The sequence below is a fragment of the Coenobita brevimanus genome, chromosome 27 (genome assembly GCF_032717465.1).
Source record: "Coenobita brevimanus isolate Jiangsu-jjx chromosome 27, ASM3271746v2, whole genome shotgun sequence".
Classification (NCBI taxonomy): domain Eukaryota; kingdom Metazoa; phylum Arthropoda; class Malacostraca; order Decapoda; family Coenobitidae; genus Coenobita; species Coenobita brevimanus.
Genome location: NC_136980.1, coordinates 9,787,281 through 9,848,871, shown reverse-complemented (window position 1 = coordinate 9,848,871; position 61,591 = coordinate 9,787,281). Strand labels below are relative to the sequence as shown.

The following is a 61,591-nucleotide window of genomic DNA, read 5'->3' as shown; positions in this document are numbered from 1 at the left end:
TCTGTTCCGTTATCCTCTTCGTATTTTAAGTGGGGTGGTGAAATAGGCACACTGGGGTCGATGGAGTTCAGTGTGAGACAGTTACTTGAATAAATGTTTAAGAGCTTGGCGTGACCCGTGTATGGTTAGTAGCAGTTTGTGCTGGCTGCGGCCCTCCTGTTTACTCTCACTCTCCTACTCCCTATTGTTCTCTGGCAATCTCGTTCTCTCTCCTTCTCTCCTGGCCGTCTCTGGTTCTCTAACTGGTTCTCTCTCCTGCTCTGTCTTGTGATCTCTCTGGTTCTCTCTCTTGTTCTCTCGGGTGCTCTCTCCTTCTCTCTGGTGCTCTAACCTTCCGACATGTGATATCGGACTTATATCCTCCTCTGGCTTCCGGCTAAAGAGTGTGGGAGTACGTGTGCGAACGTATGTGAGTGTGTGTGTGTGTGTGTGTGTGTGTGTGTGTGTGTGTGTGTGTGTGTGTGTGTGTGTGTGTGTGTGTGTGTGTGTGTGTGTGTGTGTGTGTGTGTGTGTGTGTGTGTGTGTGTGTGTGTGTGTGTGTGTGTGTGTGTGTGTGTGTGTGTGTGTGTGTGTGCGTCATGTTTCCGGCACATGATCAGAGGTGTTTGGCATTCTTGATTAGTCTAGGCAAGGGGATGTTTAGTTGTCTCTTCCTGGAGTACTTCAGACATAACTACCTGTTTATATATTGTTATCTATAGCTATATAGTTACATACCGTACTTACACATAGTATTGTGCCATACCATATTTTGCCTACATTGCTGGGCGGCTATGTGCCTGTGGATGATGGGTCTGCTCGGCAAGACAGACCAAGTTTACTGAACAACAACAAACTAAGTGGTAGGTGGTGGCGATCATCATCCACTCATTTGATGTTGTACTGCCGATTCCTTCTATGTGGAGACTATACACTACGTGAAAACATAATGGTTTTCCTGTAACCAAAGAAACCATTTACAATGCCGGTTGGTAACATATAAGCCAATAACGGGGTGCTGGGCAGCCTAATACCGTGCCACTGTTACCTGGGTGGACAGACAAATGCTGCGTCCATCCAATAGCCAAACCTCCACACTCTTGCCCGCGCCTCGCCACTGCAATGAGCCGTCCACCGCAAGGCAGCAATGGTTCACTGCACTGGCCGTCCCTGAAGGGGTAGCTACTTGTCTACGGTGGATGGATCTACTTGAACAAATCTACTACTGCTACTTGAGTGTTATCTCATTACTGAAACCAAAGCATTAACGGCGGTCAACATGATTTATATATGTTATTTCTCCACCAAATCTTTCATAAGAGTAATTCATCATACTGTAAATAAGTATTATAATTTTCCCAATATGATGCTTAAATATTAATCTCGAACCCCAGCTGTGACTTAAACACGATATTTTTTTATTATTAGTTTCAGTCAGCCGAGTTTTTCCTGTTTCCCTTCACTCTACTGTGATGTTTCTCAATATTGGCGTGATTGTCAAATGTTTGTTTGTGTGGGCTTCTAGATAATTTTAATATAATCAGTACCCTTAAAATTAAAACTTTCTATAACACGTTACTGGACGAATGACTGTATACAGATCCATTTTTGCTGGTTGTTATCCAAAGGGTGACACAAACGGCAATCCAAATCCTGTGGTAATGAATGGTTGTCATATTTTTGTGTATGAATCTTGATTGTGTTTTCTAGGCAAGTAAATGAAGAGAACTATGAATGATTTTCAGTTTACTTTTTAAGTGTATGTAATTCGTGTCAAACCATCGCTGGAGCAGTAATTGCGTGTCGGAAACTCCTCCTCCCTCACGTGGCATTTTAGTATTGTGAACCACTCAGCACCAACAGTTCTATTTCTAACGTGTTTCTTGGGTCAGGATAAAAGTTTATGATTGAAAATAATGCATATTGTTATATTTTAATTATAAGTTGTTTCCGTCTAATTCATTTATTATTATATGAGATATTGGTAAATTACGACCTGGCAACACTGTACAGACCGAGGTGTTGGCCGTCTACAAGATACCGCCTTATGCCAGCAGTGTATAGAGGCTGGTACTGTTTGACGTAGTGCCACCTGATAACACCTAATCCCACACATTCCAGAGTTCCAACGTCACCTCACCTTGTCACCCTACCACCACCTTGCAGTCTGCGGCACACTAATCCTACTATAGTATGACCATTTAGTTTAATTTAATTTCCCCCCCCTCCAAAAAAAAAAAAAAAAAAGACGCAAATAACACCATAGTGCCAACAACGGTGGTCAAGAAACTTATCACTTCATGTGCATGGAAGATAGGTATAATTGTTTGTGTGTGTGTGTGTGTGTGTGTGTGTGTGTGTGTGTGTGTGTGTGCTCGATTAGACTGAAAAGTGGTGGTGCAGCAAGCAGCTGTGGCCTCTGACTACTGGAAAAGAGGGTGTTAGGGTGTTATCAGGTGTTGTTAGGTGTGCCAGTACCGGTCCTTCATGCACCAATACACTGCTGTCACTAATAGCTAACATCAGTCGCGATATGTGAAGATTGCTGTATGTGTTTTTCAATACCATAATTAAAATACTTGTCCTTAACAACCATAATCCATGATATTCAGTGGCAGTAAAATTGCACCAGAAACGCATGAATGTTTATTAGGATTACTACAGAATAATCCCGACGAAAAATTTGGTGATGAAATACATAAGGACTGGCAATAAGTTAAAATACGTTGATAAGGTTACACAAATATATCGTATACATTGAATTTACTGTTCAGTTTAAAGATATGGACTGCAGTGAATAGAAACATTCTTAACTGTTATGTAAATGGTACAGTACGGTACACCCGGTTAGAAATATAACTGGCAGACGCATTCGTAACTGCTAAATCTTGACTTTCACTGGTGTCTTACAGAGACAAAAGGGTGAAGCCAGACCTCCCAAACATGACACGTAAAAGACTGCACAACATGTCCAGGGACATCTTATTTACCCGGCGGGAGACAACTGTATGCAAGTGGATGTTTGTCGCATAGTCGTCATGACTCGGACGCTGCCAGAATGTCATGAATTGGCAATGGCCGCTGCCTCTTGCCAAGTCTATTGAGAAGACTGTTTTACGTGTACACAACTGACAATTCCTTATTCAGTGTAGTCATGGCATTGGGTAACACACAAAGGAAACTCTTACCTTTCCCCAAATGATTTTAGGAGAGACGGAGAACAAGACTTAAGAGTGTAACACAACTCCATCCCAGTAAAGTATCCAGTAGTAATACGGAGTCTTTAAGAACAACCTGAATTCCTGATGGTATATCTAAGGGCCTACATATCACAATGGAGTAACCAAAGAAAAAACTAGAAAGCACTCAGAGAGCGCATACCTCCGCCAATGCCATTGCCATTTTAAAAATCTGGATCCGGATGTGGATCCGTGGAGATATTGTGTGGAATACATAGGATCCGGATCTGCCCAAAATTTTAACCAATTGTTCCTTGACCCACGGCCGACTCTTCCCAAAAGTTTTATTGAAATTCACTGAGAATTTCTGGAGACAGATCCGGATTCGGATCCGCCCCAAAATGTAATCAGTTCTTTCTTGGCCCATGGCCCACCCTTTCACCAAATTTCATTGATATTCTTTGAGAACGTTTGGACTTATCGTCTGGACAAACAGACAGACAGACAAACAAAGGTGAATACATAGCCTCCTGCAACTTCGTTGGCAGAGGTAATTACTAACTGAAGTAAAACCATTAAATTTCCTATATATTTCAAGAAAATCAAATGGTTATCATTAATACAACCAACTCTATTCCTTCCCCTGTCGTCGGGAATTAACTACCGGTATGTCTTATTATTTACACGTCACAGTGGAAGGATGTAGGCGAGGCAAACGGACAGAAGGTGTCGGGTATGGATGAGGAGGAATGATGGCAGGACGTAGAGTATGATAGTACCAGTGCTGAGGTCGGTCTAAATTCTAAATTCTAAATGTTACCTTGGGCGAGGAGTATGATGTAGAAACTGGCTGATATTGCCAGACTTGGTATAGTTGATCTGGATTTCTAGTCCAAAGAAATCACACAACGGGATGTTAAAGATGCATCGTTTATGAATGAAACTGAACTGATATTAAATAGTACTAGTGTGCATTGTCATCTAGACTGTTGTTCAGTTCCGTGGAACAATTACCAGCATACAAATTTGTACATAGTGATGCCACAGTTTGTATGCCTGTGTGTTTATGTATGTGCATCTGTTTGTGCATGTGTGCGTGCGTGTTCTCATGTGTGTAAGGCGTTGAACAGAGGGAATGATGAGAAAAACATGACTTGGTGTATGGATACAGGACACCATTATCAAGGCTTTTCCTGCCCATCCCAGTGTATACTGTGATAATCCTCCACTGCTCTAAATGCCACTTGGAACTTGGCGATGTCGTATAATTCTGATAGCCACATAATAAATACTTTTTCTGAAGGACTTATGTTCTCGTGATTCAGTTCTGTAGAATCTTTTGTAGGGAAATTATTGCAATAAAAGAGAAATAAATTTATATATAAATAGGTCAATGTGCTTTGTGGATTAACTGTAGAGCACTGGAATAGGACGGTGCCTAATGATCACGTGTTCATTTCCTGTACGAGTAACGGGAGGCTGATCTGTATGTTACCAGAAGCGTTAGTCAGTCACCTCTTGATTGTTCGACGCTGCTGTAGCCTACACTAAATTTCAACTCAAAGAAGGGAATTTTATTGAACTGACTTTTTTTTTTTTTCAAACTCTATTTTGCCTTATGTGGTGAAATATGTTACACTATTATCTGCATCTTAATCCATCATGTACAATAAGCAACACGAGATTATATCAGTCTTGTTGTCGTTGTTGGTGGAAATAACTTTTGAATAATCCTTCACTACCCTAAAACCATTCGTCACAGAGCACCATTATTCACAGAGTAGACTATACCTTCATGACAGTCTCACCCACCACCACTACCCCATATCACCCCACGAATTATTTTTCCCACATCCATTTCTTTAAGCCCTCCCACATCCATTGATTCGTCGAGGATGTAATTATTTGACCATCAGTGCACTCAGACCACTGCTTCAACAACATCCACGTTGGAAGATCCAATATTGGCTTCAGTCTCACTGCCTACCTCTTTGCAGGTGCCATTCTCTTGCTCAACACTCCCTTTTCTTTACTCCTATTGACTCTTCCACGTCGCGATGCAGGTCATGTGGTAGACAAGGGCACTGTTACTTATTTCATCCAGCGCAAACACTGTCAAAAAAGGTACCTTGATTAAAATGATAATTACAGTGAAAGGCACTTGATGTAAAGTTTCATTCTATCAGCTAAAATATCACTGCAGGCAAGTGTCACTTTCCTGTAGTATCGTAGCCCAGCAAGGACCATGAATCAACACCAGCATTTGTCTGTATATCAGTTTTGTTTTCTGTGTGTGTGTGTGTGTGTGTGTGTGTGTGTATATATATATATATATATATATTTGTATATATATATATATTTATATATATATATATATATATATATATATATATATATGTGTGTGTGTGTGTGTGTGTGTGTGTGTGTGTGTGTGTGTGTGTGTGTGCGCGCGCTAAGATGTGTGTGTGTGTGTGTGTGTGTGTGTGTGTGTGTGTGTGTGTGTGTGTGTGTGTGTGTGCGCGCTAAGATGTGTGTGTGTGTGTGTGTGTGTGTGTGTGTGTGTGTGTGTGCGCGCGCTAAGATGTGTGTGTGTGTGTGTGTGTGTGTGTGTGTGTGTGTGTGTGTGTGTGTGTGTGTGTGTGTGTGTGTGTGTGTGTGTGTGTGTGTGTGTGTGTGTGTGTGTGTGTGTGTGTGTGTAAGCATTGTTTATGTTGTGCCGGACTAACTAATTCCATTGTTAAGTGGTAAAATAAATTATGACTATGCTTTACCACATATACTGTACATTCTCTTAAGTTTTCCTGGTGTACTAAGTATTTGGTGTGGGCCAGTACTTCGTTTGTCCTATCCAACTGGTGTACGAGTATTTACTATCCTTAAGCACCAAACCGCCAGCCTCCCTGCCTCCCACCGTCTGCATCGTCCTAAAGTTCCCCTAACTGCTCTTTCTCCCTCACCACTGCTGGCTTGAAACGTGAGTCGACCAACTCAGGGTTGACATTCACTGAGATGAGACTGAAAGCGCTGACTGTAACTGGTGGAGCGTCCTTGATGAACACGAGAAAGACATCTGGTGTCAGGACAGAACAGGGAAGATCGCCACTGCTGATACCTTGAAGGAACAGTTGCTTCTACAACAAAACCTGCGGAACAACCTGAGAGCAAACTTGAGAGAAAGTCGTAGGAAAAGGAAAAGAAGCTGTAGGAGAGCAGACTGAAAATTAAAGATTGTGCCAGACCCAGTCGAAGGCCTTTCATTGTACAGAGCAGTAACTTTACTTGAAATCCCAAGAAGAGGATGACAAGCAATTGATATGAAAGGATTCCCACTAAAGCGTCCCCGATGAAATTCATTGTGGTGACGAGATTATTTTTCTTCAAACTCTTCCCGTTGAGGATAGAAACAATTGTACTAGGGTTTATTTTTACGTATTTACTGTAGATAATTTTGTACTGTCCCTAACCACGATGTGCTGCATATGTATTTGCTACGCGACTTGTGGCGTGCTGGTGACTAGCGTTGAGATATAGCTGGAAGGTGATGATAAGGGGCTGGCTGGCTGTTTCCCTTCTATCTTTAATTTATTCTTGCAATTTCCAAACTTCCCAAACTATTTATTTAGGATATATAGTAGTGAGGGCGTATATTGAGGAGATATCTAACCTCTCTCCATCTAAATATCTCTGCTTAAGCTCAGTAACCTCCTCTAGACGTAACAAGAACAAGGTACAAAATATCCTACTGAAGGGAATGAGTGGGCTGAGGGGGATTTGTTTACTTAGGATGCATCTGGAAGGGGATAATGAGGGACTGACTGACTGATTCCTCTTGGCAGTACCAGCCACACTTTTAACTGCTTCATTCTGGTGGCTCTTTGCTGTTTGTTTGTGCCATCTCCATGCGATTTTATATGGGTTAAGGAGAGAGAGAGAGAGAGAGAGAGAGAGAGAGAGAGAGAGAGAGACCATATCTAACCCCCCAAAACTATCTCCTGTAACATCGTCTGGTTGTGGTTAAGAATAAAGATAATAACAGTGTTGTGATTAAACCATTTCAGTACGATTACCTTTTCCATATATCATTCTTGCTCCTTGCACACGAGTATATTTTGCGTAAGAGATTTTGGGGGGGCTAGGGTGAAAGATTTTGGGCTAGGGTGAGAGATTTGGGGGCTAGGGTGAGAGATTTGGGGGGCTAGGGTGAGAGATTTGGGGGCTAGGGTGAGAGATCTGGGGGCTAGGGTGAGAGATCTGGGGGCCAGGGTGAGAGATTTGGGGGCTAGGGTGAGAGATCTGGGGGGTTAGGGTGAGAGATTTGGGGGCTAGGGTGAGAGATCTGGGGGCTAGGGTGAGAGATCTTGGGGGTTAGGGTGAGAGATTTGGGGGCTAGGGTGAGAGATTTGGGGGGGCTAGGATGAGAGATATGGGGGGGTAGGGTGAGAGATATGGGGGGGTAGGGTGAGAGATTTGGGGGTAGGGTGAGAGATTTGGGGGCTAGGGTGAGAGATTTGGGGGGCTAGGGTGAGAGATTTGGACTAACAATCGTCTAGAGTCAGGAATAATAAGATCCTCGTACTGAGGAGATAAAAATGACACTTGAAAACCCAAAAATTTATTCCAAAATGATTAAGATGTAGGGATGGAAAAGGGCAAAGACAGGAGATGAATTAATTACAAAAACAAAAAGGGGAGACTCAGGCTACTACATTCCACACTGTACTCACACAACGCCTGTAGCTGGTGGAATGTTATCGTGGGCGTTGACCTCTGAATTTCCTCCCCTCCCAGTTGCCCTCTTGTTTTTGTGCTTTATAACAATGTTCTTTTGTTCGTTGTTTGATAATGCCGAGACACTTGTATAATATAGGTTAATGGGAACCTGTGCTGTGATGTCATGAATATAGTTTGAGGGGGAATTTCTGTAGATAGGCTGTTGAATTAGAGATATAAATATTGCTTGAGAATCTGACACATATACATACTTTCGACAGTAGTTGATACGGGTAAATACAGTTAATAATACCTAAAATGCAGCCAGTGAATCAGCAGTAGAGTCGAGCTTGGTGATTTTGAAGCAAACTACCAGAATGACTGCCCTGCGGATGTAGTAAACACTGAGGAAGTAAGGTTTCTAAAGAGGCTGCGTTTCTCTGTCTTTCTTGTCTATTGCCATTTTGGACTCAACAGTCAGGGGTAACTCAAGCCGGACTCCCTGTGGTACTCGTCATTCGTCGCCCTCCCATTCCTGTCCACAGTGTCATGATTTGTGTCGTGTTTCATAATCAGTTCCTCCATCACAATAACGGCTGGGAATGTCCTGGCTCCGTCCTCAGTACAAGATAAATGGTTTCAGGAAAGACACTAGTACAACCTTTTTACAGGATGAGTTATTGATGGGTTTCCAGTCTCACCAGGAAGTACTGATGGGTTGTTGTGTTCCCAGTCTCACCAGGAAGTAATGATGAATTGCTGTGTTCTCATTCTCACCAGGACGCACTAATGTGTTGATAAGCAGAGTTGTATATCCGATTACAGTGTGTCTACGGATATGGAGCTGATTAAGAATAGTCATTAAAGTTACCAAACGACAGTGTTTAGCCTGCGTACTTAGAGCAAACAAGTAATTTATAGGTATGAAGAGCAAACTGTAAACTTGTTCAGCTACGTGTTGCTACCTTTCTCAAATACTAAACACAGTATACGCAGACAACTCGTTACTGGTACACATGACAGTGACCCTGATCTTGTGATGCAACGGTAAACTTGATATGAGGACGCTTTGTTTCCAGAGGCTTTTCATCTGCTATCTTTGACTGCTTAAATCACCAAGGTAAATAAAGTTCACAATGATGCGATATACAGTTTTCTTACACAGAATCAGTCTTGGTGCATTTTAAAAACGTTGTGGGTTGTCATCACATAGAATAACAGGTTTAAACTTTGAACAATGAGGACTGCATTCGTTTGCTCAGAGAGGATAAGGCAGTTTCTAAGTGGATCATCTGGTTCTCTTTTGACTCCGAGAAGTCGTGCCTCCTTAGCGAATGGCTACCAACAATCGCAATATATATGCACAAATGGACTCTGCATACTTGATATTTTACTTGCTAATTATGTGAAGGTGATAATGCTTTATAACTAAGCAGGCCTTCGCTGTCGGACCTATTGTCTATTACAGACGCCATAATTGCAGAGGGGTGCTCCGCCACTCTTGTATTGCCCCACTGACGAGTGCAGGTGCCTTGCTCAGACATTCAATACAACTAGGGCATGGAGGGATGTGTCAGATGCTCTTGGCTGGCAATAGGTGATCAATAAACCACAGCCACTCTTAGAGCTAATAGCATTAGGGACCACATTCGTTAGTAGCACCATAACTAGCTCCGAAGATGTACATTCAGCTAGTTATTATCATTATTATTCCTGCTACGGTTATTGGTTGTACCTGGCCGCAGAATACTGACTACAGATATAAACTGGAAGACAAGGCAAACTACTTTATGATGGTTTTGTTGGTCATACTGTTTGAATGTATTGTGCTGTATTCTGAACCATACCACCAGCCTAATTCGTAACGTCTTAAACAAAGGTGTTATATAATATATAACACCTTTGTTTTGCTGTATTGTGTAATATATTATATTACACAATACAGCAAAACGTAATCTCGCCAGTGTTTACATGCATACCAGTAACTGTATATTTATAGATAACATACCGTTCAAAAAATATATAATACACGGTTTTCCATTACTTTTTGAAGATACTCACGGGATAATATTTATATATATTATTATGCTTATTTTATCCAACATAAAAACTATGACAGCAGTGGTTTATTTACCCAGCATAATAACCGTGGGTCACAGCTGTGTTTAACCAACACATCAGAACCTTGATGTGCAACAGTGATTACGGTATTTCATCTTACACACAGCAGCCATAGTACAAAATAGGTATTACCTATTGTTCAACATAATTGGAATAGTTTGTAACAAAAATAAGCAGTGTTCACAGAGACTGCTTGAACTACTGTATGTTATTTCCGGCGTCATATTACTAACACTGGTTACTTAAACACGTTTTATCATAGGCAAACATTGTCTCATTTAATGCTGGTAAAGCCAAATATGGATATTTTACTAATGGACAGAGATATTGCCTGATTCCTATATTACCTTCAGTGCTACTAATATTCTTGTCTCTAAAAGTATTGAAATTCTCGGTGTTTCACATAACAATGCCCTCAGCTGGACCTGTCATGTTAGATCACTTGCTAAAACCGCCTTAAAGAAACTTGGATTATTGTACAGAATCAGTAACCTCTTCACTGACGGGCAGATAGCTATAACTTTTAAATCATGTGCGCTCTCAAGTGGAATATTGCTCACCTTTGTGGAATGGATGTGGAGAGGTTGCACTAAAACAACTGGACAAAATTCAGAACAAAGCTCTGTTGGAATTATTAATAACCCTGCTATTACAAATAAACTACCTCCTCTACAAGTAAGAAGGAATGTTGCCTCCCTTGCATTATTTCACAGATACTTTTATGGGAAATGTCCAGACGAAGTTGCAGCCATTGTGCCACCTCTCCACTCCTTCCCCCGCGCTACACTGGTATCTGGTAGCGCTCATGACTGGAATGTCACACAGCCACATTGCAGAACTTCTGCCTATCAGAATTCTCTTCTTCCCCGAATTGCAACTCTTTGGAACTCGCTTCCCCGGAATTGTTTCCCTCCAAACCTCAACCTACGGCTGTTCAAATCCAACTGTTACAGATTGTTTATAAATGGAGGACACCAATGATCTGGTGTAGGGATGAGTTTTTTATTCATTTGTTTTTCCTTCCTCTGTTCTGTTATCTAGAAAAAAAGCAAAATGTCAGACATTACACACAGTAAATTCGATGCATAATCGGTCATATCAAGAATAATCATTACGTAATAATGGTGTTACCATATAATTTAGTTATAATTTACCTACAACTGATGCTGAGAATGGATACAGAGACCTAAAAAATGCCACATCCCAACGTCAGGCAGACACAGGCCAACGAGGCGGAGAGTCTGGGGGGGGGAGGGGGCTGCCGTCCCCCCAGGACTAGGATGCTTCTGGTGGTGTACTGATGGCTTTGAAAGAAATTATTATAAAAGCTATTCGAATCCTAGCACTATTAAGAGAGTATTCTCCTGAATGTGTGAGGGTAAACTGATTTTTTTCGGTTTGCTTTGATACATACGGTAGGCTATCCATCACTCACCAGCAGTTTTCATAATAAATCTGAACATGAAATTTTAGCACACACATGAATTATTTTTACGTGTACTCATATAATCGTGTACTGTGTGTATTTAATGATAAGTATTTGGAGATCAGGGCAGTTTCGAGCAATATGAATGGCAAACTCGTTCCTCTCCCTCAGGGACATTCCTTCCCTGACGCTAGCAGGCAGAGGTGTATCCGCATCTGTACATTGTTAAGTGTGGTGCCAGGCGTGTATCTGTGCTCGTGATTGCTGCTGGTGATGAGTGTGTGGTGATGAATATGGTTGGAGCGATTATCAGCCTGTTGTCCTCAACCCGTGCCTGAAGTGTTTTAGGGTAGTTGTGTCGCAGGCTGGGGTGTATGAATATCAGCCATGTATAGGCTGAAGGGTGTAGGTGAAAGACTGGACCCCCTGTGGAACTCCGTTAGGGAAGTTTCGTGTACGTGATGACTTGTCCTGAAGCGTTTTGACAAGACAACATCTGGTATTGTTCTCCATGTTTGTGTTGTAGGCGGTTTCTGTTGGGAGGTGGCATCAAAGGCTTTTTTAATGTCTGTTGTTAGCAGTGTACACATCGTGCGGGTCTGGCAGAGTTAATGCTGTCAGGTATGTTGTGTTAGGTTGATTAGTATAGTGTCTGTGAAGTTTAGTGCTTTAAAACCATGTTTTGAGGAAGAATGGGAGAAAATGATGAAGTGTGACTTGTTTTAAGACTTAGGCGTTCAGATATTTTGGATGGCACGTAAAGTAGTTATGGGTCTGTGTGAAGCAGGGCGTGCTTGGGCCTTGATTAGTCTGAAGTAGAGTGATGTCCGTGAAAAGTGATTGTAAATTTTTCAGGGAAACGAGTTGACAGGACTGCTTTCATTAGTGCTGCTTGATGTTGAGGCAAGGCCATGTGTGTATCAATATTAAGTTCTAGAATTTTAGGGTGTCATTCCAGTGGATGGGATTGGTTAAAGAGGGAGATTATTTTGAGGGTACTAGCACATAAGCCCAATTCCAGCTACACCTCCCTAGGGATCATCTCCTCCACCCACCTATGTTCTCCCATTGACCTCGTTTCATTCCATTAACCCATTTTCCTCCCTGGACGTATCTTTTCCCCTTAAACACATTTCTCACCATTGCTTCAGGAAAGACTTAGTGGAGAGGTTGGACATTGCCTTGAGTAACCCCTGTCATGGATGGGCTTCTCACATACCAAATGGAATCGTATACAGGGAGCTAAATTCTTCCTAACAAGCATGGGATTAATTTCAAGGATAATAGTAAAATCCAAGACAGTTTTTCTGGTCCAGGTAGTGTTGGTCCACTGGGTTACTCCGCGACAGGATCGATGTCACTGGTGGCTGGATAGACACCTCGCATCGACAGCACCCATGCCCACTGTCCGTCCACTTCTGACATTCGGGGAAACACCACTTGAAGCCCTCTTTTCACCGATTTGAACTGCAGATAGAAAAGTGACGGATAAATAGATATAATAGCAGTAGTAGTAGTAGTAGTAGTAGTAGTTTCAGGCCAAAGCTAGTCTTCTCCAGTCCACCGTCCTCCTCTCAGGGGATAGTGAGGGCACTGGGGGACGTCTGTATGACCGGGCCCGCCACCACGTGAAGGCATCCCTCTCCTGCAGCCGAGTGATTAGACAACATGAAGTGTTATAAGCATGTTCACTACCAGGATGTCTGATGTCTTACTCTTGTTTTTCTCATACACACACACACACACACACACACACACACACACACACACACACACACACACACACACACACACACCTGAGATTCTAACAAAGGTGTCTTCGATTTGACCCTACTTCTTTAAAAACATCGCTCTCCGGCTCAGTGGTAACGCTCTCGCTTAGCATCTGCTAAGACGGGGGTTCGCACCTTGGGCGAAAAATTTCACTGACGAAACGGATGGTCATTGTCCTCCTTGAGCAAGAGGATGGGTGTGTGCGTGTGTGAAGGTCAAGGCTTTGCCCTTAGATCGGACTATATGTGCTCTCAGCTCCCTTCCGGGAGGGTAAAATGCTGATGATCACAACCATCACGTGATGCTGACCGACCCGGTGAATTACACACACACACACACACACACACACACACACACACACACACACACACACCGACAAAAGCTATATCGCCTTGCCTTGCTAAAAGCGGACAATAAAAATATACGGCGACTGGCATTCGGTCGTCTTTGATCAAATCCTCACCCAAAGTAAGGGAAAATACTAATTATTTTCCTTATTAATTGCAAAATCCAAACATAGTATTGTTCAGCAAGTACTTAACATTACGTCAAAGCTATTTTCACACGATATTTATCCATTTTTAAACACGAATTATTATGATACTACGAAAAATATCAATGTCAATATTTTAAACTTCCTCTCAGCCCCAAACTCGCAAATGGTCAATCATTCGAACGAGGGAAGGAAACAAGTGGGCGAGAACACTGCAGCCAGAGTTTGCTCCCCAGGTCAGCGAGTTAGGGGGGGGGTGAAGTAAGGCAGCCTCTAATCGTGCAATTTTGTGGAAATAGTGAACGTGCAAATATGACCTATACCTCTACGTAATCCATATTAAGAAATGATATGACGATGTGAAACAAACGTCAAAATTAACTAAAATCTTTTATTAATGTCAAAATACTTTTTTAAAAAAATGCAACACTGAACTTTCTTTTTTTAAGTATTACATTTGCTTTGTCATCCTTTAAATCAAGTCTTACCAAACCTGATTGACGTCTGAACTGTGTGTGTGTGTGTGTGTGTGTGTGTGTGTGTGTGTGTGTGTGTGTGTTGTCCACACACCTACACATCAGGTGCAACTTTATAAAGAGTATCATTTCTCTATCTATCTACCTGTGTATGTGACAATGTATATGTATCTATTTAGAGTGTACATGTATACATATGTCTCTCTGTATATGTATATATGGATAGCATATATATGTGCATGTAGCGTATGTATATGTATGCACATCTGTACACATACCCATATCTTTATACATGCGTCCCTATCCTGTACATACAGTACACCCGCGAACCAAAGTTTCGGTACCCCCCTGATGGAAGGAAGTGGAAGTCAGGGTTAGAGAGAGGGCAGGTGAACGGACAACCGTGAGTGGTACTTTGGAACTGAGCTACGAGGCGAATAGTGAGAAACCTAATGACACTGGATTCGAAACATTTCCATGCTATTCACCTGCAAAACATTATGCGTTCGTAACATACATACTGTAACATATAACATAGACTACTGTGTTATCATGGTGTCCTGTGATACTGACCCATCTGTTTCGGGTCCTCATCACACAAATAAAGCACCGAGCCAGTTGTATATAAGTTGCAACTTGTCATTATAACTGCAGTCATAATTTTTGTGAATGTTATCCCTGGATTGTATATAGCTATAATATAGAATGATTGTGAATTTAATGTTGATTCTCACAGTAGTTGTGCGGATGGTTATATATGTGGCAATTATTTTATGTGGACGACTAAACCACATTGTGATGGACAGCGGAGAGCATTCGCCAATAATTTACTATAACCAGATGAAATTAGATGCAAACAACACAAAATATTATGAGACAACGAAGACACAGCTGTGGTATCCTGCTCCGCCTTGTTATCAAGGCCTTAACTATGGCATCACCTCATACGTGCATTATTTTCCTTCAGTCTCTGCCTCTTTTATTACTCTTACTTCCCGGTATCCTCTTACTGTGAGTCGTCATATTCCTTGGAGGGTTTCTTGTCGTCCGGTCCTATAACCCGTACTGCATTACATTATTTCTCGCATCATCACTCCCAAACAAACAACGTTAGCCCAAGACTGCTGAATCTGTTAATACCATTATTGCCACTGCCACTACTATTCCCCCTTTCCCCATTGTGTCTACTGCAATTCCCCTCACAGTACTACTACTGCTACTCTTATTACTACTCCACTATAAATCTGTATAATAATAAATATGATTGTCCTCATGTCTGTGAATCTGTTAATCATATTGTCCCTGTCCCACCGTCGACAACTCGTCACTGACCCGGCACCGCTACTCCAGTTCCCACCCACCATGGATTCTACTCCTTCATCACTCCGACACCACATTACCCTTCACCTCCTTCTTGGGCCAGAAGGCCTGTTGTTCACCCTTTACCGGTGAATACAAGTGACATGCATTAATAATAAAAAAGAAGGCATTTGAGAGCTAAACGGTAATCGCCCTCTAAAATATTCTGTTTGCCAAGTCCAAACTTTAGGCCATATTTTGATACCATGAAGGTTTTACATTGATAGCTCAAGCCATTCATGAGATTTAATGGTGATAAAGGCAGGCAATAAAAACTAGTTGACCTTTAGCAGTTAGTTTGGTGACCTTGACTCTGACCCCGAGTTGCCATTTTCGAACTCCTCCAAGATTTTGGCCATATCTTGATACGCTGAAGGCTTCATGTTGATAGCTCAAGCCGTTCATGAGATATAATAGGAACACACACACACACACACACACACACACACACACACACACACACACACACACAGTTAAAAACATGATCGCTCCGCCTTCTAAAGGTAGGCGATAAATAATATAATAATAACAACAACATCGTAGATGTATACTGTAGTGTTCCTAACATAACACTTAATAACTGCAGACCCAAACGTGCTTATATTACGGAGCACTGATATATTAACCACAAAACCGACCACAGACCGTTCTTATCATTACCACTGCACCTTCCCTATAGCACTTCACCATGGTAATACAACCCACTGTAGTCCTCTGTGAGATTGCTACACGTGTTTGGGAAAAATAACAGTGCACAACATGCCTACAAACTACCAAAATAAGCATATGATGTTTCACTGACATCCATCAAATAGCCTAGGAGAAGTTAGTGGACAAACAAACAAACGACTGGACACAGACAGACAGAAGCAGAATGTCTCGCATCGGTATGTAACGACCTGACAAAATTCTTGTGATCCTGCATTGCAGGTGTCATCACAGTAATAATAATAATAATAATAATAATAATAATAATAATAATAATTAATCACATGTTATTAGGCACGATACTGAGAAGGACACACACTGGAATAGCATGTGTCGACGCAGTGCAGAATCTGCCATGACAGAAAGTTGGGTTGCGGTCAAACAGTAATTTAGTATTACTATAACCCTACCATTACAGCATATTATGGCACTGTTTGGTTTTATATGTCACAGCTGTTTTCACTTGTTTTATCAGGGAGATTATGGTGTTTGTCCTCCTCTGTATCATGGATATTAACATGTGATTACTACTACTACTACTACTACTACTACTACTACTACTACTATTATTATTACTACTACTACTATTACTACTACTACGATTATTATTATTATTATTATTATTATTATTATTATTATAACTATGATGACACCTACAAAGCAGGATCGTAATAGTTTTGTCAGGTTGTCATATACCGATGCGAGACATTCGGCCTCAGTCTATGTCCAGCCGTGTGTTTGTTTGTCCACTAACTTCTAGGCAATTTAATGGATGTCAGTGAAACGTCACAGGTGTATTTTAATGGGTTGTAGGCATGTTGTGCGCTGTTATTTTTCCCAAACATGTGTAGTGATCCCACAAAGGACTTCAATGGGTTGTATTACTATGGTGAAGTGCTACAGGTAAGGTCCAGTGGCAATGATAGGAACGATCTGTGGTCGGTTCTGTGGTTAATATATCAGAGCTCCGTAATATAGGCACGTTTGGGTCTGCGACTTTTATAATTATGTAATGTTCGGAATACTGCAGATGTATGTTGTTGCTGTCAATTTTATAATTATTCTTATTAATGCATGCCACGTATATTCACCGGTAAAAGGTGAACAACAGGCCTGGTGGCCCAAGAAGGAGGTGAGGGGTAAAATGGTTCGGAGTGGGGGAGGAATAGAGCTCATGGCGGGTGGGAGAGAGGGGGGTGGGGTGCAACTGGGGTAACGGTGCCGGGTCAGTGACGAGTTGTCGACGGTGGGACAGGGACAATATGATTAACAGATACACAGACATGAGGACAATCATATGTATTATTATACAGATTTATAGTGGAGTAGTAATAGGAGCAGCAGTAGTAGTACTGTGAGGGGAATTGCAGTAGACACAATGGGGAAAGGGGGAATAGTAGTGGCAGTGGCAATAATGGTATTAACAGATTCAGCAGTCTTGGGCTAACGTTGTTTGTTTGGGAGTGATGATGCGAGAAATAATGTAATGCAGTACGGGTTATAGGACCGGACGACAAGAAACCCTCCAAGGAATATGACGACTCACAGTAAGAGGATACCGGGAAGTAAGAGTAATAAAAGAGGCAGAGACTGAAGGAAAATAATGCACGTATGAGGTGATGCCATAGTTAAGGCCTTGATAACAAGGCGGAGCAGGATACCACAGCTGTGTCTTCGTTGTCTCATAATATTTTGTGTTGTTTGCATCTAATTTCATCTGGTTATAGTAAATTATTGGCGAATGCTCTCCGCTGTCCATCACAATGTGGTTTAGTCGTCCACATAAAATAATTGCCACATATATAACCATCCGCACAACTACTGTGAGAATCAACAATAAATTCACAATCATTCTATATTATAGCTATATACAATCCAGGGATAACATTCACAAAAATTATGACTGCAGTTATAATGACAAGTTGCAACTTATATACAACTGGCTCGGTGCTTTATTTGTGTGATGAGGACCCGAAACAGATGGGTCAGTATCACAGGACACCATGATAACACAGTAGTCTATGTTATATGTTACAGTATGTATGTTACGAACGCATAATGTTTTGCAGGTGAATAGCATGGAAATGTTTCGAATCCAGTGTCATTAGGTTTCTCACTATTCGCCTCGTAGCTCAGTTCCAAAGTACCACTCACGGTTGTCCGTTCACCTGCCCTCTCTCTAACCCTGACTTCCACTTCCTTCCATCAGGGGGGTACCGAAACTTTGGTTCGCGGGTGTACATACAGTGCCTGAATATATACATGTATGTAGAGATATATACGTATATGTATGTGTGCATATGTGCCTCTCTCTGCATACTTATGTACAGTCGTGGCCATAAATAATCACCTATTCTCCTGTACCCCATGCCTCAGACTGGCTCCTTTATGCGCGGCAAGTCACACTGGAGTAAGAGGGGCTGAGAGGGAGAGGCCAGAGAGAGAAGGGCAGGTGGGTGGGGGGACGAATGATGGTGCTTGGGTGGAGTGAGGGAGGGGAGGGAGGGTAGGCAGGGGAGGGAGAATGATATGCGAAGTTGTGGTCACATAATTGTCTATTTTCTTTCATTCAGGGCATCATATAAAGGAGTTACTATTCGGTACATAAAGCTGCATTACACCTTGTATAGCGACGTCAGATAACAGGCTTTAGATAGGTGGTGATATCAAGGACTGGTTCGTGAGAGAAGTATACTGACGTGACAGATCAATTATTAGTGCAGAGCCATCGAGACTGAGTTGGCCCAGATTGTCAACACGTGGATAAGGCGACCATAGGCCCGCCTTAAGGCGGGACAGTCTCGCTTTTTTTTTTTTTTTTTTTTTCATCTGTCCCGCTTTTTAATTGTGAGTAAAACGTCCTGCTTTTTTGTGCAAATTATCTAAAATATCGCGCTTTTAGAAAATTACTATTACATTAGATATAATATAACCTTCTTTTATGAAATTATGATGAATTAGTAAAATTATGCCTAATCCAAACCAAATGAAATACCGAATTGTTAATATAAAATCTGTAATACTAACTGGTAACTTTGGTCGGCCCATTCACCGTACCGTACTGTATATTGGTCATTGGAGTTCGTTTGAGACATTGGTGTTTAATTAGCAGCCTCAGGGTGAAGTGTTGCGTGGCAGCCGTCGCTGTCACTCGCATTTAAGTCAGCGTATCTCTCTCTCTCTCTCTCTCTCTCTCTCTCTCTCTCTCTCTCTATATATATATATATATATATATATATATATATATATATATATATATACACACACACACACGTGACAATGTCCCGCTTTTAGCTCCAATAAATCTGGTCACCTTACGCGTGGAAGCCAGAGAACGAGAGGACACGGGTCCGCCTCCTCCAGCACACCAAAGACGAGTGGGAGCTGTTCAGACGAAACCAGGTAACCATCAACAACATTGTTTTCCCGGTGCCGCGACGCCTGCATGAGGTTTTTAAGGCATGAGGCCACTGGACTACTTACTAAGGCTTTCCTGGTTGCTTTGGCTTGACCAGTGTCGGTAAACATTGACACAGATATACTTTGGGAGTTTGGGAAGGATTTTGTTTCATTTTCCCTCTAACAGGTAATGAGAGATACCGGTACTCTATCCACCCATGAGCACAGACATCAAATTTATTTACCTTTTATACACATTTATTTTAAATAGCCTTTTCATATAGAGATGTCATTAAATGATTATTGAATTTACATAAGGGTGACTGTATAGAGGGAGTGTATACCGCGAGGGTGATCATATTTACTGTGGACACAGCCATGTCAAAGGTTGCATATAATATTTAGTTCCAAAAATTAATTACATGTAAGGGTAGAGGACGTTTCTTATACAAACATTACGGAAGTCAAAGCCATCCAGATTCCATTCTACGTCTGAAGTCAAAATACACGGATAAACACAAATATCTGGCTCTGCACTAATGTTGATGTCACGTCAGTATACTTCTCTCACGAGCCAGTCCTTGATATCACCACCTATCTAAAGCCTGTTATCTGACGTCGCTATACAAGGTGTAATGCAGCTTTATGTACCGAATAGTAACTCCTTTATATGATGCCCTGAATGAAAGAAAATAGACAATTATGTGGCCACAACTTCGCATTTCATTCTCCCTCCCCTGCCTACCCTCCCTCCCCTCCCTCACTCCACCCAAGCACCATCATTCGTCCCCCCACCCACCTGCCCTTCTCTCTCTGGCCTCTCCCTCTCAGCCCCTCTTACTCCAGTGTGACTTGCCGCGCATAAAGGAGCCAGTCTGAGGCATGGGGTACAGGAGAATAGGTGATTATTTATGGCCACGACTGTACATATGTGTGTGTTATTGAATCCCATTGCTCATTCCTAAATTTGTAATGCTAGTTACTACAACTTTGTACCATGTATGTGTCATTGTATCTCTGTGTTCAATACTGTGCTTGTACTGTTAATTACTTCTATATCTTTTATGCCATATATGTGTAATGTAACACTTTGCTCTCACGCACCCCTCCCCGCTTGACCTTCAGCGACAGTGTTCCCCAGAGTGTTGGGGCTTGTACTGAGTGTTATATAAAGAACCTCAGTAAAAAATAAACGATGGTGTCTGGTTTCATTATGTAATAATGCCGTGCACCTCTCGGCGTTACCCAGCATATGGGCCCATGGGGTACTGTGGGCTATAATATCGATCCTCTTTTTGGTCGAACAATTATGACTCCTATACCATATTACCTGTGGCTTATTGGGTTTTCGAAGGTACAGTCATTAAGGTTCAAAAGTAATTGCTCTTCACCTCGTTGTTTTTCGACAGGAGGTGAGTTGATATTCGTGTCCCTAAAAGTACTTCCACACATCCCTTGACGTCACCCGGCAGTGAAGGAACGGCTCATTTTTAAGAATTTTTAGTGAGGCCGCACAAGGGAAGTGGGTAACTGTGCTTATTTTAGGCATTTTTTGGTAAGGTCATGTAAGGAAATCAAGTAACTCAGCTCATTTTAAGCAATTTTGGTGAAGCTGCACAAGGGAAGTGGGTAATTTTGCTCATTTTAGGGATTTCTGGTAAGGCCGCATAAAAGCAGTGAGTTGGGGCTGCACACTGAGCCCTAATCGGACACAGAGTCGTATTCCAAGTGGCTGAAGATTGCGTTACACCTCTTACGTAGCGACATTTAGAGAGAGAGAGAGAGAGAGAAAGAGAGTGCAAATACCTGTAGAGCAGCCTGATATCCCAGCATTGAGATGTGCGTGAACAATGTGGGTACTGCAGATGGCCGAACAGATCCCAACACCAGCACATCACCTGGAGGCCACGTCAGCACTATAGCGTACACGGTGCCTTCCTTCTGAGTGTACCTGCAATGGAAGGTACGTTAAGAGTCGACGGTACAAAGGAGCACAAAGGAAAGCAAACAGCAACAGATCTATTAGTTCTTTAAGGGGCGTTTGTTATAGTGTGGGTTATATTGAAAGGCCGTCACGTGTCAGATGTAGTCAGATTGGTGGGTTGATTCGACTATACCCTTTTTACTCTAACGTGGCCTAAAATTGCCATCTGTCCACCTTGAATGCTAAGTTGTAACAAGGGATTAACACTAGAATATGCTGCTAGTCACGAAGAAGGGCCATATAAAGGATGTAAGGCCGTAGTACTGTCTTTTTCTGCCACTGAGCTACCGGAAAGAGGCTGTAAAAGAACGAAAATCTGAATCTAGTTAAAGTAAAAAAAAAAATGATCTATGACTTAATGACGAAGGATAAAAAGGCCATAACTGGAAGGTCAGGTGTCGTCAGATTGGTGTCTTGATTTGACTAGTAACGAAGGAGACTCATACGTACCTAAGGCCCATTGTATTTCCTGCAGCAGCGACTATTCACGTTATAGGCATGGTCCAGTTCCGTCAGGTGATAAAAAATACCGTAGCTGACATACGAGATTTCTCAACATTTCTTACAGCTACATATTCGCCTGTAGGGTATTTATAATATTTTTGATATCGACATAGTTTGCATCCACAGCACACAAAGGGTATATGAGTTTAATGTGCAAAATAAACCTGCAAAATATACAGTATGTCATGAGAAGCTGGACATGACACACTATCACCCATATATATTTTAGGAGCAGATGGACATTGCAAACCCATATCCATTACACATTTTAGGGGAGGAAACCCAATACTCCATAAATTTTCATATTTGTTTCAGAATAAACTTGTAATGAAAGATATGTCAGGAGCAGAAGGACATTGCACCGTCTCGCACATACATAATTTCGTCCAGTTGCTTTAATATCTTGTGTTTCTAAAGTCTCTGAATCTATCCTAAACGGGCAGATTTTGACGCAATTTTCCTTCCATAACCTTCTTTCTGACCGCCAGTACGAGTTTCGCCAGGGACGCTTCACTGGCGAACTCTCTCTTAGCTGTTTGTTCATCTGATTCTTAGTTATCCTTCTTTCAGGACTGGCGAAACGGTTGGCACTGTACTTGTAACGTCAAAAGCTTTCGACCGCATCTGGCACAGATTTTTAATTTCATATTGTCCCCTTGCTGTTTCTGTTCTTCCATCTGCGCCTTAATCTCAAGCTTCCTTTTTGGTCGTTCTGTAGCTGCTGTTGTAGACAGCTACGGTTTCTTTTCCAAATCTGTCAGCAGTGTCCTCAGGGTTCTGTCCTGTCACCAACCTTCTTCCTTCTATTCGTCTATGATCTGAACTGCACACCTAACCCTATTCACTCGTATGCTGACGACTCCACCCTTCACATATCCGCCCGCTACTCTCAGCATCCCTCACAGTAGTTATTTAAGCAATCACAGGATGAGGCTATGGCACATATAATTTATGATCTGGCCATCATTTCTGATTCGGGTAAAAAAATAATATTGTTTTTATCATCATCATCATCATCATCCGGACCTCCTTTCCCACCCTAGGGCAGGGTGAGGAGTAGCAACGTCCATACAGCCCAAATTTACCCAGTCCAATGGGCAACGTTTCCATGCACTCATCATTCAAGCCCCCGGAATCCTGGCTCTATCGGATACGCCAAAATCATTCACCACGTTCTGTGACTTCACATAAACGTATCCGACTGAGTCAATCCGGACGTTGTCACGTTAAAAGGGGTGTCAAATCCCTGATCATGCACTTCTCCTCACAACATTCATCCAGCCAGCTCAATCATTTGTCAGTTCCCTAGCCTCACTGACTTCCAAACCTCTCTTCCTCACACACTCATCCACCATAACCCTCAACCTTCTCCTTGGCCTACCTCGCCTCCTCCCTCCTTCAAATTAGCTCAGATATACCTTTTTCACCACTCTATTGTTATCCATTCTCTCCACGTGACCATACTATCTCAGTACACTCTCTTCGATTCTGGTGTCCACCGACTTCCTCACTCCTATCCACCCTCTGTACTCCACATACATTCCTCAGCAGTCCCGTCTCCACTGCTTTTACTCTTGACTTTCATTTTCATGCCACACCATAGCCTCACACCCATATGTTAAAGTTGGCACTAACACTTTTTCATGTAAGCCTCGTGCAGCTGCAACACTCAAGCCTCTGTTTCTTATCAAGGCCTTCATTGCACCAGCTACTTTTCTTCCTTGTGTCACTCTACTTTCAACTTCTTTTGCACATTTTCCTCTCTTTTCTATCACTGTACCCACGTATTTGAACTCTCTCACCAATTCCAGTCTTTCTCCATTCACTGTAACGTCACCTTTTCTCTCAATAACCATCACTTTACTCTTTTCTACATTTACTCTCAAGGCACGAAGCTCACACACATAAGCAAAACTCTGCACTAGTCTACCAAGTTCTTGTCCAGTACTTGCAAGCAGTTCTGCATCATCAGCATACAACAAATTTGAGATATTCCATCCATCACCATTCATTACCAACGCCATCCCTCTCTCCATTACTCGTGTTTTTACTTCTCTCATCATCCCATCAATATATATATTGAACAACCATGGGGACATCACACAACCTTGTCGCACGCCCACACCGATCGTGAACCATTCACATAGATGCCCATTAACCCTTACACATGCGTCACTACCATCATAAAAACTCTTGACAGCACCTAGCAGCTTACCATCTACACCGTATATGCGCCAAACTTTCCACAATCCTTCCCTGTCCACTTTGTCGTATGCTTTTTCCAGATCCATGAATGCCATAAACACCTTATGGCCCTTCTCACAAACCTTCTCTGCTATCTGTCTCACTGCAAATATTTGATCCACACATCCTCTGCCACTCCTAAAGTCACCCTGTTCGTCACTCATTAGGACTTCTGATATCTCTCATACTTTCTCTATAATAATTCTTCCATATACCTTCCCTACCACACTTAATAAACTTATGCCACGATAATTCTTGTATTCACTTCGCTCACCTTTATTTTTGTACAGGGGTACAATCACAGCCTTTTTCTACTCTGCAGGCACAGTTTCATTCATCCATGCCTTCTTACATATCTCCAACAACCACTTCATTCCACTCTTTCCACTACACTTAATCATTTCTGCATACACCTCCACAACCCCAGTTGCTTTCTCATTTTTCAGCCGCTTCACAGCGCTCTTCACCTGTGCGAGTGTCACGCCTCCTGGCACTGCATTCCTCCTCTGCACACCCCCAAAACCAATCATGTTTACAGCCGCTCTGCTCTCTCTATCCCCATTCATCAGACTTTCAAAATATTCTTTCCATCTGGTCCTGACTTCATCACCATGGGTTAATAATCTACCACCTACATCCTTCACATCGTCACATTTCTTTCTGCTTTCACTTCTACATTTCCGCACCTCTTTCCAGAATAACTTCCTGTTTTCGGAGTAGTTCACGTTCATTTTTCTTCCTAGATCATCATTTAGCTCCTTCTTTTTCCTCTTCACTAGTCTCTTTACGTGCTTCTTGCTCTCAATATTTTCAGTTCTTATTTCAACTGAACCCCTATCCTGTAACCACTTTAGCCACTTCTTCCTCTTTTCCTCCACCGCTCTCTTAACCTCCTCATCCCACCATGCCGTACCTTTCATCTTTGTTGTTACTCTTGCCACACCACACACTGCTTTAGTATTCCTGACTAAGCAATCCCTATATGCATTCCACAGGCTGTCCAGATCCATTTCATTCCAGTTCACTGATTCTAACTCCTCCTCTACTTTGGTCTCGTAATCATCTGCCATTTCTTTGATCCTCAGCTTCTCAACTTTCAGTCTTTCTCCCTGACTACTACTCTCTCTCCTGGTCCACCTCACTCCTCTCGGCTTGATCTTGCATACCACAGTCATATGATCTGACAGACATCCAGATCGTCTTCTCACGGCTCTCGTATCAGCCACCATTCCCAGCATCTACCTCTCTAAGAGCACGTAATCAATCAGGCTTCTTTCAGCACGATCCCCGTTCCCTCTATACCATGTATATTTATGTGCATCTCTGTGTTTGAAATACGAGTTACAAATGCACAACCTCCTCTCCTGACACATATCCTTTAGTCTCTTCCCATTATCATTTTCTCCCGGTACCCCATTACAACCCATTATGTCATCCTCAGGACCAATGCCTACAATTTTTTTAGTGCATCAAAAACGGTTCCTACAATTTTTTACTCGTCATAACCTTCCCCAAGAATATTCCATAATATTTAGCAACAAACATAGACATTCATCATCTCTCAAAATCCTTGAAGTTTCTTTCTCTAGGAACCTATGACGGAAAGATCATATTATCTGCCCCACAAAATCTACTTCCAAGACTGGATGTGCTAAGCCGACTGTGTGTTTTGTTTACCCCTGCGCCGCTGTTAACATCGTGTTGGGGCTTTATTTCCTCCTGTGTGGAGAACGACTCCCATATTTGGGGGGGGGTTCCCCACATACAGCTTTTCTAAACACAGTGGAGCCAAAGGCTTTTCGCCTCATTAACTCTCCTCCTCTCATCGACTCTCTTCAACTTCTCTCTCATTTCGATGTGTTGCATTGGTATGTATCCCTATGTCGCTGGTCGTTGTTTTGTCTGAACTTCTGCCTGTATGCCTCCATCACGGCCAACGCGTAGGCACCTGTCTGGCAGTACATTCCCATCCTTTCTCTGTCCGACACTATAATGCAAGAGTTAACTGTTACTCTTAGTCATTCATATATGCTACAGGTCAACTCTGGAACTGTCTTCCTCGGACTGCATTTCCCTCTGCCTATGATCCTGAGTTTGTCAAGAAGTCTCGAAGTGATTGGATTTGTTATTTGGCTTTCATTTCTTTTGTTTTTCTCTTGGCAAGAAAAACTGTGCGAACTTTTTCCCTTTGATTCCTTCTTTCTCGCATAAAATAAAAATCACTCATTATGTGACATAATTTTTACCTTGTCTTTGAGTGAACCTTTAGAGGAGGATGTGTCAAGAGCACCAGGACACTGCAGTCTCGCTTTATGATCTGGTCACCTGGCAGCTCCTTACCTGTATACATTATGGCAGACACACGCGTAGTACACATATATTGCCGATAGAGTCCATACATGTGGTGCACGTACCATACACCTGGCGTGAGGGAATCATTCTGGTGCGTCCACGGCTTCGACTCATACACCGCCTGGCCGTTCACCCCCAGCCACCACCCAAGTTGTCTCAGCCGCTCCTCCATGATGGCGGGAATACGGCCGTCGTGTGTGGGACCAGCGTTGATCAGAATATTACCTGCAATAAATATCTGTATAAAGATGAACAAGCAATAGTCAGGTCCATATTACTCCTTTCGAGACTATGATGACTAAGGATGATATAGTGATGGATTATTTAGGTCGTGGACGGCAGTGCTTCATGCGAATTATTTGAATCCACGAGAGAGTAATACAGTGATGATAGAAATAGTACAACAACGACGACGACAACAACAACAACAGTAATAACAATAGTAATCATCATCATCATAAACATTAACAACAACAACAACAACAAGACAATAACGACAACAGCGACGACGAAGACGACGACGAGGCAGTAATAATAATAATAATAATAATAATAATAATAATAATGATCTTCGCAGTAATTACCATAGTGATCATCAACATTCTGAACATCTATCCACCTAAGGATGAAGTGAAGCACAGAGAGCACTACAACAGAAAACGGGTCACAGAGAGAGAACTACCAACAGCATGCCCCGTGAAATGGCCCACTCACTCAACACTCACCATTCAAGCCCCTGGAATCCTCTACCTCACAGGCCCAGTCATCTGTGTGTTTTGTATATATAATATTTCTTAATACATAAGCTTCATATTACCTGCCGGACAGTGGCGGATCCAGGATTTTTTTTTTTTTTTTTTTGGGGGGTCAAAGTAAAAAAAAAAATCCATATGTCAGGGCTGTCTTCTACGTGGCATTGCAGGCCCCGTAGCACCTTTAACTCAGTGATTAGTTCTGGACCTTTTACTCAGAGAATTTTTCTGCACCTTATGCCTCAGCATCGTCTTGTTTGCGAATGATGGGAAGTTTGTCGACATAAAAACAATGTAAACAGCACCGAGGAGACTGGTGTAATATGCAAAGTAAATCGCTTAGGAAAAGGTGATACGAAGCCCCCAGTGTGACTTAGAATACGACTCTAAACATGTGATCGACGTGTGGAAATTAGGCAGGGGTTCCGTTCAAGGTTCATACTCCCTTAATGAAGCGGCCGAAACCCGGTGCTTCGGTTCATCCTATCGGTCACATGTTTCGAGAGAGTGTGGACGCGCCCTTAGTCAGTTTTTTTTTTTTCCTTTATGCATGGAAGAAGGAACCAAAGGTCACAAACCCGTAAATTTGGGAGGGTGTACTGTAAAGGGAGACACAACAATATTCCCCAAAGCTTGACGAATACACAGCGGGAAAATCAAACCATCTGAAACACGCACTATGGTGGTACCAATCTTAAGTGGCGGTTTGGGTGGGGCACGAACCTCTGTACAGTGTTGCCACGTGTTCCATACCCGCTATGTGAACGGCTCTGATATATGTAATAGGCATCACAATAAGTTAAACACATAAAAATATAATGGTAACGTGTGTATTATAATATAAGAAAGAACAGTAAACTGAATATGCGTGAAATATTTATACGGCAATACAGAAACGTGGCATAATTATTTTACAGTGTTGCTTAAAAAAAAGTAGTCACTTTTATTGGCTGTTACCGTATTTCTGGGGTTGGTAATAATGTCACAAATATGATTATGAGATAATGTGCAGGAATATAAGCAAAAATATGCCACTTTCTTAGTAAAAAAAAATATATATACATGAAACCCTCGTGAGCGGCAACACTCACACACACCCAGTCCGACCTGGGCATCTGTGAGGGATAGAGGAATAGGCCTGTTTGGGGACACCTCTCAAAAAAAACGCGCCAAGACTTTAATCTCCTGGGTGGTGTGGAAATAAAGTCTAATTTACAATATGTACATTATAACGTAAAAGAAAATGACCAAAATGTATCCTAAAATACCACAGACGAGAGAGAGGGGGGCGGGAGGCAGACCAGGGGCAGTGTTGAGTGCAGCTGAGTGAGAGATGGAGGAAGGGAGGGAACGAAGGAGGGAGAGAGTGATTGAATGAAAACAAATCATGGCGCCACAACAACGAGGTCATCTGGCGCCATATGTAAAACAATAATATTTTTAAACATAATTAGATATAATAAAAACAAAATAAAGAAATGAAAGCACAAGTTTATAAGTCACTCATAAAAGAAACAAAATTCCCCAGGGTGACGCACATCTCCCCAAGGAGAGAGAGAGAGAGAGAGAGAGAGAGAGAGAGAGAGAGTAGGCAGGCAAGGGGCAGTGTTGAGTGCATGTCAAGCTGAGGGAAAGATGAAGGGAGGGAAGGAAGGAGGGCGAGAATGATTGAATGAAAAGGCGCCGTAACACCGAGGTCGTCTGGCGCCATATGTAAAACAATAATATAATAAAAAACAAAATAAAGAAATGAAAGCACAAGTTTTTAAGACATAAAAGAAACAAAATTCCCTAGGGTGATGCACATCCCCCCAGGAGAGAGAGAGAGAGAGAGAGAGAGAGGCATCGCGAGTATGTACAGAGGTTCGTGCCCCACCCAAACCGCCACTTTAGAATGGAACGACCATAGTGGAGATACGGTTTGCAGTGTATTTCGCCAGTTGTACGTTTTCTTCAGAGGGAACTGGGAAGATAATGTTTCTTTGGCTGTACAGGTAACACTCGCCTACGTAATAGTCCATGCATGTAAAGTAAATAAGTTTAATGGAACCTACGTGAAAGCATGGAAGGACTGGATAGTAAGTGTGAGGAGAGCACGAATTCACTTAGGAATGCGTACGTCCTCACAAATATTGACAAATCAGACTCTTAGTATGGTACCTGGTGGCGACAACGACAATAAATAAACTGTCAAACTGAGGAAAGATTATATAACAGAGATGACAACCATGGAGGATATAATGGACAAGACACAACAGCTAAAACAGTTTGCAGATCACGAGACAATAACGCTATGGACGGGATAGATTTTAGGATGCATTCAGTAACCTAGCCTACCAACCACTAGCTTTTGGCCCCATGACAGGCAAGGGTTGATTTTGGTTCAGGAATTTATAGCGTTCACTGTACTATATGACTCTTACTTTTTACAAATATATAGGCTTGATTACACGTACTAGCCAAGCCCATGTTGACTGTTATTGAGTTCATGTTGCCTGGCTGATGTGATCATTCACAAAAGTGGTATAATGCAGCCCAGCCAACATTTTAATCATCAGGTATAGTCCTTTAAGTAGCAGAATCCAACCTAAGTGTTCCGACCATGAGCTAAGCAGTTCATGAGATAGATAAGCAAAGTTCAAGAGGTCCATGAACTGAAGTGAACAGCGCATTGAACGTTCCCGCATACACTAATGTCACGGATGAAGCCTTGACGAGGGAAAAAAAAATGCAGTGTTATATATTTGACTATTAAATTGATGGTACAAAGCAACACTACGTTTCACTCGCAGTTCAAAGACAACATTTAACCTGGCTGCCGAATTACAACTATTCGAGGCACAAGTGAACATCCAAACAACTCACTCATATATCATCCATAAATTGCACTGTATTCAACCATTCCCCTCACCAGTAATATAAAGGTGAATAATGGGTATGTTCTCTTGTACCTATTACAATGTTGGCTGTGTGTACATGTGTTGATGATTGAACTTGTACTGTAGGACTCTCTCTCTCTCTCTCTCTCTCTCTCTCTCTCTCTCTCTCTCTCTCTCTCTCTCTCTCCCTATGTTATTTGCAAACCGCTTTTACACTACAAACCAAAATATTGCCCACCTCCTTTTTTTTTGGGGGGGAGGGGGCACTCTCTGCACCTCCTGCCCTACAAGTAACTACACCACTACTGCCAAGGAGCCATTCCGTCGACTATCAACTTTACATATGGCGCCAAACCCTTGCCAAATGTTTCCCTGTTCGCAATTCATCCATCCAACTCAATCCTCCTTCAGCTCCTTAACCTCATCAACTTCTTTATCTCTCTTTCTCAGTCAGTTTCCATGTCCACCCTCCTTTTTCTTCTTGGCCTGCTACTTCCCTTTTCTACTTTCAGACTTACTCACACACATCTTTTTCACCATTCTCTCTGCATCACTTCTTTCCACATGACCATATTATCTAAGCATACTTTATTCAGCCTTATTATCAACAGACTTCCTCACACCCCATCTTTAACCAATCACTCTGTCTCTTCTGCTGTCCACATGACGCACTCCACACACACTCACCATTGATCCCATTTCCATTTCTCGTATTTCTGCCTTTTAGCTCCCATGCCAGGTCAAAGTCTCACAGCCGTAAGTTAATGTGGGCACCAACACAACTTCACCCAGTCCTCTTGCAGCCGCCACACTCAGACCTCTGTTTAGCATCAAGATCTGTATCACACCAAACACCCTCCTCCCCTAAGCCACTCTTCTTTCCCTTTTCTTTCCACATTTGCCTCATCTTCTGCTAATTCACTCAGGTCTTTAACTCCCTAACCAATTCATTTGTTTTCTTAATTCGCCAACACGTCACACTGAGCGTCACTTCTTCAACCATCAATTTGCTCTTATCTTCAATCACTCTCAAAACATGACACTCACAGACAACCACAAAACTCTGCACCAGTCTGTAAAACTCCTACTCACTGGTATACCCTATTCACCTTATATTGGTCCAGATTTTCGTCTTTCTGTAGATTCCTTTATGTATACTCAGTGGCATAAAAACAAACTACTACAGGTCTACATCCTTTCCCTAGCGCTTCTTCCTGACTAGCTCTAAATTCTAGTGTTAATCCGTTAGTATGAGCCAGCATTCAAGATGGAGGGAAGACAATTTTAGGCCAAGTTAGAGCAAAAGGAGTCTAGTAAACAATACAGCATCATCTGCACATATCAGGTTTGAGATACTCCACCCTTCACTATACTCACCATACCCATCCCTCTGTTCATAACTCGAATTTTAGCCTCTCATAATCTCATCACTACAGTACATACAGAACAGTCATGGGAACGTCACACACCCCTGTCTCACTCCAACACTGATAATGAACCATTCACTTAGATATCCACCTATTCTTAAACGTGCTTCACTACCGTCGTAAAAAGTGCATCATTCAGGTGTTTTCCATCCATACATTGCACTCATAAAATCTTTCATAATTCGTCCCCAGTCATCCTCTACGACTCCTAAATCCGCACCTCTATCACTCACATTACCTTTCTTACCTTGCCTATAATTTCGTCCTTCCATGTACCTTTCCCACAACGTTCAGTAGAATTATACCACGTAAATTTTTGCACTCATTTCGATCACCTTTTCCTCGTACAAAGACAGTGACCTCCATCTTCCACTCCACACGTACAGCACAACACAGCCCCACTCCTGCAAGCTTTCTGACATAGTTCCAACAATCACTCAATCCCACTGTGACTCTCTCCACTACGTTTAATCTTCTCTGCACACAACTCAACATCTTTCTTCCCACCACAGTATCATTCATTCCTGTTAGTGGCACGTTCCCAGACACTACATTCCTTCTCCACGAACTCCCAAGCCAATCATGTGTACTACTGATCTGCTATTGCTGTTCCCATTCATTTGTCTTCCTATATGTTCTTCTCACAGTTTCATTTGTTAGCAGTCTGTGATTCTCTTTCAGCCACATTTTCTGTTTTTTCCACTCGTTCATTGCCTCACCTATTTCGAATGTGGTCGCCTATTTTCAGTGTAATTTATGTTTACTTCTCATCCTCGGCCATTATTTACTTCTTTTACTTTCTTCTTTGCCAGTATCTCTCTCTCTCTCTCTCTCTCTCTCTCTCTCTCTCTCTCTCTCTCTCTCTCTCTCTCTCTCTCTCTCTCTCCAAACATCTTCATCCCGTAGAGGGTAGCCACAAATTGCCTTCATGTCACTCTGTCTCCCGTCGTCAGTCTGCTCTCATTCCAATTCACACCAATCATATACCCCTCCACCCATCCCTCCACCTCATCCTCGGCGTCCTTCTCCTCTCCCGCTCCACTTCGCTCACACACACTCCTCTAGTCACTCTCTCATTTTCCATTCTCTTCACACGGTCAAGGCAATTTACATCTAACACTTTCCACAGCACTCCCTCACTCCACATGTTTCTTACTCTCAATATATTCCCTTCTTCCTTTCATTTGAACCTTTATCTTGAATCTGCCCTAAGAACTTGTATTTTTTACCTTCCAGTTCATCCTCACTCTCCAAATCGCACCAAGAAATACCCTTCTTACTGGCTGCTTTGGTAGCCACACCACACACGGCAATCATAACTACACACTCACTACAAGCACTCCACAAGCTTTCCAAGTCCACTACTACCTTCAGTTCACATTCTTCTTCCATTCTCTTGTTGTTCAGTTTCTCCGCCTTCAGTCCTTCAGTGTGGATTCTACTCTCTCGCTTTATATACAGCGTTACAGTCCCCTCATATTTCACTTTGCATACCACATTCATAGGGTCATACCAGCCTTTGCATCAGCCTCTCACCGCCCTGGTATCTGCAACACACCCATGCATCTTTCCCTCTACAAGACCCCCATCAATCAAGCAACTCTCAATAGTCTGTCCCAATTTCCATCTGTCTTGTGTGTGTGTGTGTGTGTGTGTGGGTGTGAAAAATGAATTACTAAAGCACCACATAAACCACGTACAGTATTTTCCATTGTAGTTCTATCCTGTCATTTAAAACGACCCATTTACATCATATTCAAGGCCTTTGTTAATTACCCATCCACATCTCCCGCCAAAAACCCCTCTATAACTCCTGGGTATCTGCCTTATCGTTCCATCTAGTTAATCCCTGAACCATCCATCTCTTCCTCATGCCTATCATTGTAGCGTTTACAATGACTAGTGCCATTTTTACCATCTTAATCTCTAACTTGACATCCATTCCTCTGCTTTCATTGTTCATCAGCTAAGCAACTTTCTTTTTACTCTGCCCATGCGTGTTCAGCTCAAACGACACACAGTTTCATCTTCATTTTTTAAACCTTCTCATTTATCTTCGTCACATATGGCTTCATCACACCATTGTTTACATTCTTAAAGACATTGGTTATATTCATTCTCTTTTATTATTTACATTTCTCATATTCCACACAGCTTTATAACCATTTCTTTTCGTCCCGTGCACTTGGGAGACAAGACCCTGATCCCAAACTTTCCTGATGTTTTCCAGAGGAAGAAGAGACGGTGTGGCTCCCTAATTTGTATCAGCCTGTCCCTCTTCGCCAGTTAAACTCACAGGGAATAAAGGGACAATATTATCTGCTCTCTACAACAGAGATTTGAAGGTTTCGTGGAAGAGAGAATATCATTTGTCGTGTCATTCAGTGCAGAGTAACATAACAGAGGACTATGTATAAGTCTTACAATGCCTACCTCCACAACTGATGGTAGAGGCCAGCTGTGCCAGGAGTTCGTGGATGGTGAGGTAGTCAGTGGCCGGTGCGTTGCGTCGAAACACCCATGCCTTTTTGTCCAGCGTCATGCAGTTCTCCCACTTATGAGGCTGCAACACTCCTGCAACACACACACACACACACACACACACACACACACACACACACACACACACACACACACACGCACACACACACACACACGCACACACGCACACACACACACACACACACACACACACACACACACACACACACACACGCACACACGCACACACACACACACACGCACACACGCACATACACACACACACACACACACACACACACACACACACACACACACACACACACGCACACACACACACACACACACACACACACACACACACACACACACACACACACACACACACACACACACACACACACACACACACACACACACACACACACACACACACACACACACACACACACACACACACACACACACACGCACACACGCACACACACACACACACACACACACACGCACACACGCACACACACATCATTAGAAACAGTGGCTCAGTGGTTGTCTTCTTCCCACCCCTGATCAGCAGTACTCAAAATCTGGGTTCATATCTGCCCATGGTATAAATTGATTCCCACAACTGTTTTTTTTTTTTCTGATGCCTATCATCGTTAAGCGTTTAGTAAAATAGTTTACGTGAGATCTACTGCGGGAGTTGGTAGTGTCCTTTCATAGACTAACGCTGTCGGTTACGCTGGAATAAGTGCTTGGGGAATGACTGGGGAAAGAGGACGAATAGGGAGGATGAGATCAGTAGAACAGACGTATCAGAAGCAAGGAAGAAAGTCAAAGTGGAGAAAGCCCCAGGAACTGATGGAGAGTGTGGTGAAATGTTGTAATATGGAGGAGAGATGGGGACAAACTGGATATGGAAGATGTGTAGATTGGACTGGGAGGATAGTAAGGTCCTGGAGGATTGGAGGACAGGTATAATTTTTTCCTGTACACAGGAAGATGGGGAAGGCAAGTGTGTGGCAGAGGAGTATTTCATCTTCTCTGTGTAATGGTAGGATACTTATAAAGAGAGGGCAATAACAGAGGAATTTGTTTGAGAAGAATTAGGGGGTTTTAGGAAGGGAAGAGGCTGGGTAGATCAGATATTCGTTCTAAGATGTTCAGTGCAAAAGTATCTATATAAGGGAAGGAAGTTTTATGCTGCCTTCATGGATCTGGAAAAAGGACATGACAGAGTGGATAGACTGGGAAGGTAGAAGGTATTAAAAATAAATGGAGTAAATTGAAAGTTATTGAATGCTGTGAAGAATATGCATGAGGGCGCTAGGGCTGCAGTGCGTGTGGATAGTGAACTAAGTCATTTCTTTGATGTGAGCGTTGGATTGAAGTAGGAGTGTGTAATGTCTCCGTGCTTGTTCAGTTTGTATATGGATGGAGTTATAAAGTGATACTAGGCAGGGCAGTGGATGCTAGAGTGTATCTAATGAGTGAAGGTAGGGTGTGGGAACTTCCTGCACTGTTGCTCGCTGATGATATTGTATTGTTAAATGAAGATGAATGTGAGCTGCAGGGCTTGGTGAATGAGTGTGGAGGTGTATGTAGAAAACGTTGTCTAAAAGTGAATGTAAATAAGAGTAAAATGAAGGTCTTTGAGAGAAATGAGTCATGGCATACACAGTGAGGCTGGATGATGAGGCAGTGGAGAATGGGAGTACAATCAAGTACTTAAGGATTGGTAGTGTGATGAGTAAGGATGGAAGTTTAGGTGATGAAGTGTTTGGATGGGTACAGAAGGATACAAAGGTTGTTAGTTTGCTGAAAGCAGTGATAAGGAATAAAGAAGCGAGCATGGATGTAAAAAATTCGCTGTATGACAGTATTATGATCCTCACTCAAACGTACGGAAGTGAAGCTTGGACCCTGTTGGAAGGAGACAAGTCAAGAATGAGAACAGTGGAAATTAGTTAACTGAGAGGAGCATGTGCAGTTACATCGTGAGACAGACAAACAAATGCGGAGGTAGAGGAGCGTTTTGGTGGTGATGTGGATGTGACTAAAAGTGTTTAGAGAAATTTCCTGAGATGGTTTGGCATATGGAGAGGATAGAGAATGGGATACTGACTAGAGAAGTGTATGTGAGTGAGGTGGAGGAGGAGAGGAGGAGGGAAAGCCCAAAGATGAGGTGAAGGGATGGAGAGGAGAGATATAGGAGAGAGAGAGGGAGAGGTGAGTTGGAGGGAGGGCAGCCAAATCGCAGAGGACAGGTCAGCCTGGAGGTGACTTGTTTGTGGCCACCCTTTAAGAGTTTAAAGTGGCTGGAAACAGATAGATAAACAAACCCTAACACAAACCCAACCAGTACAACACTTCCGCATGCGCTGGTGTTGTCCTAACTACAGTACAGACTCTCCTTCCTGGTATGTACAGTTAGTCAAAAAAGTATCGCATCCCCTTGGTTCGATGGATCTGGAAATGAGTGAATGTTGCAGACACATATTCTATTAACCTAGTACAGTACCTCAAAAAGTACAACACCCAATATGTGAAGTTTTATGAGTTCTAAAGTCTTAATACTTACCAAGAAAAATAGCTACACTTACAATTGCAACTTGCCCCAGATACCACAATGCCACGTCCATGTTTCAGAATGATGCGTGCGGTTAAGAGGCCGATACTTTTTTGGGCGACTGTACCTGGCCACCATAAGGAAGTATGAATTCTGGCTATCACTCTCCCTCTTAGGACAAGGGCTGGTCCAGCAGTATACATAATGTGGATTAATGTAAATACACAAGCGAAGAATGGATTCGTCAGCCTATGAGTGGACAGGGCTAGCCACAAGACGTACAGCTATGTAGACATTGCTGAAGACGAGGAAGTGAACCAGTAATAGAACAGAACCTTGAGGAACACCACAAGTAATAGATTTAGAAAAACAGTGATTATCTACGACAGTTATGAAATGACTAGAAGTGACACATAACTCGTAAGCACAGACTCACGAACATAAAGCTTCGGGGGGTAGTCTGAAAATTAAACAGTTGTGACAGCCACTCTTGAGGGCCTTCGAAATGACGAGAGCAATAGTAAAGGTCTAACTGACATTCTGAAAATTTGGTGATCAAGAATCTGAAAGGAATGTAAGATCTCTGCTGAAGCGTCTCGAGAGGAGCTAATACTGGTTGTTATAAATAAAATAAAAAAAAAAATATGAGAGGAAATGTGTTTAAACTCAGGAGACTAATTCATTAGGGAGATAGGGGATCGGGACCGGTCATCCTTGTTGAGGACTGATTGAATGTAAGGAAGCTTCCAGCCTGAGAGAAACAAAACCATTTGACAGATAAGTCGAAAGACATTATCTAGGCAGAGAGTCAGCACACAAGTCGATTTTTTAAGAACAGTAAGAACCCGACCAGAACCACCCATTAACAACAATAATATAATCGTTTGAGCAGGTGAAGAATGGTGTCTAATGATTTAGATTGGTCAACACGTATAACCTTCCATTCTCACTTGGAGTACAGCGATTGTTACAGGTGTGACCAGCGACGCTGCACCCACCCTGCCATTGTCCAACACCTGTCATTCCCACCTGGATTATAGTACCCCCATCTTTCACTAACCTTCTATAACGGACTCTCATCAGTTTCTCACCCAGATTATAGAGGTCCATACAGGTGTACCGGCGTGTTATGCCACGCTCCCAACTACCACTGATCATCACCTATCATTTGCTCCTTAACTATATATATGCTTTGGTTGCCTATTACTGATCACACGTACTATTGACCAGCACCTATCATTCTCATCAGTATTACAGTGGTTATACAGATGCAGAAGGGCCTATGACTACCTTTTATTCACCCAGGTATCATTCTCACCTGGATTATAGCGATCCTTACAGGTGTAGAAGGACCCATGATGACAGCTTGTGCCAAGGCCCCACCTGTCATTGACCACCACTGTGTCCTTGACGGGGGACTCGTTGAACAGCCACGCCAGGAACACGGTGGAGTTCCAGTACCAATCTGCTGCACCACCAGCCCCGTCAGACCACACCACCTCGGGACGGTAAGTGTTTACCTGTGGCACACATTATATTACTACACCCACAAGTACAGTACTGGAAACACAGAGGATATTATTTACGTAACGTGTGCACACGCGCGCGCGCACATGTGTGTGTGTGTGTGTGTGTGTGTGTGTGTGTGTGTGTGTGTGTGTGTGTGTGTGTGTGTGTGTGTGTGTGTGTGTGTGTGTGTGTGTGTGTGTGTGTGTGTGTGTGTGTTTTCAGCCACTTTTAACCAACCTTAGTGGAAATGTTGTGGGTCAGCCAAAAGAAAAACGCATAGTTTTTTTAAAAACAATGAAGATAAAGATGGCATAGCAAGGTCAACCTAAACAGTTCCGATTCAGTTTAAAAAACAAACTTGATGGAAAAGCTGAAGGTAAGGCAATAAATACAGTGACTCTGTATTGAGATGAGTCGGTCAAGTCATGGTCAAGGAGCAACGTCGTGTGTGAACCAAGTGTACCTGTGTGAACAAAACAGTAGGTTGTACAAAAGTCTTGATTGCTGGGGGTCGGCCAATGGGATTTTATTTATTTATTTATTTATTTATTTTGGTTCAAGGCCAAGCTTATGGGCGGAGTCAAAAAAAAAAATGAATTAGACCAAACTTAGTGGCAGTGTTCAGGAGTAGGCACTAATAACCAAGCCAATTTTTTTATTAGGACCAAACTTAGAGGAAGGGCTAAGGGTCAGTCAGTGGGTATTAGAGGAATAGTTCAAAGGTCAGGGTCACATGACATGGTTTTCGATCTTACTTTGATCAAACCTGGTGGAAGGGTTTGGGGTAAGGCAAGGATGGAGAGATTCTGCACTGAGAAACTCACTCGGAGGGCAGCGTCACAGGGAACTGCTAGATATCTAATATTCCATAGCACTAGCCGTGTGTGTGTGTGTGTGTGTGTGTGTGTGTGTGTGTGTGTGTGTGTGTGTGTGTGTGTGTGTGTGTTTTGGGCAGCCGAAACTACACATTCAAATTGCACCAAAATTGGTACAAAAATCGCAAAAATTTCGCTGATGTGAAAAAACTTGGTCCCATCACGATTGAAAAACTTTTACTGTATTTAATGAGCGATCACATTTTGTCCAAAAAACGCCGCTCCCGAAGCCCGGCATAGGATCTCTGTAGAATTGTTTGTCCACAGCTATAACTAAAATATATTATAGCAGCGCGAGAGCCCTCCGCAGGAACAAGTGCGAGGGACCCGCAGGGCCCACGAGCACTTGTTCATTTCTATTAACTTAGCTGAGTCGATTGAAACCAGACGTGGTGGATGGACGCACAGTTAGACAGGAAGACAGGTTAGTCGATTTCAGAACAACAGGTCAAGGACTGTGTCAGATGCTCGGCAGCTGGACTGACTGTACGGCCCAGGTATTGCATTCCCTGGTTGGTGTTCCGTTTTGTTAATAATAATAATAATAATAACAATAATAATAATAATAATAATAATAATAAAACATTTTTACTACTACTACTACTACTACTACTACAACAATTACAACAACAACAACAACTACTACTACTACTACTATTACTGCTACTGCCACTACTACTCCTACTACTACTACTCCTACTACTGCTACTACTACTAGACTACTACTACTACTACTACTACTTATTATTATTATTATTATTATTATTATTAGTTTCCTTCACTCTTTCCTCTTCCTGCTGCCTATGGGTGACTCTATACTGAGCGGCAAACAAAATGGCTCCCTGCACACCAGGAAACCATTTACTACACTGGGTGGTAACCATATAACGAAATTTTGACGTCCGGTGGTTTAGTGGGTAATTAAGGTGCTCCGATCGGATTGAGCTGGTGCAGGTTTGTATCCAAGGGATGGTTGGGGTTTATTGATCATGTAATGCCACTCGGGGATGAGTGAGGCTGGTCACTTTTATCTTAGTGCGCGTCCACGCGTGTACTCAAACATGTCTTGACAACATGTATGCAACAGTGTTTGGGCAGATGTATGCAAACATGTTACAGTGCAGCAGCAACCTGCTGGCAGCAGAGGTGATGGGATAAGTGTGTCCATACCAGGCAGCTGAGACTTCATCATGATGTTGCCAACATGGTCTGGACGCTGCTGTTCTCAGCAAGTTTGCAACTTGCCCGTTATTGTGTTGCTTACATGTTGCTAGCACTTGTTCTAACACACGTGTGGACGCGCCTTTAAATGTCAGGACCAACTTGCCTAGCCCCGGGCTCCTACGCTCCTCATGGGGCTACATAGGCTTGGATGATGGATGGATGGATAATTATTATTATTGTTGTTGTTGTTGTTGTTATGGAGGGATGGAGATGGAGGGATGGATTGGAGAGAGACTATAATTATATGCGCATGGCAGTAAATGAATATTTTTGCATTTTTGAACTAACATGTATAGTTTATCGGAAAAAAAAATCCTTTAAAAGGCATATTTTGGAATAATATCAAAACATCGTTAAAAAAAAAAAAAATCTTACAAACAACTATAAAATTCAGCAGTAGTGTAAGTAATGGGAACCAAAATTAAATGAGCTTCCTTATTCTGGATTAAATTTAGGCTGCAGTTAGCTAGGCTGTGACTGGCTGATTAGTGGAGAGGAACCGTAAGAGACCAGTTCGTGTTGTTGGCCGGGAGATATGACAGGGTATGTGATGCATCGACCTCAGCTGTACCCCCTTCGATTCGCAAGAGAGACAGACAGACAGACAGACAGAGAGACAGACAGACACAGACAGAATTTGACTTTCAACAGAGAGGCTGACATCTATGAAAATTTTGAGTTACAAAAGAGAGTGTTTGTGTCTGTTTAGCAAATGAGTTATAGTAAAAAAGTATCTGACAAACTTCTTCCCAGTCATTTTTACTGTTGCTGCTTCAAGACGATTTTATACAGATTAAGAGTGCATCCCAGTAGTGAAGGAGTTAATGAAGGCTGCATCTAACCCCCCCTAGTTCGGAAACCCCCCCCCCAGCCAAAAAAAATTGTCTACAGAGAGCAAGAGTATACTTAACAAGGCTTCATTGTTGATATCATAATTTTCATTCTGACTTTATAGTCCACGTAAATGCTTTTGTATTTTGTGGAGAGGATTGAGAATGAGAGACTGACTAGGAGAGTGTCTGCGAGTGAGGTGGAGGGGAGAGGAGGAGAGGGAGACCAAGGATGAGATGGAAGGATGGTGTGGAGAGATATATGAGATAGGGAGGGTGTAAGTTGGAGGGTGGGCTGCCATACTGGGCGAGGTGGAAGAGATTTGTCCGTGGCCACTCCTTATGGGATTAAGGGATCTGGCAATAGATAAACAGATAGATAGATACGTAGATACTGTGGATAGACAGGTATAAAATATTAGATTAAAAACTATCCAGAGACAATGAAAGAGAAAGAAAGTAGGAGAACTATCAACATGCCCAGTAAACTGGATCAAAAAGCAGTTCACATTATCCAAATGCCCAGAATCTTGGCTCCACCTCTCAGAACTATCTGGCATAATCTTTTTGTACTTTGAGGTGTGCATCACGTAGTGAGCTAGATACTCCCTCTGTCCACTATGAAATTACGAAAAAAAAAAAAAAAAAAAGGAGGGGTGCAGAACCCTTGTCATGAGCTCCTAACACATTTTATTCAGCTACTCAGTTCCTATCGGTTATAAAATTGAGAAAAGAGTTGGCACAAAATCTTGACTGTATGCTCCGTCAGGCGGGTCAGTCCTCTGTCTGTTCCGTAGCCACATCGACTTTCACACCTCGCTTTCTCACATACACGTTTAACATAGCCATTCACCATCTTCTTGCCCTACCGTGCCTCCTCTCGCCTTCAAATTCATTCGTGTATATATATATATCTTCTTCACTATCCTATCTACATCCTTTTTTTCACTACGAATATACCGTCAATGCACTCTTCTACTTTATCTGAGCGGTCTTCCCTTGTCCACATCTCTCTCTCTCTCTCTCTCTCTCTCTCTCTCTCTCATGCTATACCAGGACCGAGATGCACGAACGCACTTACAATCAATTCCCTGTGGCAACTCGGGTTTTGATATCTTGTTCTAACGAACTTCACAAATAAATCTTAGTGGCGAGACGAAAACAGCGGCAGGTTATAAATTCTTTCTGCAGGAAGGACACTGTAAACTAGATCCAGAACCTCCCATGTCTCTAGTTCTTCCTGTAAAACTAAATCCATGTTACGACAGCAAATTGAGAGTATGTTTGAAAATCCCGCCTCTGATTCAAAGTTCCATATTTAAATCTGTTCTCTAAAACGCCTCTGTCCAGTAATCCTGAAACCTTCATACTCAAAGCCTGGATTGCATTAAGGCCTACATATGCTCATTTTAATCTTACTTGGCCTAAAACTATCACCCCATCATGAATTCTGAGTTTTGGCAATAGATTAACGCTAGAAACTTATGCTAGTCATGAAGAAGTGCGATGTAAAGAATTTGGAGCGGTAGTACTGTCTTATTTTGCCTCTGAGCTACACGGAATAAGCTTCAAATGGACGAAACTCTGGGCCAAGTTAAGGTGAAAAGAGTATGGTCATATTTCTTCCCAGCAGCACTCAAGTTCCTATGACTCATTCTCGAGTAAATAACATTGCCTTGCCGTAAGTAGAATAAACCACTAGAGCTGTGCCGACAGGGAGAGGGTTAAGGGTGACAATAATAACAGTACCAAACTCCCAGCTGAATCAACTTGTCTGGTATACAAGAATTGTCTCCACCATGAGAAGGTTCAAAGTCAGTACACCTAACCTACCAGCTCATACAACTCCGGCATGGTTTTCCTGGTCACGAAATCGTTTGTGTGGAAGTTGTTGTCTTTATCCTGGAGGAAGAAGGGGTTGAACCATTCGTACAGGGAGTGGTACAGCCCGAAGTGGATGTGTGGAGCCTGGGACCTGACAGCAGCAGCGAGATCACCTGAAACAGAAGACAATAAAGGAAGTGTTTTTACTCTTCACCTGAAACAGAAGAAAATAAGAAAGTGTTTTTACTCTTCACTTGAAACAGAAGACAATAAGGAAGTGTTTTTACTCTTTTACATGCGTGGAGCTTGGTACTGAACAGCAGCAGTAAGATCACCTCCAACAGAAGACAATAAGAAACCATAAGAGTAAATAAAAGAGAGTGTCTGGGAATGGGACAGGGAATGGGATAGAGATTGGGAATGGATAGGGAAAGCCAAAACACACAAAACAGAACACCATAATACAGTGCTTACTCTTCGATATACGCAATCTAGCAAAGGACAGTAACCGCGAGATCACCTGAAACAGAACCTCATAAGGAAGTGTTTTTACTCTTTTACATTTGTCTTACTTGTTTACGTAAGAGAGTCTAGCGAAAGATAGCAGATGTTGAAGATCACTGGTGTTCACTGTTTTAGATATAGTAAGTCTGGCAATAGTTAGCAGCCGCCAATATCACCTGAAGCAAGAGATCATAGTCAGTGTTTGCTCCCTAGGTCATCTTTTTCATTATACTCTTGGCATTAAGTGATTTGATTCAGGTTATGAGTGTTACAGCCTGACGCAGATGTGTGGAGCTTGGAAATGGAGAGCAATGGCAAGATTACCTGAAATAGAGGACCATTATAAAGTTGTTACTCTTATTTAGATGTGGTGAGTCTGGGGATGAGTGGTAAAATCCAAGTCACCTGAATCAGACGAAAGTAAATGTCTCATCTGTCCTACAAGGATAGATTAATGTGTGATGTGTCTGTGGTGGACGAGTTATGGAGAGAGAGAGAGAGAGAGAGCATTCACCCACAACATCCCTCATCAGCCCGAATCCACACGATTCCCTAAAGGAGTCCTGTAGGGTCTAGTGCAGCGATTCACAGCTTATTTTGGTCCGCACCCTCCCTTAGATAGAGCGACTTGGAGGCGTTTTGTCTGCGGCCACCCTTTGCTGGATTAGGGCGTCGGGCTATAGAGAGATAGACCCTCTCTTAGCCCTGATCCTCATATCCACGCCCCCTTCCCTTCTCTCCCTGCCATTATTGGACTCTAAAATGTTATTCCTGAGTTGTTATCATTGTTCCCCCAGATTCAGGTGAACGTTAACCCAGGTGAATACACACTGAACCAGCCCCGCTCCTGCAGTTCACTACCCCTCTTTATGGGAGATATCGGGAAGGGGAAGTTGAGAGGAGTTTGTATTTTAATTTGGGCACGGCCTATTAATCAATATAAAACTATTTTTGGCCTTTAGTTTTCCCTCAAAATGACCAGGTTAGAAAAGGAGAAGAAAAATACAGGAGGGTGACCAGGCGACAGGCAGAAAATAAAATAAAATCCTATTTCACGGGTACAAAGAAAAATGTGCTTTGAAAGATGGGGAAGAGTGAGAATACGAATACTGAAAATTAATCATTGGTTCTTCGTCACACACACACACACACACACACACACACACACACACACACACACACACACACACACACACACACACACACACACACACACACACACACACACACACACACACACACACACACACACACACACACACACTTGTTCATATCTCTATTTTTCCTCTAAGTCCTCCCACCCCCTTTGGAAACTGCTCACCCCCCCCAGGGGGGCCCGCCCCCTAAGTTGAGAATTATTTGGTCTTGGGGGCCAGAAGATATCGCCTTTATGGTGTTAACTGGTGAGCACCACACAACACGCCCCAAATGCATTCAGGGTTGGGGATCACTGTGTATGAAGGGATATTTTCAATTTTATTCTTTTCTTGATAATGCCAGACGATTCTGTTGATCGTAGGAGAGACCATCACTTTACAGTAAGGTATGGTGTGGTGTGTCTTAGAAGGATTTTCAATGAAGGTTATATCCAATTAAGATTCAACCATACTAGGCTGAAGCAATATCGTCACTATTAACCCTCTCATGATCCTGACAAATCCAGCTTTCCAATCCATCTGGAAAGGAGGAAGGAGGGAGCCCGTGAGGGGGAGGGACGAAAGAGAGAAGGGAGGAAGTAAGAATGCGGAAAAGGGGAAAAGCCGTGTACTCACCCACAAGGTCTCTCTTCGGCCCAACATCCATAGCGTTCCAGCCCCATGATCCTTTAGAAGGCCAGAGAGTAAACCCTTCGTGGTGTTTACTGGTCAGCACAACATAACGCGCACCAGACGCATCCAGAATCCGGGCCCACTCCTCAGGATTATAGAACTCAGCAGTGAAATCCCGGGAGAAGTCTTGGTACGGGAAATCAGGCCGATAGTTGTTCTTCATGAAATTCACGTACGCCTGGTTCTTATCATCTGTGAAATGGTAGGATAAAATTACAACTGACTTCTTAGGACTGGATTTTAGATCGTACATCCGTGGAGGTATGACTAAGGTGTTTTTGGACATTGTGAAAAATTAACGTACACTAAAAGGATTGACTTACCTCTGACAGCTTAAGTTTAGAGGCTTGACTTTTAGGATGACCAATGGGTAAACTTCGTATTACTTTTAATGTAATAACCGATGCTGACTAACGTGAAGAAGGAGTGTCTGTAGAGGTTTAAGTATCTCTCTCTCTCTCTCTCTCTCTCTCTCTCTCTCTCTCTCTGTATGTGTGTGTGTGTTTGAATAAGGTTCCAAAACTCTCATTTCCCTCACTCTTTACCGTACACAAAACCATAAACTCGTCACCTCGCCAGAACTTCCAGAACCACGCTGAGCCGAAGGACGGGACGGAGAACACGCCCCAGTGGAGGAAGATGCCGACTTTTGCCTCGTCATACCAGCTGGGCAGAGGGCGGGAATCCAGTGACCCCCAGTTCGGTTGATACTCGGCTCTCACAACACACACTGAGGATGAAATAAAAGGCTGTAATGTGTATTAGGAGGAACTTGGTATTCACTTTATACATTAGTCCTTATCATTCTGGGTTATGTGCCATTTTAAGAGAAGCTTTGGAGCTCTACTCTGAGTCAGTGAAAATGCATCATTAGTTTACCTGTGGTTTATTGTATGTAAAGTTCGACATATCTTAATGTAGTTCACATTATGAGTCCATCAATATCTCCTACAAGTTTACCACAGAATGAGAGCAAGAAATTCATTACATAAACAGTCATCAGTGAATTTGTGACGACCCCTGGACAGACAATTCCACACATGTGTCAGTCAGTACGGGGAGTAACCACCATTTGCAGCCATGCAAGATGTAATCCTGTGCCTCATACTGGACACTAGATCAAGTAGTGTGTACTGTGGAAGCCTCTCCCACTCTTCTTGCATTGCCTGGATCAGATGTCGTCTGTTTTGTGGTTTGGAGTCTCACGACGAAAGGCGCCTCTTAAGATAATCCCACACATGTTCAGGTGGTTCGGGTGAGAAGGCAGGCCATGGCAATGTGCTGACATTCTCAGCCTGTAGAAACTCCCAGCATGTGGACGAGCGTTATCTTGTTGCAACGTTGTTACACCTGGATGGTAGCGTAGAAACGGGATCGCATAGGGCCTGAGAATATTATCAACGTATCTTCGAGCCGTCAAGTTGCCTTCAATGATCACTAGAGGTGTTTTGTAGTCGGCTGCAATGCCTGCCCATGCCATGATGCCGGGTCCATCCCAGCGATTACCTTGTCTCACACAACAGTTTGCATAACGTTCATTACATCGTCTCCAAACACGCAGATGTCCGTAAGAGTGATCCAAACAGAAGCGACATTCATCAGTGAAGAGAACAGCTTTCCACTGTCTTCTGGTCCAGCATTCATGTTGGCTAATCCACTGTAGTCAGTCCCGACGACGGGCGAGTGAGAGATCCAAACCCTTACGTGTCTAAGTGTGATTAGGCCAAACGACTGCAGTCGCTGCTATACGGTGGACTTGCTCTTCCGACGATTATGTCGACCAGAAGTCTCACATGCCGTTTGTGCTGCCGACCGGAATCTGTCCCGGAGATGCAGCATCTGGATGGGGTCATCTTGATCTCCTGTTGTGACATGTACTTTTCCAGGAAGCTGTCGGTCGTCAACTGAGTTTGTTTCATGATGCCTCTGGATGAGCCTGACAATCACTGAATGATGACACTCCATTCTACGGGCTGCCTCACGTTGCATCATGCCACCCTCCTGCATCCCTAAGGCATGATGACGTTCAAGGCATGACGAACGTGGCATGGGGGCAGTTTTTCAAAAACTGGCAGACAGTTTTCCACTTACACACACCCTAACCTTCGTCCTAGACGTAAAACAACCACGTGTTCCATTTCCACCAGTAGGCAGCGAGTGGAATGGGTTGAGTAGATTAATCTTGTCTCTGAGACGCTGCTTCGTGAACAAAGGGCGAGGCGGTAGCTTAGTCGGTAGAGAGGTGGCTTGCAGTCCTACCGGACCCAGGTTCAAATCCCCGGCGGGGCAGGGTACAGTTTAAGGATTTGAATTTAATAAAAGTAGACTTTACTGATCTACCAGAAGATCCGCCGACATGTCGTAAAAATACCCCCGCTAATACCAATACACCAGTCCTGTATGAGACAGCCCTAGCATGTATTCAATATGGACGGTGGGTGTTAGCGCCGAAGTGGTGACATGTAGAAGTGTATGGTATGTAGGAGGACTGCTGGGTCTTGGGAGCAGGCTGTGAAGCCTATGCCCAGAGTCGGACACATAAAAAAAAAAAAAAAAAAAAGCTAATCTTTTTGTTCAGATGGGTACTGTATGAGTACATGATCATAGCAAATCAGATCAGTGTTGGAAACAGTCAGCGGCACACGAGTTTATTGCAACTGAATTAGGTGGTGCGTTCTCATTGACTCGCAGTATAAGCTTCACTGCTGTGAGCTGGTAGGCTAAGGGGGTGACTCTATTTATTAACCCTACACAGTCCTTTCTTTGGAAATTTTAGTCAGTAATGTGTTACAAGCTAACTCACTCATTACTTTCACGAATATAAGGTTTTAGGTGAAGGCCGGTGCTACATGTATCACTCATGCATTGCCTAATCTCTTGAATAGCATTTTATGCAGCATGGTTTAATGTGTCCGGATTTCACGGTGTCGCAAAATGTTGAAATTGTAGCTCAGAGTTATAGCCGTCCACTTTTGAAAGTAGGAGGAAGAACGTTAGAAACCAAAGCTACATCAGCGGCATACAAGTAACCCGGAACAAATCCATTGAATAAATGATAGATAGTGGTGGTCCCAAAGCACTGCCTTGGGGTATGTCTGAGTGAACGTTGAAGGACCTGCTCTAACAATCATCTACAAAAACACGATATTTTCGACCTCTCACAAAATGACTTATAATTGAGTATACCGGATTTCTTACACCTATAGCAGAGGGGATGTGTAGTAATCCATCATGATTTACAGAATCAAAGGCTACAGAAAAGCCCAGATGAACTACTTTGCCTTGGCCTCCCATCCTAGAGCCGGTGCAGTCTGGAGGCCATGAGAGGGCACAAGAAACACACAGTGGTATTGACGCCATTAAGGCAGACTGAGTGGATGGCAGTATATCAGCTTGTTGTATAGTCGGTTTGTTTTCATTTAAGGGAACTGGTCCGTTTTCACAAGTTAAATACTGGATCCGTATTCTCCTCGGTTATGGAAGCTTCGAAACGCCTCTCCCTTACATATTTATTTTTGGATATGGCTGGTTAATATCCTTTTCTAAGTTTCTTCTAGAGTATGGCGATATTGGAAGGATTTATATAACACAAAGGACAGTAAGGTGTAATAAGCAAAATTAATCACTTACAAAAACGTGTTAGGAGAATAAGAGCTACGCCGTGGTTACGTGAAATTTCTATTTCTATTGCCAGACGCCTCAATCCCGTTTGGGGTGGCCACAAATAAATCGCCTCCAAGTCGCCCTGTCCCCCGCCATTTCACTGCCCTGCTCCCAACTCACACCCCCTTTCTCATATACCTCCACCCCATCCCTCCATCTCATCCTCGGCCTCCCCCTCCCTCTTCCCCCCTCCACCTCACTCATATACACTCTCTTCGTCAGTCTTTCACCCTCCATCCTCTCCACATGGCCAAACCACCTCAGTGTATTCCTCATAACGCTTCCTATCACATCCACATCCACACCACAACGTTCCTTTATATCCTCATTCGTCAGCCTGTCTCTCCACGTGACTCCACAGGCTCCTCTTAAATAACTCATTTCCACTGCTCTCACTCTTGACTTGTGTCCTTCCAACAATGTCCAAGCTTCACTTCCGTGAAATTTGATGAGGCTTAGTTGTGAGGTAAGGAAGAGACTCCTTGGTTATTAGCTGAGTTTTCTCTCTGACTACACTTGGTCATCAAATGAGCTGAGAGTTGAGGATTTTTGTTTTATGAGAGTAATTGTGCTCTAGGAACTCAAGAAATCATGTTGACAAAAGGCGTTTGAAAACTTTAGATGAATTAGGAGTGGGCGATGTGAGCCGATGTTTAAACACTAACGATAACAAATGGCCTTATGAGGCAGAGACTATATTAGCTACTGTCCAACAAGACAGGATAATCCTTTTGATCTTTTGGGGGGTTTTTGAATTATAAAAGCTGAAGATTGTCCTCCGATCCCAACCTGATCACCTTAACCTGTCGTATCACTACAGTAAGGCCTATGGACCCTCCCAAGAAGCTGCGGTTGTGGCACTTTGAAGCTGCGGATTGGGAGGCCCTCAGGCAGTACTTCTTTTATTTATCCTGGAATGATTATTGCTTCCATGGCCGGAAGCCATCTAAGTGTGCCTCGCGCATTTCGGAGGTTATTCACTCAGGCATAGATGCATACATTCCTTCCTCTTATCCTGTGACTAATGAAAAAAAAAAAAGGTTTAATCATGCATGTTCTAATGCTCTCCACAACAAGGAGAGGGCCAACAAAAAGTACCAGAGCCATCTCACCCCTGACTCTCATCTCCTTTATGTCTCTGCTCGGAACCGTGCTAAGTCAGTTCTTCTCTCTGCTAAGAATTTCATTCGTACTAAATGCTCTGAACTCTCTTACTTAAATTTTTCCCACTCCTTCTGGTACCTTGCCAAAAACGTCTCCAACAACTTTGCTTCATCACCCTTCCCTCCTCTTTTCCGCTCTAATGACCCTGTAGTTGTTTCTTCTACTGAAGAAAAACAGAACTCTTTGCTCAGACTTTCTCCTCCGTTGTTCCTCCATCACTGCCCCGCCTCTGACTTTTCATGACTGGCATTAAAATTTCTTCAGTCAATGTACTTTCCGCCATCACTGGCCTCAATACTAACAAGGTATATGGGCCAGATGGAGTCCCTCCTGTTGTCCTCAAGAACTGTGTTTCTGTGTTTACACCCTGCCTAGGTAAACTCTTTCGCCTGTGTCTCTCAACTTGTACTTTTCCTTCTTGTTGGAAGTTTGCTCTCATTCATCCTGTCCCAAAGAAGGGTGACTATTTCCATCTCTCTAACTATCGCCCAATTGCTTTAACATCTTGTATTTCTAAAGGTTAAAAAATTTTCTTAATTAAAAGAAATAAACACCTTTCCTTTCATGGCCTTCTTTCCGATCGCCAAGATATTTGGGTTCCACCAGGAACGTTTCACTGCCGACTTCTCACTTATCTTTCAGATCTCTGGTCATCCTCCTTTCGGGACTCTGGGGAAAGCTTTGCCACTGCACTTGACATCTCGGAGGCTTTCGATTGAATGAGGCATTAATCATTAATTTCCAAACTGCCCTCTTGCAGTTTCTATCCCATCTGTGCCTTGGTTTCTAGTTTCCTCTCGGGTCGTTCTATTGCTACTGTTGTAGACGGTTACTGATCTCCTCCTAGAGCTATCAGTAGTGGTGTTCCTAAGGGTTCTGTCCTATCACCAACTCTCTTCCTTCTATTTATCAATTACCTTCTAAGCTGCAAATCTAACCCTATCCACTCAAACACTGATGACTCCATCCTTCACTTTCCATTTGCTTCCCGCAGCGTCCATCTCAGCAGTTACATCAACAAAAAAGGGACACACCTAATGTCTGATTCGGGTCATATCTTTGATAGGGGTAAAAGTAATCTGGTTGTTTTTAATGCATCGGAAACTCGATTCTTACATCTTTTGACCCATCACAATCTCCCGTAGGAGTATCCTTTAATTTTTAACAACTTCCAACTCAGTCTTGCGTTATCACTGAACTTGCTTGGTTTTATTCTCTCAGGATTTGTCTTGGAAAGATCGTATTATATCTCTTGTAAACTCTGCCTGCAGGAAATTAGGTATGTTAAGCCGACTCCATGTCTTCTTTGCTCTTACACAGTTGTTGACTCTGCAGTGTTTTTTTTTTTTTTTCACCCCTGTGTAGAGTACAGCTCTCATGTGGGGAGGCTCCGTACATACAGTTCTCCTCAACAAGGTTGAGTCAAAGGCTTCTCGTCTCATAAACTCTCCTGTTACTGGCCCCCATCAACCTCTGTCTCTTCGCTGCACTGTTGCACCTTTATCTGTTTTCTATCGCTACTTCAGTGGTCACTGCTCCTCTGAACTGCCTGCTTGAATCCCTCCACCACAATGGAGGGTGCGTAGCATCCTTCTAACGGTAAACTCTCGTCCCTTTTCTGTCCAACTCTCTAATGCAAGAGTTAACCGCTACTACCAGTCCTTCATGTATGCGACAGGTCGACTCTGGCATTGTCTTCCTCTGTCGTTCCTACTGCCTATGATCTCCAGTCTTTTGAAGACAGTGTGTCCAAGCATCTCGAAATGAACGGATCATGAAATTGGCCTCTGTTGTTTGGCTTTTATTTTTTTCTTGGAAAGAACGATCTTGTGGGCTTCTGACCTTAGGTTCCTTATTCGTTGCATAAAAAAAAATATGGTGTGGTAGTGTTGGTAGTGTGGTGTGATGGTGTTGGCAGTGTGCAGTGGTAGTCTTGGTAGTATGGCGTGGTAGTGCTGGTAGCATGGTGTGGTAGTATTGGTGATGTGGGTTGGTTATGTTGGCAATGTGGTGTGGTATTACTAATAGTATGGTGTGGTAGTGTTGGTAGTGTGGTGTGGTAGTGTTGGTAGTATGGTGTGGTAGTGCTGGTAGCATGGCGTGGTAGTGTTGGTGGTGTGGGTTGGTTATGTTGGCAATGTGGTGTGGTATTACTAATAGTATGGTGTGGTAGTAATTGGTGGTATTGCTGATGGCGCATGGTGGTGGTAGCAAAATGGTAGTGTGGTGTGGTATTACTGATAGCATGGTGTGGTAGTGTTGGTAGTGTGGTGTGGTATTACTGATAGCATGGTGTGGTAGTGTTGGTAGTGTGGTGTGGTATTACTGATAGCATGGTGTGGTAGTGTTGGTAGTGTGGTGTGGTATTACTGATAGCATGGTGTGATGATGTTGGTAGTGTGGTGTGGTATTACTGATAGCATGGTGTGGTAGTGTTGGTAGTGTGGTGTGGTAGTGTTGGTAGTGGGGTGTGGTAGTGTTGGTAGAGTGGTAGTGGTGGTAGTGCTGTGTTCTATAATGGTAGTGTTAGATGGTTGTGTGGTAGTTGTGGTAGAGTGGGACGATGATAGTGAGGTTTGGTGGTTGTGTGGTGTTGTAGTGATGCTGATGTAGTGTGGGGTGCGATAGTTGAGTACTGTGGTGTGGTTGTGTGTTGTAGTAATAGTAGCGTGGTTTGGGGATGTGCTGGTTTGGTTGTGTGGTGTGTTGTGGCAGTGGTGGTTGGGAGCTTTGGTAGTGTGGTGTGGTGTGATGTTGCAGTGGTGGTGGTGGTGTGGTGTGCTAGCGTTGTGTGGTAGTGGTGTGTGGTACTGGTGTTTGTGTGGTATGTTGTGTGGTGTGGTAGTGGTGGTAGTGTGGTGTGACTTTGGTGTTGTGGTAGTAATGGCAGTAGTGTGGTGTTGCTGTGGTAGTAGTGGTGGTGGTAAGTGTAGTCAAGGAAGGTGGTGAAGCAGTGGTACCGGTGTGATAAAGCTGTGTGTGGTAGTGGATGTAGACTGTAGTGTGCGTCGCCATTTTGGTCAAGGTTACATGATATTGCGGTGGGTTAGGTTGGCTGTGGTTGTGGTTGTGGTGGTGGTGGCGCTGGTGGCGGTGGTGGATTGGAGGTAGTGTGTTTGGTGCTGTTGAATGACGTCTGTCTGTCTGGCCGAGCAGACCTATCTACCGCAGGCAAGAAACCACCCCTGCATGGCCGTTCCGTGCAGTGAATCGATGTTACTTTGCGGTAGACAGCGCCTCACAACAGCGAGGTGCGGGGAAGTATTTGAAGGTTTGGTTCCTGGCCGGACGCAGCATTTATATTTCTCCACACAGTTGTCAGGGGGAACATAGTAGTTTCCACACCATCCCGTTATGTGGTTATATGGTTACCACCCAGCGTTGTAATAGTTTCATGAGGTACCGTACAGGAAATCACTTTGTCGCTCACTGGAGAACCACGTGAAGTGAAAAGAATAGCAAGGAAAGGTGACAGGAAGGATGGGAGAAGTAGGGAGAAAGGAGGGAACACGCTTATACACACACACACACACACACACACACACACACACACACACACACACACACACACAATAAAAACGGTAGAGGAAGAAGTACACAACACTATATCAAGTGAGTGGATGATGGTCACCAATGAGTACCACCTAGTTGCTAGTGTGGTAGTTGTATGCTGCTTGCCCTGTATCTGATAGCTTGACACTGATACCCCCCCCTCCCCTCCCCACATCCGCCCCACACGCACACACACACTCAGTACACAAGCACTTTCATTCTCTACGTTCATCCCAGTCACTAAATAAACAAACTATTATTATTTTTTTTTTTGGGGGGGGGTTTCAGGTGAGAGGCGTGTGTTTTCCTTTCGTTCATTCCTTCAGACTTTCCTTGTCAGTATTTCTCATCTTCCTTCTCCAGTTCCTGTATAGATTTCCTGTCAGTGTTATTTTCTGCGTGTTCTTTTTCACCTCCTTTTCGGCCATTCCTATAAAATTTCCCAGACAGAATTACTTCCTGCATCGTCTCGTTCATCTCCCCTGCCAGTTTCGGATGATGGGTTTGTCGGGGAAAATATGGCAGAATCTTCTTAATCCTTCTCCTTTTTCTTCTGCTTCTTCTTATTCTTCATCTTGTTACCTTTCTTCTCCTTCTGCTACTTTCCCACTTTCCCAGCCTCTTCATCCCCTTTTCCTTCTTCGTTTTCAAAATTTCCTCCACCTCTTCTTGTTGATCTCGTATTTCTTCTCTGTTATCCTCTTCTTATGCTCACAATATAGCCATTCCTCGTATAGAATAGTCAGTTAAGGTGCATATAGCCTCCTTCAATCTTTAGTTATCTTTATACTGCCTCGATTCTTCTGTATAATCCTTTTGACGCTAACTCAGCCTGATTATTTTTATCTCTGCAGCTTCTTTCATTGTTCAGCTGCAGGATAAGACAATACTCTGGGTCTACATCCTTTTAGTATCACTTCTTCGTGACTAGTAGCATACCAAGTCGTTAATTTCTTGTTACATCTCAGTATTCAAGATGGAAAGATGGAGATTTTTGGCCAAGTCAGAATAAATGGAAGATAGTGTGCGTGTGAACTTAGGGATGGAGAAAGCACAGTATTTATGGATATTCACAAGGTAGGTTGGGAAGTAGGTAGGTAGGTAGGTCGTTTGATGGCTGGATGGATAGTACAGTAGGTAGATAGGTAAGTAAGTAGGTTGGTAGGTAAATAAGTTGATGGACAGAGTATGACAGATAGGTAGATATAGGTAGGTAGGCAGCCAGGCAGGTTGATAGGCTGGTTGACTGGAGTGTTGGGTAATAAGTTAGATGGATGGTTATGAGGACGGATGATTTATTATTGGCTGGATAGATGGATGGATGAATGAGTGGATGAGCAAATAACCAGAAGGGTAAATTAATGTGCTGGTAAATTGATAGATAGATGGGATAGGTAAATGGTTGGCTGGCTGACTGGTTGCATGGTTGGGTGGATGGATGGATGGAGGGAGGGAAAGAAGGAGGGATGGGTGGATGAAAGGTCGGTAGGCAGGTTATTCAAGTGGTAAAAAGTATTAAGGATTATTAACATCGACAAGGGAATGCAAGCCGGTCTTCACACAATTATAATCACTGACAAACTCCTGTGCAAATTCCCGTAATGATTAAAAAACATACAAGAACATAGGATCCCAAAATGTGTGTGTTTGTATGGTCTGGCCTTCGACTTTATAAAGCCATTTAAAAGGAACTGAATCCAAGAAAAGAAGAAAGGCTTGGAAGGTATTTGTCCAAAGGAACAATGGTGCCAAGGTTGAAGTGAACTGGTGAAGAAATTAAGGAATGACACTTGAATGGAAAAATGGAAGCGAGACGAAAAGAAATTGAGGAGATACAGTCATTCCATTGATAGGGATCATGAATATTTTTAAACCGTAACTAAAATAACGCGTCGGGCCGCAGCAGAAGTAAAATAATGTCGTGATACTGAAAGAGCTATTGGATAATTTGTAAAGATTTCTGAATAAACTCGCATGGAGGTAGAAAGAATGAAAGAAAGGGGGTCATAATTTTGCCCAAGTATAATACATGAGAAAATATTACCCTACTGAGTTGTAAGGTCAAGGGAGGAAAGCAAAGCAGGGAACAAACTGAAGAGATTAGGTGGGAGAGTCTATGAGGAAGGCTGGTGTGATGGAAGAAAATTTGTTAAAAAGTAAAGACGAATTACCTTGGGTTCTCTGTCGATGCCGCTCCTCACAGGATGCGGCTCCGGCCAAGAAAGAAATGCAGACGTAAACAAATACAAATACTGATAGACAGCCCGATAAATACAGATATATAAGTGGATACATAAGCAGACAGTAAATGTAAGCAGAGAGAGAAGGCGGTACACTTTATAAAGTAAATAACATCAGATTTTTCAGTGCAGATATGGAGGGATCTAGGTGGACAGACAGATTTGTATGAGAGATCCACCACCGTAAGCTTTCCTGATATTCCACTTAACACTTACCTATGAACGTATGAGGCCTCGCTAAACACGGGGAAACTGAAGAACACTGTAAATCAATGAACTAACGCAGTGTAAATGACAGCAGTTCCTAGGCACCGAAACTTAACGCAATTCTTCATTTTCATTTCCATTTATCTCGTGAAGCATTATATAAACTAAGGAACTAACAATAACAAACAGCGTAACGACATAATGACACACACACCGGTAAGATACTGAAGGAATTTGACTAAGAACTGAACATAGGTAAGTGCGGTCGAGTTGACAGTAACAAGCCGACTATGAAATGTAATCTTATATTTACGTGTCACCTGTTTGAGCGGTCACAAGCGGTCGGAGCCTGCGGTTTCCTGGGACGTGACTGATGAGAAATATCTTGACCAATGATGAACCGGCCAAAAAGGCGGCACGAAAAGGCGTCTATGGAAAAGTCAGAGCCACCTTATCTAATTTATTCTCGTCATCTCCCACTTTTATTTACATTTACCAATAGACTGTGTGACTAAGAAGCCTCGTTAAATATCAGTCAGACCGATGACCAATACACTGACCAATAACACGGCGATATAATGACAACGACACATGAAACACGCGTTAGACAGACCGAGGAAACAGAAAAGGAAATAGTCTGAGTTAGCGATGTACCTCTCAACATTAAAGAAGAAAACGGGGGGTCGAGGGGTCCTAGGCGTATTGATTTTCCGTCCCCTCCCGCTTGGATTTACACTTGCCCTAAAAGCAGCAGGGCCAGGGAGCTTTATTAATCCTGGAGACACCTAAGGAACTCCTGCTCTGACTCTACAGGTAACACACTAACCGAGGAGGCAAGAGATGAGCAGTGAGGAGCGTGTCATCCTGAGCAGAACTGGAGCTGTTGCATGCCGGCCGGTCCTCTCACGTGCCTCTGCTCCCATCCACTGAGCAGACACACACACGCACATACTCGTAAAAAAAAAAAAAAAAAAAAAAAAAAAAAAAAGAAGTCGTTCTTCCTCGCAACAGTTGTCCGGAGTCATATATCATTTACTATTCCTTTTTCTTTACTCTAACTTGGCCTAAACTTGCCCTCTCTCCATCCTAAACGCTGAGCTGTGACAATAGCTGAACACTTGAATATGATGCCTGTCACGATGAAGTGCTATGAAAAAGATGTAGAGTTGCAGTATTGTCTTCTCTGCCACTGAGCTGCGTGAAATATTAATTGATGTCCATACAAATGCAAAACAGAGAGAGGGAGAGAGAGAGAATCACATACACCACTGTCTCACTTCAACACATACACACACACATTTCAGAAATTTACAGTGTCTAGCAAACATTACAACTTAATTCTTTGCCTATTAGCATACTTCTCATAAATTTCCAACAGCATCTTGAAGGCACGTAACTTCACTTAACATTCAAACCCCCACCTACACCCCAGGAATTATGCACCTACAGTCATGTGCAAAAGCTCGACAGTCCTCTACCGGCATTGTGTCCTATCTTCCATGTTTCTCACTCCATCAGCGACAAAGAGTACCCTTTTTGTTCATACTCTCTTGTAGAAATAGTTCTTATAACAACTCTCACTGTCAGCGTCAAAGGAGAAGTGTCAGCTAACATTTGCTAATAACTATACGTAGACCGTGTGACCTGCGTCGTGCCATGAAGCCTTCAGCGACAATATTCCCTAGAGAGTTGAGGCTTGTACTGTATGGTTTTAAAAAAAAATCTAAATAAAAATAGTAACCAAGGAGATTTTCGTCCTTCTGCGGCTGATTTTCCATAGCTCATAAGACTATACTGTGGCTCCATATCCCTTGCATAGCACTTCCTCGTGACTCGCACAATATTTCATTGTTAATTTCAAAGCATCCAGGCTGGAGGGATGGCCATTTTGTGCCAAGCCACAGTGGACAGAGTGTTGTTGGATGGGAGGGGCAGGTGAGCGTTCTTTCCCTGCCACCCAAAAAACGAAAAAGAAAGTAGAAAGAAAGAAAGAAAATGCAGAAGAAAAACTGGCACAGAAAAAGGAAGAAAGAAAATTGGCTGAGATACAGAGAAAGAAGAAAGGAGAAAGAAAGAACGGATTGGCACAGAGAAAGATTGAGAACTGACACAGAGAAAGTATTAAAAAAAAAAAAAAAAAAAAAAAGGAAATTGGAAGAGAGAGAGAGAAAGTAATTGACACAGAGAAAGAAAGAAAATTGACAGATAAAGAAAGAAAATAAGACAGAAAATTGACAGAGGAAGAAAGAAGGAAAGAAAGGAAGGAAGGAAAAGGAAAGGTAGGAAGGAAGGAAGGAAGGAAAGGTAGAAAGGAAGGAAAGAAGAAAGGAAGGAAGGAGGGAAGGAAATTGGCCCAGCTGTTGTCCTGTGAGATTCCTTTCACTAACGCATGCTGTTCAACCCGCCTTCACAGCCAAGTCTCTCATGCTGACCCTTAACACAGCTTAGCATCGTCCTCAGTGGCCAGGGCTCGTATTCTCGGCTGTTATGAAAGCTCCCTAACACCCTTTCCTTAGCGATTTATTCTTGGATATAGCTGGTTAATATCCCTGTGTACTTTATTTATGCAGAGTACGTGTATGGCGAAGTTGGAAGGATTTAAGTCGCACAGAACAGGACAGTAAGGTATAATAAACAAAACAAATCGGTTAAGATAAGGTGTTAGGGTGGGCAGGTGGGATGGGGGGATGGGTGGGGGGGTAAGGCAGGTTGTTGGGGATAGGTGGGTGTGCAGGGACTGAGGTGAGGTGGATGGGTGGGCAGGCAGAGTGGACGGGGTTGGAGGGTTGAAGGACAAATATAGGGCGAATAATTCCATGGTAAGAATAGATCCATATGGTAGAAATAGATGTATGGTCAAAATCTGTCTGCTGAATATAAAGGTCCAGGTGGGAATATGGCCCGATGGAAAAATAATAATAATTCCATGGAGAAATAGGTCCATAGGAAACATCAACAGGGAAAATATCTCCACCAGAAAAATTAGGTCCATGAGGAAATTAGGTCCATGGGGTTAGAGAGGTCCAAGGGGGAAAGTAGGTGGTTAGGGGTGGACAGGTGGATGGTCCAGTTAAAAGGGCAGTTTGTCAGTGGTTTCATGGCATCGTTATATCCTTCTCCTGTTTCTGATACGCTCCCACCACCATGCTTTTGCTGATATGATGAAGGTGATGACCATGAGGAGGAGGAGGAGGATATATCTAGAGAGTTTGTGAAATAACTTGCCCTGCCATGGGTTATCAATCTCCTCTCTTCAAAACACTGGCAAAAACACCTAAAGATGCGGATACACACACACACACAAACACACACACACACACACACACACACACACACACACACACACACACACACACACACACACACACACACACACTTGCACGGAGGTATTAGGCTCTATTCACACTACAGGGAGGGCCAAGGTGCAGTCACACTCCCCTCACACTGCATGCATGTAATCAGTGCTGCAGGACACGTGGAGTATGGCAGTGGGAGTCTCAGGGGGTGGGGGAGGGCAGTGGCTACAACACCCCTGATATACATGTGTTTTGTTATTAGTGACTTAAATCTACTTAATGTTAGGTTGAACAGGGATCCAAATCTATTAGTGTAAGAGAATCGCATAATAATAATAATAATAATAATAATAATAATAATATGATAATAAATTTAGGGGACCACTTCCTCAAAAAATACATTATATATATTCTCTGCAACCAGTTCCAATCCAAATTTCCTTTATACTGATTATTTCACCCAGCAACAACGTAAACACATCTGAATGGTAATGAAGAATGTTATCAGCCTTTTTCTTTATTTTCTCTTTTTTATATACAAGGATTTACAATAAACTGATGAAATTGTGTGACAGTAGAAGGAAAGCATCAGTAAGCATAATAATACTGAGGTTCGTGACTATTGTTTCAAGCTTCTTCTTAGCGATATAATCACCTCAGTTACTAATAATTATAAGCATACAGTAATGAATTAACGCCACAGGATTTTACAGGACACAATCTATCAATGTCGCGGAACAACTTTACTCTGGTTAATGCCGAGGGATTTGATTCCCCATGTGAAACCCCCGTAGTCCGGGAGCTAAATGGACTGCTTGTAATATAGACAGATTCAACCTCTTTCTCAAGGTGTGTGTGTGTGTGTGTGTGTGTGTGTGTGTGTTGACTACACTATATAATGCCTACCACCTTTGTGTGTGTGTGTGTGTGTAGACTACACTATATAATGTCTATCACCTTTTAGTGTTTCCACTTCTAACTAAATAATAAAAAAAAAATGTTCTGAGATGTATGGTCGCAATCGATTATTTGTCTGCTGCCAATGAAGCTCCTTGTTGTTTTGTAACATCATGTCGCTCCAGCCACAACAATCGTCGTTCGTTGATTATTAAAGGTTTGCATGATAATTTCTGTTATAAAACAAGACTCAAACAGTTTATGTTGGATAATAACATTATATTGGATGTGATAATTATGTATCCTAGTCATACATATTTAACGTTATTCTCTGCCCTTCACTCCAGATCGCATTAAATCGCCATTCTCACTCACGTCATGCCGCCTGTCAGGCTGTCACGTACATTTGGTAAATGGTTCCCAGCAATCTGATGCTTCACCCTGACTTCAAGGCATTACTGGATTATGAATTATTCTCACGTTGGTGATTTACTACGTGTTTACAAGACTTTAGTTCTCCCAACAAGGAGAGTATGTTTGCACCCCTGTTTGTTTGTTTGTCTGTCTGTTAGCAGGATTACTCAAAAGCTAAAAGAGAGATTTGGAACAAATGTGGTGCGTAGATGCCCATGTCCCAGGGAACAATAGATGAACTTTGGGGACCGATCCGGATCGCATTACAGATTCTGGATCCGCAGAACACATTTTGCGAAACCCTAATCAGTGATGAGAAAACCTAACCCGTTATGAAGAGTGATCTGGGAATTACGTTGCCCTCGTCGGAGAGGTGCCCCTATAGTTAGTCTACGGAAAGATGAAGAATTAAATCAGATAATTTCTTAGCTTTACCGAATCATGTAATTTGTAAGTGTTTAATGGTATCATAGTGCTTCATATATATCTTGTGATCTCAGGCTTCTGCACCAAGCGTCTGGGCTACGAATTCAAAGGTACCCAATCTTCATTCTTTTGACATGAGACACTACAGTATAACAGACACTATAATACAAAAATACCGGTATGCATTATTGTAAATTAGTAATGTCCACTGCTATTGTTTAATATTTCTATTCAGATCTAATATAACCTATCATTTACAGTAATAAAGTTTGTGTAGGATTTGAGGAAAACAGCATTATGCACCGTGCCAGCCACCTATGAC

General features: G+C 42.7%; 1 protein-coding gene across 1 annotated transcript; it reads right to left on the bottom strand.

Annotated features, from left to right (window-relative positions):
- Positions 1-12,750: 12,750 nt before the first annotated feature.
- LOC145394431 (alpha-L-fucosidase-like) lies at positions 12,751-46,890 on the bottom strand. Its single transcript, XM_080268295.1, has 9 exons — positions 46,647-46,890; positions 45,968-46,140; positions 45,354-45,588; positions 43,087-43,250; positions 38,134-38,335; positions 34,199-34,339; positions 26,770-26,932; positions 21,430-21,574; positions 12,751-12,882 (listed from the first exon to the last, which is right to left on the bottom strand). Exons 1-9 carry the CDS (start codon positions 46,888-46,890, stop codon positions 12,751-12,753), a joined length of 1,599 nt encoding a protein of 532 aa, XP_080124421.1.
- Between the last annotated feature and the right edge of the window lie 14,701 nt (positions 46,891-61,591).

What these genes read in the sequence shown, in the direction of transcription:
- LOC145394431 (XM_080268295.1), bottom strand. Translation starts at nt 46,890, where the DNA reads ATGGCATGGGCAGGCATTGCAGCCGACTACAAAACACCTCTAGTGATC. An exon ending in GGCGAGGTGACGAGTTTATG is followed by an intron (nt 45,589 to 45,967) that starts GTTTTGTGTACG and finishes GATAAGAACCAG; the next exon opens with GCGTACGTGAATTTCATGAA. An exon ending in CTCTACCATCAGTTGTGGAG is followed by an intron (nt 26,933 to 34,198) that starts GTAGGCATTGTA and finishes TATTTATTGCAG; the next exon opens with GTAATATTCTGATCAACGCT.